We start from the raw sequence: 72,089 nt of genomic DNA on the forward strand, positions 1-72,089 counted from the left end.
AGGAGTGTTCACTCAGGGTATGGATTGTTACCCTGCTGATATGAATCTGCTGGCTGTTGGCCTCATGATCAGCACCAGGTAGCTTATTCCCAAGGAGCAAGGCTCAAGCTACGCTCAAGAGCCCATGGAATTTGCATGTTAGATGGTACTGTAAGATCCCCCCTTCTTGTCTGTTCCAGTCTAAACTCTGTTCCAGTGTTTAGTAAAGCTAAACAGTAAGCAGGTGTTTAAGGAAAGCCCTAGAACTACTGAACGCTTGCTTGAGGAGCTTTTCTCTTTTGAGACTGAGCAAAGGCAGACATAGAAGTGTAAATATTGTTGCTCTGTACTTAGTGTCTATGTTCAAATGTACACTTCTGTTTCAGATATCTGGACTGTTGCTTGACAGCTCTTGAACCCATCAGTATTTATTACCTTGATTAATGGAAATGCAGGTTTCCCCAAAAAACGATCATCCTTCTTTTATCTGATTTCAGTTTTGAAACCGGATCATTCCCCTCTTAACATGGTATAAAGTTCAGGAATGAACTCACGTTTTATACGTTATTTAGCATGTTGATATCAGCACAAAATATAAAACTCTTCCCCTTGACTCGTGAATTACTTTCTTTATTGAAGGTTGTTCCTTTCCACTTGTCCTAGAGAACCGACTCCTGTGAGCTCAAGTGCTCTGAGCAAAATTGTTCGTGTCAAGGATCGCCTCAAGAAAGAGAAAGAGGAAATTCAACTCTGATATTTTTAGCACTGTCTGTGTGTGTTTCTTTTCTTACTACTTCATGTCCTTCTCCTGCCTCTTCAGTGTTCAGACAAAAAAAGGATGCTCAACACCCATTTTCAACATATGATGATATATGTCAAAACCTGATTTTGAGTTCTTTAAAGCATGTGTGCAGGCACTGTTCATTCATTATACATAAATGTAAAAAAATGACTCTGACATTTGGTGATATTTGAGTTTTAGAGGAATACAAGAGAGGAGATCTCCAGGTGACTTTGATAGAGAGCAATGTTTTGTTTGTGTTCTAACCTGTCATAGTGAAACTACTATTTTGTTTGTACCGGTTTTCATAGTGTGAGAGGGGGTAATAAAGAAGCAATCAGCAATGGCTCATCTCTTCTCGTTACTGTTTGCTGGGCCGACTTGGCTTTCACAGCCCATGACCTTAGCCATTAAGAGAATGAACATGACCTCTTCACAACAAGCACTTTGTTGAAGAACAGAAAGTATGGGAATAGTAGTTTTGCTCTCACCACTCAAGAACCTCATGTTACAATGAAATTTCAACTTCACAATGCCCCCAAACTCAGATACAGCTACCCTTTCACTTTCAAAATGAGGCTGTATATATTTATTGATATCATGGCTCTGTGGAGATAAGATAAGAGTTTTTTAAGCAGGTCATCAAACAAAGCATATCATATTTTCAGTGAGTGGCATTCTAAAAATGAACCTAGCGAAGTCTGCAACAATAGAAATATATTTGCACTTCCTGGAATCGTGGTCTTATTAACTACAACTGGCAAAGCAAAATATCTGTTGAGGGGCCTGTTCACACCGACTCAGGCGGTCAGAGACTTGATGACAGATCTGAAATAGTAGGATGGCTGGGATGACAGATTCTAGATTATAGATCGTTGACTGAACTTTTGAAGATTCTTTTAAAATTAAAATGTATGTGGCCTATTAGAGCTTCAGTACTGTCAAAGCCAAAGATAAAATCAATGTTGTGCTGCTCAAACACTACAAGCTTCCTTTCTTTTATAACTGCACTATTAAGAAACGCCCTTGAAACTACTTCCCATAAAGAGGCCTACGAAATTCAGCAGTCCAGTCCTTCTACGGTATTTCCTCTTGGAGCAAGTAGAGTGATACCAATGTCCAGGAGTGTTCACTCAGGGTATGGATTGTTACCCTGCTGATATGAATCTGCTTTTAACTGATTTCCAGTTTGAAACTGGATAATGTTTCTCTTAACATGGTATAAAGGTCAGGAATGAACTCGCATTTTCTATAATAATTAGTATGTTGATTTTAGCCAAAAATATATAACTTTCTTTATTGAATGTTGTTTCTGCACTCTGTCTTGATCTGTTATTTTCCATGTTTTAGTCTCATCTTGCTTTCTGGCGATCCTGCACACTTCTTCTTCTGTTCCTGGTCCAGTTCCTGCTTACCTGGTGGTCTGTGCACTTTTGGTCATTTCCAGTCTTGTTCCTGATTATCCTGTCCAGTCCTGCTGTGCTGCACCGTCACCTGCCTGGACCACTCCCACTGCTCCTGTCCATTATTGCAGATCCTACTCGGAATCTTCCATCATTGCTTGCCTTGGCTTCAGATGTTTCCATGAGACCTCATCCTTTCAGGTACATCAACTCTTTGCTTGTGTTAATGCCTCTTTTCAATAAACTAGTCTTTATCTCATGTATGAATTCTCTCATTACTCAATAGGCTTTAGGATTTCTTCCACTTTGCCAAAGTGTAACACTTCCCAGCTGGAAGAGTCAGTCTGAGAACAGAACTCAGACAGCTCTCTGCAGAGTACATCTTTTACCTGGAATCAGTGAGTCACTTTCCTGGCTACAAATGATGGTTGCAGGCAGAGTGCACCATCTGACATTGTATAGCAGATCATCTGACACTGATACTTTTGAATGGCTAATGGATAATACACAATATATATGTATGAAAAATGTAGCGTATCTGCACACACAATAGAACACATCTTAAAAAAAACATTAGCCTACAGTATGTTTTATTCATATTGTCAAATATCTTAGTGACCTTGTTGATTAGAGAACTGCACTTTCCTCTCCAGAGAGTTTCTATACTGTGATCATACACTGTGTCCATAGAGTGTTCATGGAGACTCATTCACATAGTGTACACTGTAATAATGAGAGTATTTTTAGAGGGTGGTTGAGAGAGTGATATTTGGATTGAACACCATGCAACCATATGAGGAACGTTTATCACTGATCTGGAAATAGGATCAGTTTTAACCACTGATCCAGGTGCCACATGCCTTTTTATGGAGGAAGAAGATTTGTGGAGGAAGAAAATCGGTTCCTTCTATGGGTGACTGGTGGAGTTTCAGAAAAAAAAATGTACTCTGCTGTGTCACAACACATCGTGTCATTGTGTCCACATACTTGAACACAGTACAGAAACGACCTGTTCCCCTGTTGCTGTCAACTAAGACTGGTTTGTGACGCATCTCAAGGGCACAGGGGGTATTGGGAAATTGCAAGGATGAGGCACTCTGTCCTACTAACACATGGAGAATGTGTTGAATTAAGCCGGGACCACTATGTGTTTGTTTTTTTTTTAATTTTGAATCCAGGACTGAAACATTCTGCTCACATTTTCTGGACGCTATGTGGAAGCAGTTAAAAAGGAAAACAAAATGTTTAGTTGTAGTGAAAATTGAATAATTAAAATTATGGGAAGTGGTATTAAAACTGTACAATGCACTAGTGAGGCCTCATTTAAATTATTGTGTACAGAAGTGATCACCATGTTATAGATGTTATAGAAATTATATTGGAATTAGTGTGGAGAAGAGCAAACTGAGCGGAAGGAAATGAACTACACTGCCAGGCTGGAGGAACTGTGTCTCTTTAGATTGAACGGAGTGTCCTACACTTACAGATTGAAGGATCTGCTGGTCATTGGGGTGAAAGACAAGCAATCTTGGTGTCTGCAATATCAAGGAGGAGGTTTAAAGTGGCATTTCAGTGGGTAACAGAAGATGATTTTGCAGTGGAGCAACAGATATTGAGAGTATATTGAATGGTGTGCTGCTCATTCTAGTGTGGAGCCAAGTGTATTGGTGTGAAGCTTATACTGGTTTTGAGCCAACTGTACTGGTGCAGTTCAAGTATGTGGACACTATGACACTACATATTGTGACTTCACCGGTCACCCATAGAAGGACCCCATTTTCAAATTTTCATAAAGTCTAGAGATGATACTGGTTTGGAGCCAGGGTACTGTGTGTCTATGTACAAAATTTACTGTATAAGAGTTTGAGGAAGAGTTTAGTAAAAGGATGGGGAACATAGTAAAGTCTGAACAAAATACATTTCCTCCTTTAGAAATGTCAAAAGTAGCACTATGTGTCATGAGCTGTGGTGTGTCACTGTGTGATGTGTCATGAGACTGTGGGTGAGTGCTGTAATCTAACCTTTGTTCTAACCTTTGTTCTAAGATTTAAAAGTACAAAGCTAGCTTGAAATAGCACCACAAAAGTGGAAGATTGCACTGTTGAGTCTATTCGTTTCCAGCATTATGGTGATTTTTGACATTGGTTATCCCAAATAGATTAAAGTTCCAAAAGGATGACACTATTACTGTTACATGTTCAATTTGGGGTACCACAGGGATCAATGCTGGGACCAATATTTTTCTCTCTCTACATGTTGGTGCTAGGTAGGATAATCCGAAAACATAATATTAACTTTCATTCATATGCTGATGACACTCAAAGGTACATTTCGTTTACACTTAATGACAACTCTATTATCACTTTATTTAATTGCATTAATGAAGTAAAGACTTGAATGTGTGAAACCTTTTTGTTACTTAACTCTGATAAAACTGAGGTTTTGTTGTTTGGAGGAAACAATACTGATAGGACTGCTATAACTTCAGCACTTAACTCGGAGGATTTAAAACTTTGCCTCAGAGACTCAGCACGTAACCTAGGTGTCATATTAGACACAAGGCTCTCATTTAACTCTCATGTTAAAACAGTATCTAAAACATGCTTCCTACAAGAAATATTGCAAAACTAAGGCAGTTTTTCTCCACTCAAGACACAGAGAATACATGCACTGGTATACAGCATGTTAGATAACTGCAATGGCCTACTAACAGGGAGCACCCACCACTCTTTCAACACCTTACTGTGAACTCAGAATGCAGAAGCTAGAATTGTTACTAGGAGTAGACCATATAACCCCCATACTTAGCTCTCTTCAATTGGCTTCCTGTCAGGTACAGGGTGGACTTCAAAATCCTTCTACTTACTTACAAGACTCTCAGAGATCAGGCACCTGTCTATCTAATGGAACTTATTAATGTATACCATCCAAGTCGCCCGCTTAGATCACAGAATGCAGGTCTTCTACATATTCCATTAATAAAAAACAGTTGGCAGTAAAGCCTTTAGTTACAGGGCCCCTAGCTTATGGAATAGTCTCCCACCGCATATTTGGGATGCAGAGTCAATCTCAGTATTCAAATCATTCTAATATAATATTAGTGTGCCCAAAGGGATAGGGCAACTAGTTGGCCTTGGACCACTTGAGGTTTTTTCTCTCCTTACTAAGGAGTTTTTGGTTCCTCTCCTCCATTGTCTTCTGTTCTGTATTGACAAAATGTATCGTCAATTGTATTGTTAAGCGCCTTGGGGCAACCTTGTTGTGAAAGGCACTATATAAAAATAAATTGAATTGAATTGAATTATATCTAACTTGCCTCTTTGTGAAAATCTGAGAGTGTGCTGTTGCAGTTCAGTTTAACAATCACCTCATTGAAATTAACCACTTTATAACAGAGAGAGGAACCACAGAGATTAATTAAATTCCTATGAACTGAATTACCATTTCTATGATACTTAAACCTACAGTATGCCAACGCTAAACCTGACACTAAAGTAGCTGTCTCTGCACTCTTAAACTGCATTTCTGATATAAAAACCTTCATGACTTACAATTTCCTTTACAAAATGCCACAAGACAAGGCCCATGAACTCTGTGGAGCCAATGCAGTAACCCTGCTGATTGTACAGTTCTGGAACCATTAGGGTTATATCCAATCCTTGCTTGATTTTTGGCTCTCAGGTGCAGAATATTGTAAAAACATTGTTCTTCCATCTCAGATATACCACCACACTATGTTTTATTTTGCCTTTGTTGCTTTGTTCTCTCATATTGATTGCAGTAATGCTGGGGTATTTAAATCCACACTGAACGAACTTCAGTATGACCAGAATTTGGCAGCCAGAATCCTGACCAGGCCTAGTGCAAGTGATCACATTACTGTCCCTGCACTGGCTTCCTGTCACGTTTCTTGTCAACTTCTAAATCCTCATTCTTACATACAAGCAGGGCTTGGCACCTCAGTACCTGTCTGAGCTACTATTGACCTGCTCCCCACCTCGCAACCTTCGCCAGCTGTTTGGGGTCACAAGTGAGAAACCGTCCAGCGGTCAGACAGAGTTTGTTCGGTTTCAAAGTCTCCAGTAATGGAGCCAGTTCCCCTGTTTCTGTGCAAAATTATTCATACTTGTATTTATGAAGTATATAAAGGGTTAATTGAAGAAGCTTTCAGAAGCGTGGAGTGATAACAGAAAAACACACTTGTGTGTAACAGTATTGTGAGTTCAGTGAAGTGTAGTTGCAGTGTGGGGGAATGGGTCCTGTTCAGTCCTGTGTGTGATCCGCAATACCAGCTGCAGTTACCCCTGTAATGCAAGAACCTGTGGAAACACCCCTATATTTGAACTAACTTTAGAAAATAATCCTTTAAAAAACATGATCTTGTGTGACTATTCTCGGCGTGCGTCTCTAACTGCAGCCAGCACAGGAAGGGACCTGCGTGACATCATTACGGCCAGGCTGTGTGGGACTCGCAGTGCAGACGCCCCCAAGAAGTCTCCCAGGGGATTTATTGGAATTGTATTTCGTAACTAGTATCTACTGCCAGCTATGGTGAAGTGTTCAGACAGGGTTACACTTAGAGCAAACTACCTGCCTCCATGAACTTATTTAAAACAGGCGTGGTTGAAAACACCAGCCTCAAATTACTCCTGTGATACCGAAGTACAATATGAGGTATTAATAAATCAATATTTATGTAGCCTGGCAAAGAATAACCAGCAAAGGACACAGATATATTTTTGGGGTTCTTTATTTCCAGGTGAGTATGGTGTCTGATCTGTTTTGTTAGTTTGGAAAATAATAAAAAAAACAAAAGAAATTACATATAACGATATTTTTACCCACACGAAATACAGTAGTGACTCTTCCTACCATGAAGGAAAACATAAAAAACACATTTTAGTTTTACGGTTTCAACATTCCATCTGACCGTTACAAAATCGCATCTAAACTGAACAAAATATAAATTACATTACAGTTGAAGTTTAAACAACTCACCACGCAGCGCGTGCAGAAATAGGTCGCTCACAGCTCTACCCTCACTGAGAACTACATTACAACGATAATTAGTATAATACTTACAATTGCATACACTTAACAAACGGTGCTACACCCATTTCACAGCTAAACATAAGTCTCTGTAAAGAATAAAGGAACATAAAATACAAGGAACCTGTGAAACACATTACTTACAAATCAGTAAACAGATATTCCTAACCCGAGTAGATGTCTTGAAACTGGCTACGGCCTCAGTGCACTCAGTTAAAATCTAATATCCATCTTGCTAATCTTGTCTCAATCCTATGAAATACCCCTTTATACTTGTTAATACTTTTGATACTTTTCACCACTAGGTCACAATGTCCCCTGCTGCATAGTCAACTTCCCGGTGACTATCAACCTTTCACCCCCTTGACTGCCTCCCTAAAAAGGACAGCACTTAAGTTTGTTCTCATCTGGGAAAAGACTTCTAGAGTTAAGGAGATCGCATTACAGACAGACTTGGGTTCATGAAAAGGATTAGTGTGCACCCCAGCATTGGCTCTATGACTTCTGCGTGAAACAGGAGTAGATTTTAATATTTAATACACGGTCACTAGAAGAGAAGCTGGTAGTAGGCTCAGCCCTAGAAGGCTCGGTATCAGCCTCAGATACACCACGATCTAACAGGTAGCGCCATCTAGTGGATTTGGCATAACAGGCAGCTATTCACCACTAGGTCACACATATATAAACTATCAACGCACATTTGTATAATGCTCATTTAATTATGATTGTCAAGAATTGTCAAGTTCTCCAACAAATCTGTGTTCTAATTTTAAAATATTTTTGTAAAGGATACAACGGGTGTATAAATGAATTCTCCCAACAGCCAGATGAAAATACAATTCCACACGTGAAAATGGTTTCCTTGGATATTGCCTATTGCGATATTGACTTAGGTACTTTATTGTTAACTTGTTTCACTTCCACACGAGTAAAACACGCATACTTCCTGCAAATTTCAAGAGCGTTAAGGTTTTTTGAAGAAATCCAATTAACTTTTAGCGGAGACTATGTTCACATGGGAACAATCTGAAGCGCATCCCTGAGTGGGCTTGAACCACCAGCCCTTTGTTTAACAGCTGCACAGAGACACACTCCTGTTGCTTTTCACCATTCACACGTTTGTAGTTAAAGAAAATAAAATACTGGCATTTTCCTGCCAGCCAGCAGTATTTCTTCTGCACTGACCAAGAATAACCAAGAACTTTATTTCATCTTTCATAGGTTGTAATTTCCAGAAAAGGAAGTGAATACTTGTATTAAGCTAAATCAAGCCGACGGAGATGCACTGCAGTTGTTTTTCTCCACTTTTCGTTAAAAGGAGAAAAAAAATCACTGGCATTTTCTTGCAGTATTTCTTTTGTCCTGATAAGCAAGATTTGTACTTTATTTTTCAGAAGTTGTATGACTTTCTTGAAATTAAGAAACCGCTTGTTCCAGAAAGGAAATGAAGACTTGTTTCAAAGTAAATCAAGATGTATATCTCTCTCTGCGTGTGCTCTTATCTGTCCATCTCTATCTCCTCTTCTCTCACTCTGGCAGTCTGTGCAGAGTATCTGAAGGGGATGTAACACCACTTGGCAAAGAAGAAAGATGCAGAATAAAAAATCATTATTCTCTTCTCAGTCAGATTCACAGCTCAGACTCACACTCGGACAGAAGCTCATCTCCATACTGTTCTCTATCCTGACAACCCAGAACAAGAGTATATTCAGACAATCAGTGCTGCTACATGAACAATATCAGACAGAACAGCCTGGACTCAAGTCACATCTCCCCCTTTTCTCCTTCCTCACAGCCTCTTAGAGACAGAGCAGAGCTCCTGGTTCTCCTCTCTGTGAACTGGGCTCAGGGGTCACTGATCTGGCAGCTGTGGGCTCTGTTCCAGGTCAGAAGCAAGAAGCTTCTATTAACCCTTTCCAGGACCTCCAGCCATTCAATATTACTGTACTTTCTTTACTGTAATGTAATGTTTCTTTATTAGCCCTGTACAATTTCTTGCATTAGGAATTTGTCTTTTCGCATATGTCAGCCTACAAACATGTTTTATAAATGTTTTATAACACACATGAGTGTGGAATTATCTTAGTATTTATGTAATAAACACCAGTATTGACACTTTGATCAGTATATTGATTATTAGTAGTTGATGATCCGATGGTCATGTCTACAATAGTGACTAGTTGACCAGTCTGTAGCTCTGAGCAGTGGAACTCAGATAACACAGAAGATTCCACACCAGCCCTGGGATTCAGCTGCTCTCACAAGTGTCTAACAGTCTTATAAATTTACAATTAGATGAATTATTGTAACAGTTATACAGTTAATTTAAATCATCAGACTACCTATGAAATTGAGAGCTGGCTGGAAATAAAACCAGGATACCCATTTTAACCTCCAGGATCAGGAGTCTGTTCCTCCTGGTTCCTGTACTCTGATGATTCGTTTAAAACATTTAAAAGCGCTTATTACAGGGACTTGTGCTCGTTCTCTACTGCTCCACACGGGTACGCTTTGTAACACATTAATCTGCGAAGTAAACTATTTTTTTTCCTGTTTAATGAATTTCATTACTTGGTATGTCACTCTCCTCCTCCAACTGTAATAAATCACTTCTCTTCACAGCCCGGTGTGTTCTTTTTTGGGGGGAGATGTTATATCTGTAAAAAAAGCCCCAGAGCTCCGGACAGGAGTCTCCTCCAGCGGAGACGCGCTCTGCTCTGTCAGAAAGAGCGCTGGGACGTCACAGACACCAGCCAGAGCGCCGGGATCACAGAGAGAGAGACCGCGGGAGGAGCGCAGAGCGCACGAAGGAGAGTTATTGATCACTTATCTATCCACAACCAATTAATTAAACTGAAGAACCGTAGAATAATTGATTAACTTCACCCATTGGTGAGTACTGATTCTTTTCTTGACCCTGTTTAAATATCTAGAAAACAGTCAATTAAGACTGTATCGATCAATTACCATTGTGCGTTATATGTTAATAATGGTTAATCCGAAATTAAACAATGATTATTCATATTATTATTTAGGTAACTGTATCCTAGAGCTAGAAAATGATATTTCAAGTTCATAAATGTATGTAAGTAACAGTTTAAATGCATTTTTCCAGTATTTATAAATCATAAGAATGGTAACCACGGCAACAGGCGCCCCGTCACTGCTCGCGTTTAAGTGTCTCGCATTTGTCACAGAGAACGGTGTGACGTCACGAGCAGCCACTAATACTAATACCAGTGTCTTCATGTTAATATTAGTGAGATTACAACTGGTAGTTTTAATGCTAGTGTTCATGTGAGTATTAATGACAGTGGCACTACTCATTGTTTTAGTTTTAATGTTCATATTAATATTAATTATAATTATAGAGTTACTGTTAGAGTATTAACACTAGTAGTAATGTTAGTTTTAGTAATAGCATTACTGTTATTATTAGTAGTTTGTGTCAGTGTTAGTGATAGTCTTACTGTTGTAATATTAGTAGTTTTTCTATTTGTGTTAGTCATCTTGTATCTGTAGATAAGTGTGTTTGTGGTATCTGTGTGTGTGAATGCATGCCTGTGAATGTGTTTGTATGGTGTGTGTCTGTGAATGTGTGGTGTCTGTCAGTATGTAGTTTTATATTTGTAAGTGTATGTGTGGGTATGTCTGTCAGTGTGTGTAGTGTCTATGTGTCTATGTGAGTATTAATGATGATAGCATTACTGATAATTTTAGTATTAATGCTAGTATTCATGTTAATATTAGTTAGAGTATATCTGGTAGTTTTACTAATAATACAACTATACATCTGAGAATTTGTGATGATAGATACTTTTAATTTTAGTTTTAATGCTAGTATTCATGTTAGTATTCGTGATAATTATGCTGTTAGTTTCAGAGTATTAAGACTCATCATCATGTTCGTTTTCATGACATTATTACTGTTATTATAAGTATTATTGGTCTAGTAGTAGTTTTTGTCAGTGTTAGTGTTAGTAACAATGATAGTGTAAGTTTTGGTGTTATTGCATTACTGTGTTAGTGTTGCTGTTGTAATATTAGCACTATTGCATTAGTGTTAGTTATAGTGTATCTGTACCTAAGAGTGTATGCGGTGTCTATGTGTGTATATAGTGTTTATTTGTGTATCTGTGAGTGTATGAGTGTCTGATTGTGTGTATAATGTGTGTTGTGTCTGTAAATGTGTGTGAGTGTGTAGGTGTACAGATGCAACCATTCAAAGTGCGCGGTACAGACACGTACCGCAGGTAATTGGCTACGGCTTCGCGCATCGTGACGCGTGATGACGCAAAATACCGCGGTACGTGATTGGTTGACCGACAGGGGCACTCGTGGTCCGTTGGTCGGTCATGGAAAGATTTACAGTAAATGTCTTTACTGTGCCCGTTTTAGCATTTAATATTCATTTGGAATTTTACCACTAAAGGGAAATCTTAGTACCTGAGCATAAAAAGAATAGGAGCATACTGTAACGCTTGTGAAGGCCATAAACGATATTAATTTTGGAACATAAACAGTATATGGCTGGTCTCGGTACTTTAAAGAAAAAATACACACCAGTATTCCATTTCTCCCTAAACATTTTAAGCATCGAAGTCTTTAACTAACGTGATACCGGAGTCAACAAGCATACTTTTAGAATTTGATTAAAAGGGAATATAATATGGAAACGCGTATCTAAAGAAATTAATAACGATATAATTATATTCATGTACCGCAGCACAAGAATAGTACACGCTGTACATTGTCTGTTGATAGTGTTTCTGTAGGGCTTTTTCAACACTCCTTATACGAGCTTGCCAGTGGTGCTGTGGGTTAGCTTCCTGACTCACACATCACATGTTGGGTGTTTGAATCCAGCTGGATCCATGACTTTTTTTTAAACAAACATTTCTTTGAAAAAATAAAACTTTTCCCTGGGTCAGAGATTAAATAAAACCTCACTCGCACCAAACAAATTTATATTTCTGAATATCACAACATGATCGAATTTAAGTCATTTTAACAATGAATAGTCACCTATGCGTTACAATATAAACATTTATATTGATTTAAATCGCAAACGCGTGTTTAAATATATGCGTTTTTTGATTCAGAATCAGACAAATGCAACATAAATTGATATCTTTGTCTTCTAAGTATCTTAATAAACTTTCAGCATTGCTTTCTCCCCGTTTAGATTTATTTTTCTTGGGATCAAACGTGGAAAGATTAGATTGTAATCGTTTTTATTTTTTAAATACATTTTAGAAAAGTGTAATCTATACTAAAAAGCTGTACACTACCTGCTATAAAGATACATATTGTAATACTTTCGGGTTTGGATAGGTCGGATACAAGAACTCAGACTTGCGGAGTTAAAGCAAGTTAAAGCCTTGATTTTATATATCACCTTTAAAAGTGGCATCTCAAAGCAATACAGTAGATGTAAAAACAGTTAAAAGGACCACAGATTACAAAGTAAATACCCAACACTGATTGTACCCATCTGTCAAGCACCTTGAATTGAATTGAATTGAGAGGGGGAGGGCGAGCGAGAGAGCACAGCCAGGACAGGCAAATAAGATACACTCCACAGACATTCACAACAGCGACATATCATAAAACTTTTGCACATATTGTTAAATTATTACTTGTTTTTCAGGAAGTTAAAAAAACACTTGAATTACTTATCCAGTCTCTCGAAATAAAATTATTTTTCAAGCAATGCAACTAACTTCAGGCAACGTGTTTTTTTTTAATCCAAATTTGACAGCCACATCTTAAATCTTGTCAGTCAGCTCCTTTTTCTCTATTTGAATTGTTGCGATTCAAACAACTTGGGATAACAAGTGGTCTCAAAGTCACAGAGCTCACAGTGCTTCAACAACAGATGACAATTTCCTTAGTCCTTCCTTAGTCTTCCTGAAAGTGTCAGATTATGAGTGAATAAAAGCATTTTATTAAAAACACGTTTGCGTTTGTTTGTTTGAGAGCTATATTATATACATATATACATATATGTATTTTTTTATATGTAAGATATAATGATGTGTTCCTGCTTACACATCGCATGACTTTAAAAGCTAGAAAAACAGGTTTCGATTCACATTATCTGGCAAGCCTTGTTTTGTCAAGGGACAGCACATACTTTGAAAAGACCGCAAATGTATTAGCAAGGTGTGATTTGTTTTTTTTTGACAGAGGACAAAACTCTCTCACTCGCCCACCTCCTCTCTCAATTCAATTCTATTCAAGGTGCTTTATTAGCATGACCAATGGGTACAATCAGTGTTGCCAAAGCAAATGAAAGTAATTATATTTACATTAAACAAAACAAAAAATAAAAGTAAAATAAAATCTACAGACATATTACAGACATTTACAACAAAGACATATTATAAAATATTGACATATTCTGTAGTCTTACTCTCTCTCTCTTTTCTCTCTCTCTTGGGCATGCGGGCGGTGTGTTGGCTTGCGTTGTTGGCGGGCGGGGGCGCGGGAGAGCCGGGCTAGCAGGTGGTGACGGAGAAGAAAAATAAAGGCTTTCACTTCCTTTAACTCCGCAAGTCTGAGATCTTGTGTCCGTCCTATCCAAACCTGAAAGTATTACAATATGTATCTTTATAGCAGGTGGTGTACAGCTTTTTAGTATAGATTACACTTTTCTAAAACGTATTTAAAAAATAAAAAAAACGATTACAATCTAATCTTTCCATGTTTGATCCCAAAATCCCAAGAAAAATAAATCTGAACGGGGAGAAAGCTATGCTGAAAGTTTATTAAGATACTTAGAAGACAAAGATACTGTATCAATTTATGTTGCATTTGTCTGATTTGTCTGATTACAAAAAACAAATATAATTAAACACGCGTTTGCGATTTAAATCAAAACTCGATTTAAATCAATATAAATGTTTATATTGTAATGCATACTGTACAGCCTCCACTGCACTGGTTAGATGCGACACCGAAGATATGATTAATAACCTTTTAAATCTGAAGGGAGATCTAAAAGGATCCCCCTCCACACACACACAATAGAAGCAGGAAGCAATCTTGCTTTCATAAAATATACCAACTTTTTAATGACTGATGATTAACATGCTGTAATACACAGTTTAAATTTAAAAGCTCAAATGCTGTACATGAGAGGTTAAGCTTTATTGGCTCCTCCTGGCAGTTTTACAAGGTGATTCCGGATACTTTCCGGCATGACGTCAAATGACGCGATATACCGCGTGATACTGCGTTTTCATGCGACTCGCCCACCGTGGTGTACCGCGAAATACCACACGCGTTTTGAATGGCTGCATCTGTATGTCCAAAATTCAGCAGCCAGAATCCTGACCAGGTCTAGTGCAAGTGTTCATATTACTCCTATCCTGGAGTCCTTGCACTGGCTTCTGGTCAAATTCCACGTAGACTTTAAAATCCTCATGCTCACCTATAAGGCTCTACATGGCTTGGCACCTCAATACCTGTCTGAACTATTATCGCCCTACTCTCCACCTCACAACCTTCGCTCTGCTAATTCTGCCCTCCTTACTGTCCCCCAAGCCCCTCTACACTCTTTGGGTAACAGGGCCTTCTTCTGTTCTGCCCCCAAGCTCTGGAACTCTCTGCCCAAGGATATCAGAGAGTCACCTTCTCTAAACTCCTTCAGATCCAGACTCCAAACCCTCTTCTTCAGAAAAGCCTTTACTTAACTGGTTCCATTCTTCACCCTTCTGCTCTTAGTACCACCTTCCATGGTCTCCTCTATTGTTATTGTTGTAATTGTAAATCTCTTTTGTTGTTGTATTCTTCTTATTTATTGTTATTGTCATCCTGTAAAGCACTTTGAGAAGCCACCTTTAAAGGCGTTATATAAAATAAAGTTTATTATTATTATACTCTGTAGTAAAGAAATCGCATAAGCAGCAGACTGCAGGCATTTTTCGTTTATGTTGGATTGCTTGTGTGCAGAGAACTTCAGCGTGTCCTAGGTCAGTTCCACAGACACACTGCTGTGTACAAGTAATTTTCTTATTACTTTGGGTTTTGAAAAACCACGTACACCAGGAGCTACTGAAACTGGTAATGCTCATATAATGTGCAATGCATTAACAACGTTTAGGGGGGAGAAATATGGCTTGCTATGAATCCTAACACTTTACAGGAGGTATTTTATTCATTATCGGCTCAGATATAGCTGTCAATAAATATATCATGCATTTCAACTCCATCAATATCAGCAGTGTTATCGCTAAATGTAGTTCTTACATCCCCATTACAGTATTAAACAAAATGTTGTAAGTATCAACTGCATAGTGCTGATAAAATATATCTTCGATGGAAGTTATAGTGTAGAGATGCAAGGAGTCACAGAGCAGTGAGTTGTACTATAGTTCAGACTTGAAATAGTGTATTCTACATGCAAGTTTACAATGCAACTGTATTGTTTTTACTCAGTTCAACTTTAAGCAAAATGATACTGCACGTGAATTCTCTCTAGGTTTCTTGAGAAATAGTATTACAGTATAATTATCCTGTAAAATAGTAAATATTTAGTCTAAATTTATTCTTACGTTGTGTTAGACCATGACAAAAGTCTTATTTCATGGTTTTGGTTCTTCTTTGTGTAGACTTTACCTAGTTTGATAAAGGGTTTAAGTTGCTGTATGCCTTCCTATGAATCCTGGGAGCTTCACTTTCATGTTGTTCTTTATAACTCACCTGTCTCTTATCTTTACGATATAAAGTTTGTTCCAGCTATAGTAAATATACCTCTAATTTTTAGTTGTTGTATAATTTAAATTCCAAAGGTCAGAAAAGTTTTATTTTTTTACTATCCCATGCATTGTATGCATATTATTGTGTTTTTGCAGTTCTTTCAACATAATAAGTAGTTTTTAACTTTACATGATCATGTACTCAGAAATATTATATATATTGTATTCTAATAGTTCATTAACCAATGATTTTCTCATTTTTTCTTTTAAGTGATACTTTTACTTTTCCTTAATTTTGTATTCTAGATATATGCAATTACATTCCCCCAACTACCAATATAATAGTATTTTCTTAGGGTTATCATAAAGCTGCTCTTATTATCATTTAATAGCGTTTCAACTATTTACACTAATTCCTTCCTCTCAGTGAGTATATTATGATAAAAGTGGTTGGCTTTTATTATTTTTATATATACAGATACATGCATTTAAAATGTACAGTACAACCCCGTACTGCGTGAAAGTATCTACAGATCACAGCGTTGTACCGCAGTAAGTGATTGGCTAGCCAAAATGACCAACAGGCAGCACTCGTGATGCATTGGTTGTTAGTGAAATGATTGTGTGAAACCAGTATTCCACTTTCTTCACAAAAATTTTAAGCATCAAAATATTTCATTCCGTTACATACTGTGGTTATTTTGGAGAAGTTTTTACGTATTTCTGACTGTATTAAGTTTATATACTTCATAAGTTTTTTAACCTTTTCTATGAATAATTGCTCTCGTTATCACAGTTAAAAACCACATACTTTTTATAATTTGATTAATAGGGAATATAATCTGGAATCATGTATCTAAATAAATTAATAATGATATAATTATATTCATATAGCTCAAATTATTACAGTAGTAGACTTTCTTTGTAAAGATCTTCATCAATTTGACTCATTCATCCCCTTGGAAACCCCTCATTCAGTTATAGCTTAAACTATCAAGCGGTGTGGTGGTATAATGGCTTAGGCATCTAACATGCACGCTGGAAGTTGGGGGATTGAACCCAGCTCTTGCCATGAGTTTTCTTTTAACAAATAAAAATTTCTTTGAAAAACTACAAAAGTAAATATATTATTGACACTATATTGAATTTGTTGGTATTTCTAAATATCAAAACACATTCAAAGTTAACTGAGTTAAGTGATTAACCTTTTCTACGAAAACTTACACTCGTTATCGCAAAAAAAAATAAAAGATGGAATCGCTTATCTAAAGAAATTTATAATGATATTAATTTACTGTAATCAACATTCTTTGTAAACATGGTTTATTTTTAATTTGACTCAATCGCGCATGATTACTTTCAAAACATTTTAAAACTGTTCGTCTCAGCTGTGTTTTCGAGCAGCCCTTGACAATCCAAGTTCAATACCTGCTTACGGGACAAGTTTTTCTTCTAACAAATACTTAAAAAATAAAATAGTAAGTATTATGTACACTATATTAACATATATATATATTCATCATAACATATTCAATGTTAATTTATATTAATAATGAAATAAAAACGTGAATTATCAAACGGGAATACTGTCAACTGTTCAACCGATTTGATTCAAAATACTTTATTAAGTTGGGCCGTTTAACAGACGCCTCAAGCCTTAAAACAAAGTTGTATGTATTGTAATTAGAATCGAGAATAACAAATTAAAAATACCACTGAAACTAAAATAATGTGTCTGGTCATTATTAACAGTATTAATTTAATAATAATAATAATTTCAAGCTTCTTGTATCTTTTTCAGAGTCATTTTTTTCTTCGGTTTTCATAAGCTTCGCTTACTAAAATACCTGTTTAGGAGACACAATGTTTCAGATGTCGATGATTTTGTGAACAAATGACAGAGCCTGCAACCTACAGTTTTAAAGATCGTGATTTGAAAAACATTTCACAGCTTTAATTTAAACAATATCTAGTACCTGGTTGCAGTTTTAGAAATCCTAGTTTGAATAAAGCGGATCCCAGGTGCAAGTGATAACGCGAGAAGACATTATGGTAAATTTTTTATGAAGCATGAAGCATGCTGAAGTCTCTCAAAACCGTAAAAATGTAACATTGTAATATTGTGTGGCACGATGGGCAACCGATTCTTTTAATTTTAAAGAAAATCAAAAATAGGAAACAATAAAGTGTGTGTCTCAAATAGGCATTGCATGGTTTTAAAACCCATAAAAACGGGTTTAGTTAAAAATACGAAAAAAAAACAATTTCCTTTTGTGTGATCAGCTTAGAATCTTTGTGCAAGCTGTACATTTTTTAAACTTTTTAATTAAACATTTTAAAGACTTTAATATTGTAAACGCAACACAAATTTCTCACAGATACAGAACAATCACAATCTCCTGTTTTCCCGTGGTGTGAAATGAATTAGCAGGAGATTGAGAAAACGGTGCACCCACTGAGCTCAGTCAGAGAAAAGGAGGGCGCCGTAAGGACACCATTCTGCAGCGCAGTGTTTATGGCTCTGAGTGCGCCTGCCTTTAAAACTTAATAATAGAGTGTAAATAATTTATTTTAACTTGAAATATTTTATTATTAAATATAGCTTTCTCACCAGTTTGTTTTATTTTTGAAATGATCGTTAAACAAAACAGGGGCTTGTTGTATTTTCTAATGACATTGCACATGGAAAGATTATACATTTTAATCATTTTTAATTAAAAAATACATTTTTGAAACATTTCATCTACACAAATATCACATACTATTTTATTTCTGATTGTTATGACAACAGATTACAATCTAATCTTTCCACGTGTGATGCCATTAGGAAGTACAATAGGCTCTTGCTTTGTTTAACGATGGTATGAAAAATAAATCTAAATGGTGAGAAAGCTATGCTTAAAGTTAATTCAGGAACTTAGAAGACAAAAATAATGATTTACATTGTTTAATTTTAAAAACTAAATAATAAATGCAGACGCGATTGGTGCCATTTGCACTGCGAAAGCTCAGGCTGTGCTGCTTCTCCCCCGTCTTTGATGGGGCGCAGTATTTTCACAGCCTCTGACTGGGAAAAAAAGACCAGCTGATGTGTCCTACATAACAGGAAGAGAAAAGAATGTGATTTTTTTTCTGTATGAAACGTGTGTTACGTTTATGAAATTCGAGTATTTTAAACATTTAATTAAAAAGTAAAAATCTTACATCTAACACAAAGGTTCAAAGCTGATCACGAAGATGAAAAATCACCCATTTTTTGCGCAAAAAAAGTGGTTTTTAACTAAACCAGTTTTTTACAGATTTTAAAGTCATGCGATGTTAGGCAGGGACACGTCATTGTATCTTATTTTTAATTTAATTTTTAAAAAATTAAATCGTTTGGCCATCTGGTTGATAGGCTGTTCTCCAATTACTGGCAATTGTAAAACAAAATAACCATTCCACCCTCCCTTGATTAACTTAAAGATTTCCATTAAGAAATGCTTAAAAACAAAACCATTACATATAATAATTAATCCAAATTCACACGCAGGAGCCAATTTTGCCAGACATAACATCCCAGAGCAAATCATGCACTTGGGCTGAGATCTCCTTTAGCCCAGCCAGCTGGTTTCCTGTTGAATGACGTGACAGACTGGGTTCAATCCCAGGTGGTTTACTATATAGTACAGTTAATTTTTGGTTTTAATTCCACGTTAAATTGTTGGCTGATAACTGGCTGATGACATTTGGATGAAGACAAAATATAGATTTTCTCAATTCGGGTGTAAACCTGAAAAAGACACATCATGTTCACAATAAGCTATAGTGGACTATAGTAGTAGTAGTAGACTATAATAATAGTGGACTATCTTTATGCATTCGCCTCTGATCGCACCTAGGTGCACCTAGGTACATTACTGTCATGATCGCAAACCCCTCCTCTTAAGGGCGCTCCAGCCCTTCCTTGTTTGCCTTATTCCCCACACCTGTCCCTTGTTCCAGCCCCTTTTCTGTTCCCTCTTATAAGCCAGACGCAGACGCCAATCTGGGCTCTGCATTGGTTCCTGTATCATGCGAGCCCGGGTCCTGGATGTGTCTGGCTCCGTCATGGTTTTAAGTTTCTGTTCCTGTTCCCCTTGCCGGTCCCGACCCGGTTCTGGTTTTTAATCTCCTGTCTTGGATGGATCTCCTGGCCATGGACTTTTGCCTTGTTTTTGGACTTCTCTTTGGACTCGTCCCCGGATTGATTGCCTCGCTACACCTTCCCCGACCACCAGCACTCCATGGACACGCCCCCCTGTTTTTATTCCCGTATCCTGCATGACTTTTTCCCTGTGTTTCCTCACTCAACCCCGGATTGTGTCGTCCGCATAGGGTCCGGAAAGAAAGCTTTCGTGACAATTACAGTGCTCATTACCACTACAGCGACAATAGAAGTTTTTTTTTAAAAGAAACGAATGTCAAAATGTTTCCAAAACGTCCGCTTGTGATGCTTTAGCTGCTTAGTTAAATGATCCCATATTAATATAACTATCAAGTGATGTTAAATCACTACAACATTTATTTTTTTACAATAACAGCCAGTGGTGTTTTTACTACGTATTCTTAGAAAAGGATAAAACATTATAACTTTTTACGAATTACAGAATATAAGCTTAATAATGTTAGAACAAGCATGTTAAAACCAGAACCCATGTTAGTTACCAAGTTAAAGACTTTGATGCATAAAATATTTATGCATAATTAAAATATTTATGATGAAGGTGGAAGGTTGTGTACTTTTGTCCACAAGAGCAATCTTTCTTTTATAAAATATACCTACTTTTTAATGTTTAATGATTAACATTCTGTAATACACAGTTTCAAATTATTAAAAATCTATGTATGCAACTTAAATTCTTAATTGTAAAAAGACTGTCCTCAGCAGTGACTGGGATTCGAAACCAGGCGTTTTCTGGTGACAGCTCAAATGCTGTACATGAGATGTTAAGCTTTATTAGCTCCACCTGGTGATTTTACAAGGTGCTTCAAGATACTATTATCATATTTCAATTCAAATGTGGTCTGATTCGCCATGCCCACCGTGTTTTACCGCCACGTACTCCACACATTTTGAATGGCTGGATCTGTAGGTGCCATTGCTCCAGGTGAGGCGTGAACACACAACATCGCCATGACTCTGCTGTGCATGCTGACTGATTGTGCCACTGGGGCTTCGCAAGTCACAAGTCAGTCCAAAGACTTTGAACAAACAAATGGTGAAACAGGGTTTCGTCTGTGGATCCATCTCCACATGGGGGAAGGGGACAGTGAAACAGTAAGGAAAATACAAGAGAAGAAACTGAAAGAATTGTAATCACTGCAAAATAGGAAGAGATGGTTGGACATGTTAAACAGTTTGGCGGTTAATTTGTGACATTTTTGGTGACAATCAGCACATGGATTTCTCTTCATGCTCCTTAAGATGTGCAGTATATATTTTCATTGTAGATTGGTTACTTCAAATGTCCAGTAAAGTGACAGTGGAGAGCTATCCGATACACATCTTAAAGAAGACTCCCTGTAAGTCGATTAAACGTTTCATTTTCAAGTCAAATCCTTTACATGAAATAGATACCAACAATAGAAGGGGATGAGAAATGTCTTTTATCAAAATAAACCTGCTATTCACAGACCTCGGCCACAACATCTCCCAGGTACTTCTGCAGGATAAGGTCAAGCTCGGCTGCAGCCTGGCGGAAGCACTTGTCCACCTCAGATAAGTCACACCTGACCATTGTATTTTCGAAGTAGGATTTCAGCGCCTCTTTCACCTCCTCATAGCTGTCCTGCTTCATGATTCCTGTGCCCTGGGAGAACAAGAATGGTGCATATTCATCATCATCCCTCAACGATTCTCCAAATTGCCTGACTGCAGACACCACCATGAGGAGGAGCTGGAGTGACATAACATCATCAGTAGGCAGTGAGTCAAGAGAGGGGGAGTCATCCCACTGTTATCCTTATCCATGATCAAGAGTCTCACCCCCTGCTTTACGCTGTCCCTAGTGGTGATCTGTAGACAGTGTGTCTTCCACCTCACCCACCTCCTGAGGCAATAATCTTGAATAAACAGAGGGCTGGAGGCCCAGCCCGGCTCCTGTCTCTCTCCCCTTGGGGACGGGAGATTTTCTCAGAACCATGTTGATGTGAAATGGGAGTGGGATGACGCAGGTGTCTTGGAGAGGTGAGTCGCCCCAGCCCCTGCATACCTCAGTGTGATTCAAGCAAGGGGGAGGGGTTTAAGGGACTTACCAATCCTGCGTATGCACCCTCTGATTCAAAGTCAGGCAGGACTTCATTGTACAGCGCCAGGCAGTCCAGCTGGATAGATGATATCATGTTCTGAGCCCAGGTCCGCACCCGGCTATCCTCCTCCTGGAGCAGCCCCTCCAGCTCGACCTGCAGGCCCTCCCTGAGCCGCCACAGGGCCACTGGGGTCAGGCCCGGGTGAGCGGGTGTACCAGGGGGTGGGTGAGGGGGTGTGTGAGGGGACGACCAATGGGGTATGTGGGCTGCCAAGGAGGAGGTCCATGCCCTGTCCTTCTGTAGATCCCTCTCCGGGCCCTTAGGATAGTTCCACAGCTGGGTCTCGGTCTCCTGCCTGGTGATTGGCTGGCTGGCCTGAGGGGACAGGGGCACAGAGAGGGCATGAGGAAGACAGAGAGAAAACTGAGAGGGTCTTCTCCAGGAGGACCAAGCCCTGCCCCTGGTCTCCCAGCAATCACAGTCACCATCATTGCAGCTGAAACCAAACTTTCGACAGACGTCACAGACATATCAGGCTCACGGACTTGCAGCTCTCGGCTGCCCGGGGTGAGACGCAGGGGTAGTCTGCTCCCTCTTCCTCTGACAGTCCTATCAGATGACAGCGGCAGACCTGATCCATCCCCACCTTCCCTTTCACACACAGCCACACACAGGCATGACTGTGTCACCATCATCACCACCTCCACCATTATAATCTCCACTATCTTCGTCACCATCATCTTCATCACATTTCTAATAAATGATCTCCACCATCTTCATCACCATATCCTTCTTCATCATGACAATCATCATATCCACCATCATCATCATCAACACCTTTCCATCAACATCATCATCATAACCACCTTCATTATCTACACTACCATCTGCATCACCATCATCATCCTGAGCAGAACACATTGGTTGTCTTACACTGGACGAATCTTTGCTCAGAGCCTCAGTATTGGTTGCCGCTCTCCGGCCTTTCAGGGTCACGTCCACCTCTGTCAAGACCTGTCAGCAAGTTGACTGCTTTAGTCTCACCAGCAGAAGCCAACCAAGTTTGTGTCTCAGTACAGGTTTATTCTTAGTCTAACAGTATTAATACAGTATTCTTTACATAGAGGAGGGTGGGGGTGTGGAACAAGCTCTCTAGCCATGTTGTTGAAGCCGATACCCTGGCTTATCTTAAGAGAGAGCTGGATGAGACCCTACAGTCAGGACAGGAGGCACTACTGTATGTAGAGGGTGGTGGGTGTGTGGAACAAGCTATCCAACCATGTTGTTGAAGCCAATACTCACGTTCCTGTGGGATCTGCCCCAGGTCTCGGTGTGACACCCTTCTCTCTGCTCGGCCATTCCTCTCTCGACTTGAGCGAGTTTCTCCCGGCGGTGCTGGGGAGGAGAAAACAGAGTTACCAGCCAGTCACACAAACACACATCATCATCATGGGCCAAGATGACCCTACATGACAGTGGCCTGTTGTCCTCGATCCAGAAGCAGTGTCCAGCCCTCAGCTATCCAGCTTCATGATCCCCAACACCCCTGTCGAGACCTGTTGAGGGGCCAGTTCTGTTAGACCAGGGGTCTCAAGCCCAATCACAATGAAAGATGCACCTGGCTCTCCAGGTTTTCTTTCCAAACGGGGCTAGCCAATTAAAAATTTAATCTAATTATTTTCATAAGAAGATGTGGAAATAATGTGTTTAATCATATATTTTGATGTCTCTCACTGTTGAAGACTCAAAATATTCAAGGCACAGTTGGATATTTAAGGTCTGGATAAAGGTACAGTATTAGAATATTTTTTGTTTAATTAAAAAATGAGATCAACTTTGTAACCAAGACCTCTGGGCAGGAAACCAGATGATGCACCAGACCCTCTAGGAATGGAGTTTGAGACATGCTCACCCTCTCTCACACACAACCTCACACACACTCACCCTCTCACTACTACTACTACTAATAATAATAATGCAGACTTGCTTTTCTTGGGGTCTTGGGTCTGGCTCCTGTGTTGGCTGAGTCTCCTGTTACCTCCTTCCTGATCTGGGGATGTCAGACACAGTTCTGTTACAGACACGGGCTGGACTAGACTCACAAGCACACACACCCACAGACACACACTCCCACACACTAACACACACGCAGATGCACACACTGTCAGGTAGAGTCTTTCTCCTCCTCAAGAGAAGACAACAGAGCCCTGCTACTGCGATGAGCTTTAATTTCAGGAGGAGGAAGAAGAGGAAGAATCACAATATGAAGAAGACCAGCAGTGGACTCACAGCTCTCTGGGTCTGGGGCCTGACTCTCAAACTTGTCTCCAGTCTCTGGTGGGTTTGGACATCTTCTCTGTTGTTCACCTCTGTTGACATCTGTGGACAGGACAGTTCAGTTAGACAAACAAGTTCGACCATACTTCACTCTCATAGTCAATCAATCAATCAATCAATCAATTTTTTTCTTATATTTTGCCTTTTAATCCAGAACATCAAAGCACTTTACAAAACATACCTGGAAAATAGAGTATAAATGTGCAATACTGTAGTTCCTGGAGTAACTGCTTGGATAATCCAACTACCACTGTTGTTACTCCTGCTGCTAATACTATGACCATGACTACAAATTCTAATACTAATTCTGATATTAATACTACTACTGCTGTCATTACTAGTAATAGTGATAAAAACAGAGCACTCACAGCTCTCTGGACGTTGGTCTGGAATCTAGAAAGTGGTTCCATTCTCAGGCGACTCTGGACCTCAACACCTGTTGATGGGTCACTTCTGTCAGACACACGAGTGGAGCCCAAGCCCACCTACACACACACTCACACACACTGACAGATATACACCCACACAATCACACACATTATCACACACTGCATGACACTCACCCACACATATTCACACACAGACATTACACACACTCACAGACACACATTCACACACTGACAGACACACACACATACACTACACACACTCACAGACACACATTCACAGACACACACACACTCACAGACACAACATACATTTATACACACAATCAGACACTCACACACATACTCGCACACATTCACAGACACACACATAGACTACAAATACTTATAGACACACACCAACACACACACACACAGACAAAAACACACACACTCATAACTACAAATACAGTATAACTAACACTAACACAAATGCCACTAACATTAAAACAGTAACACTATCACTAAGAATTACACTATCATTATCACTGACACAAACTACTACTACACTACTAATACTAATAATAACAGTAATGCTATCACTAAAACTAACATGACTACTAGTGTAAATACTCTAACAGTAACTCTATAATTATAACTAATATTAACATGAATACTGGCATCAAAACTATCAGAAGCACAATCACCATTAATACTGACATGAACACTAGCATTAATATTAAAGCTACCGATTGTACTCTCACTAATATTAAATATGAATACACTCGCATTAGTATTAGTCCGTGACGTCAAACCACTCTTTGTGACGAAGGCGAGACACCTAGCTGGGCACAGTGACGTGGCACGTGTCGCCGTGGTTACCATACTTATAATTTGTAAACAGTGGAAAAATGCATTTAAACTGTTACCTACACAAATTTATCAACTTGGAATATAATTTTCAAGCTCTAGAATACAATTTCTAAACAATAATTTGAATAATCATTCTTTAATTTGGGATTGAACATTATGAACACTAAACACACTATGGTATTTGATCGATACAGGCTGTATTGACTGTTTTCTAGATATTTAAAGAATTTAAAGAAAGAAAAGAATCAGTACTCACCAATCGGTGAAGTTAATCGATGATTCTAAGGTTTTTTAGTTGAATTAATTGGTTGTCGATAGATAAGTGATCAATATCTCTCCTCAGTGCGCTCCGCGCGCTTCCCGCGGTCTCGCTCTCTGATCCCGGCGCTCTGGCTGGTGTCTGTGACGTCACAGCGCTCTTTCTGACAGAGCAGAGCGCGTCTCCGCTGGAGGAGACTCCTGTCCGGAGTTTTCTTACAGATATAACATTTCCAAAAATAAAGGCGATTCATAACAGCTGGAAATGGAGAGCGACAAACCGAGGACTAAAATTAATTAAACCACAAAAATAGTTTACTTCACAGACTAATATAATTGTATTGCATACTCCCGTAGAGCAGAAGAGAAAGGCACAAGTCCTTGTAATGAGCGCTTTTAAGCGTTTTACACGAATCTCTACAGAATAGAAGCCAGGAGGATCAGACTCCTGGTCCTGGAGGTTGAAGAGCATCTCCTGGTTTTATTTCCACTCGAGCTCTCAGTTCATCAGCCAGTTTGGTGATTTAATTAACTGTATAACCGTTATCAGACTCTGTTTAACTGTATATTTATAAGACTCCGTGAGAGACGTGTGGGAGACGCTGTATCCCAGGGCTGGTGTGGAATAATACACAGACAGGTCTTCTGTGTGATCTGAGTCCCACTGCTCAGAGCTACAGACTGGTCAACTGGTCACTATTGTAGACAAGACCATCAGTCTGCTGCTGCTGCTGCTAATCATATTACATTTATAAGAGAAGCAATACTGCTGTTCATTAAATCAGTAAAAATAACAATAAGAGATAAACACATATTGCTCAATTTTCAGTAAAACACTTCTGACAGAGGGTTGGAGGAGTGACTTACAGTAAAGAGAATGAATCAGGGAAGTAATACTGTGGGGCTGGAGGTCCTGGAAAGGGTTAACAGAAACTTCTTGCTTCTGACCTGGAACAGAGCCCACAGCTGCCAGATCAGTGATCCCTGAGCCCAGTTCACAGAGAGGAGAACCAGGAGCTCTGCTCTGTCTCTAAGAGGCTGTGAGGAAGGAGAAAAGGGGGAGATGTGACCTGAGTCCAGGCTGTTCTGTCTGATATTGTTCATGTAGCAGCACTGATTGTCTGAATGTCCTCTGGTTCTGAATTGTCAGGATAAAGAGAAGGATGGAGATGAGCTTCTGTCTGTTCAGGAGGTAGGAATTTGGGTAAAGTACTGAGGGACCCAGAGCTCTGTGTGTGAGTCTGAGCTGTGGATCTGACTGAGAGGAGAAAAATATTTTTGTTTTATTCTGCCTCTGAGAAGTCTTTTCCTTTGCCAAGCAATGTTACATCCCCTTCAGATACTCTGCACAGACTGTCAGAGTGAGAGAAGAGGAGAGAGAGATGGACAGATAAGAGCACACACAGCGAGAGAGACAGGAAGGTGGAGAGAGGGAGAAGGAGCAGAAAGACAGTGCAGGTGTTCAACCACACTGTGACCACAGGAGACAGGAGGCTTTTCTCAGCTGCTGAGGAGCTCAGTGCTCATGGCCACTCAGGCTCAGAGGCTCTGGCAGCAGTCAAGTCTGAGAGCTTCTCCTCATACTGACACTGGAGAGTCAGCCTCCATTCTGACAGGAACAGCCCCTCCTGTTCAGCCCTGAGAGACACACTGAGAGAGCTGTGTAGGGAGGAGAGAACACTGAGGGTCTCCCTGTGCAGCACTAGAGCTCTGAACACTGGGCTCTCCTGTGTCTCCCTGTGCAGCACTGGAGCTCTGAATATTGGGCTCCCTGTGTGTCTCCCTGTACAGCTCAGCTCTCAGCTGCCTCATCACACTGACACACACAGCCTCACAGTACAGCCTGGTTTCCTGTGCTGGAAGAGCTCGGAGGAGCAAAAACCACAGACTCACTGCAGAGCCTGACCTGTAGCTCCAGTGAAGCTCTGCCTTAAATCACCGCTGTATTAACAAGGACTGAACTTTTTTTTTCATAATTGTGTTGCTTTTTCAAATTTGAAACTGACTCCTGCTCTGCGGCTCCTGCTGCTGCAGCTATTATGGTGAAGCTGTAACACAAGAACTCTGCTATATTGAACAGGAGAGTTTAAATACAGCATAACTGCTAATACTACTACTGCTACTGCCACTGATACTACTGCTACTACTAATATTTTACTGCTGCTCCTACTGCTGCTCCTACTACCTATAATAATAAGGAAGAGGATGTGAGCTGTGCCCTCACACTGTTCATACTGGTGGTGTATCAGTGTATCAGTATCAGTTCAGCTCCACTGTGCTGTTAGAAAGTCTCAGTCATGCAGTTGGCTCCACACAGAGAGACACTGGGGCCACAGCTGGAGGGGCTGGAACATCTGTTTGGATTGTAGCTGCACAGAGACAGACTCAGGGTCTGAGGGAGTCAACTGGAAGAGCTGCTGTCCAACAGGCTCAGTACATAGGGGACAAACACTGCTGAGCTTTTCTTTCTTTTTCATTTAAATTATTGATCACAGTCACAGGACAGCCAGTTCTTATTCAGTCCACCTTGACTCCGGATTTCTGTGCTGACCTGAATGACCTCACTGCCACCTTGAGCACAGGCTCTCCTCACACTGCCCTTGACCATGACCAGAAGACATTACTGTCTGGAGACACAACAACTCTGTGAGTCACTGCAGGACACCAGTCATTGGACACTGCCTGACCAACATCGACAGCAAGACACACAGGACCATATTCAGGACACCAGTCACTGGACACTGCCTGACACAGACAGCAAGAATTACAGGACCATATATACATAATTGATTATCTTGATACTGATTTAAAAATATAATACTTGTCTACAATTTTTTTTAGTTCAATATCTGATCTCTTCCTGTCCCTGCAGCACCTGCAGCCCTGCTGTCTGTATCTGTATCTGTGTTTCCTCCAGTGAGACACAGAGCTGCTCCTGTCTCTCCTCTCCTCCGCACTGCTGGGAGTGTCTTCAGGGAGAGGAAACAGTGATGTGGCTCTGATATATATGGAGAAGACTGAAAGGGCCCTGTGTGATTGGCCGTCCCGCCTGTGTGAGAGGTTCCTGCTGTCAGTCTGAAAAGGCAGTGCTGTGTGTGATTGGCGGGGTGGGGGGCTGTGTTGTTACTGGGGGTCCGGGGTGCGGAGCAGCAGCTCAGTTGCCCTGTGGGCTCAGGGGTGAAGACAGGGGTCTCAGCTGCGCTCTGTCCTGATGACAATGGAGAGCTGCCTGTCCATCTTCTCTCTCGCTGTCCTGGTGCTGCACAGCTCAGCCAGTAAGTGTCCAGTCTTCTCCTGTCCAGACAGACAGACAACAACAGGAATTAAATTAAGTAAAGTTTTGATGGAAATGGAGCAATAAGTGGGTTGAACAATTTTTAAATGTTTATTTTACATTTAGCTTTGTGGGTATTCATCAAAAATATTATAACTGTATTTTATCTTGGTCTGTAAGTAAGGGAATATAATTAGTTGTGTCTAAATATAATTAGTTGCTTTTAATTTTTATTGGATTTTTTAAAAATATTCTTAAGATTTCTAAACATTATATAATAATAATGTTATAGATGGATAGAGCAGAAGCTGGCCATTATCATCCTCTATTGATAATTTGTGAAAACATGGAGTGTATAAAATCTTTAAAAAGTTATTTAACTTACTCGTTACTGTAATAATACACTTTATATATAAGTGATAATTTGAGTGATATGCTGTGACATGTGAAAAAGTCTTCATTTACTCGAAAACAAAAAAAGTGTGAGCAATAAAAAATGTTTCTAGAATAATATCATATTATACAGGATGATTCAGAAATACCCTGGGTTGTTTATTGTTTTATTGTGTTCAATTCTGACTCCTCAGTATTGTATTATTACAGACTGGTGCATTAATAGAGATACACGTGTTTTTAAATAGTGAATTATTATTGAGACTGATATTAAATGATTACAGACTGATGTATTAATAGATATACAGTAAATATGTTATTACCACCTAAAGTGTTTATGCTAGAGAATTAAGACTGGAGTTTTAATGCTGCCATTATATCTTTAGTGTATTCAGACAGTCCAGGTTTCTATCGTTAAGCTGTGTGATGTTCAGTTGCTGCGAAAACAAGTAGTTCCTCGAGGTGTTATAAGAATATGTGTTCCAATATGATAGGAAGTTATGAGTGTGAATTCTTCATTTTAAAGACTTACAATTACATTTTGAAAATGTAAAACATTTTCAGTCATAGGACAATTAGCTCTTGTATTTTTATAGTATTAAAACTGATATATGTACAGTATTACCTGGTTCATAAAGACCAGGTTTGCTTGTTTTCACATTGAAAAGGACAGGCTGATAAAAGTTACATTAATTATTGGTTTATAAGCTATAAAATGAAAAATATTAAGAAAATTGTGGAAATTCTTAGTATTGTAGGTGTATTATTATTAACTGGGGTCTCATCAGAAACTGAGGTGTAACATTAATAATTTAACAGCTACAAGACATTGTGGCATTACAGGAGGAATTAAAAAATGGTAGTTGTGTTTTGTGTTTATACAGGATTTGTCTATTATTTAACAGCTAAATAATTTAATTTGTGTTTTTAGGTTAGTTATCTAATGACAGGGTTTTTTTTGTAAATTGTGAAGTTTTAATAAGAATGCTTTATTGTTTTTGACTACATTAGAAATCTGAAATTATTATCAAATGCAATTATATAAGTATGAGTAATACAAATTAAATATTTAATTACCTTATCATACAAATACAATATTTAAAAATTAATTCGTAATCACAGGACTCAAGTTTAGATTTTTGAGCAGTTGCTCAGGACCACATCACAATAAATGTATCCGTGCCTATATGTTAAACCTGTCTGGTATTTTTGAAAAATGTTGTTCTTTAATATAATTTAATCTGATGATCATGTGTTAAGTTTAGGTAAAGGCTAGAAAATCATTGTCAACAATTCACATACAGACAATGGGAATATACACCTCACACACATTTCAGTACAACATGTGAAGTACCTGTCAGCCTCTGACCACTGTTGTGACCACAGGTCCCAGTAACACAGAAACACTGGTCCCAGGACTTGGAAGCCACAGAGTTAGTACAGCCAATGTCCAGTATAGTGACCACAGTCTCCTGGAACCCAGGACCAGCCATCTGAGGTTCTACAGTCATTACAGCCACTGCCCGCCGTAGTGACCACAGCATGCAGAAGTGCTTTTCTGTTTAATTTAAAACTCAGCTTTATGGATATTCCTTAAAATTATAATTGATTTTATTCTGGTGCTATAAATAAGGAAAAATAATAAACAATTTGCAGTATTAACAAGAATTTCATCTCGACAATTAATCATAATATTAATTCAGCTTATATGTTTTTTAAACTATTTTCTATTAATGCTGTATTAATAGTTTTATATGCAGTTATACACTATTACACACAACACAAACTAAGAATAATGTTTTTTAAGTACTAACATATAATTATTATAACTATTAATATTGTAGATATTTAGCAACCTTATCAAAAATGTTGTACAACTTGACAATCCCTTATCTATTACCATAATAATTAAATTACCAAATTTTGGCTGTAATTTGGGTCATGTGCTAGGACTTGTGGACATTTTCCCATTTGCAAACAAAAAGGAATACAAATGTTTTAACAATAATACAACGTCTTCAAAATATTTACCAGGGGTTGTTTATTTCATTGTGCTCATTTCTGCCCTCTCTAACAGGTATAATAACAGACTAGTGTATTAACAGAGATCAGTGTGTTTTTAAACACTGTTGTATTGATCGGACTGATATTTTATTTTACACACTGATGAATTAATATGTTTTATTAAAGTAATTAACTGATGTGTTATTAAACACTGGAGTATTTTTAGACTAATATTTTAACTGAGTTTTAATAAGTGTGTTATTAGATACTAGAGTATTATTGAGACTCCAGTATTATTACTATTGACACATTTTGTATTTACTGTATTATTAAAGTAACATTAATAATAATAACATAATAACATTATGGAAATGTTATTAAAAAATAGAGTATTTTGAGAGAAGGTGACAATTTTAGTGCAAAGAACTATTACAGACAGGTGATCAGAGATAAAAGTATATTTAAGGCACGTTTCCGATTAACAAATAATATTAGTAACTATTGCAGGTGAATGTGCTAATACAAATAAGAGTACTGAAGGTAAATGTATTAAAATATTTTTGATCCATGGTTATTTTTGAGAATGATTACAGTAGTTTTAGATACTATGGTAATTATATTACAGAAGGATCTAACATTGTAGCATGATTGAGGACAAGACATATAGTTGTGTTTATTTGTTATAACAGTCACATTCAGGTGGTAGGTATTTGTATTGCAGTGTGTTGTAGTTTTCTGACCTGAATCCATACTGGGCGCTTTTAGACAACAATGTCCAGTTTCAGTAACAGCACAGGAGTCCTGAGGCAAATCTTGTAGTTTTTTCAACTTTAAACAAAACTTTGGGATCTGTTCAGACTGGAGTTTTATTTGAGAAATGTGTCTATTATGTTGGAAGAAATGTGTATTTGACCCGGAAGTCCTTCATTTTGAAGAGAGGTTTAATTCTTGTTCCATGTTTATTCTGCATTTGACTGATACTTCACAGCTAAATGAATTGTTGTTTGTAAGTCTTAGATAACTAATGATAGGGATCATTTTTCTAACATTATGGAATTAAAAAAAAAAGATTAATAAAAACAACCTGTGCACTGTGATTCTAGAATATATTATTAAGTGCAACTATAATTCAATCTGTGAATTATGTACTAAGATCTTGAGAGGTAAAAGCTAAAGCACATTGTTCACATATTTATCATGTAAGCATAGCAAAAAAATTGAATAAAACGTAGCATATAGTGTGTAATGGAAAAAAAATATTTCACACTCCAAACTGAAGGTGATTAAAAATTTAATCAAAAAGAACAAATCTAGTTACTGTAAATGTGCTCTGGACAGTAAGTATACACACTTCACGTACAGTCTGGGCTGGGACTGACTCGCGTCAACAGCAACATTCCCTCGAGCGCTCACCCTGTCATTCAGATTGGGTCAGGACGTCTTTCAATTAAACCTTCAGTCTTTTATTAAGGCTCCCAGTCACACTAATCACCTCTTTATTTGAAACTGTTCAGAACACCGAATCTCCATCATTAGAGCTAAACCTTGTGAACCTAGCGATCGCATTCCTCTCATAGTCAAGTTTATCACTCGGTTATTTTAATTTCTCACTACTCCTGCTCTTCGATCCTGAAATAGTTTCTCTGTTTTAATTCTTTCCTTTTCCTCGCTGACTCTCCAGCCTCTCTTTTCTTTATTTCAGCTGGGAGACAGGTGTCCCTCTTTATTTTTTCTTTCTGCTCACCCTTTTCATTCAGCCCATCAGCCTGCATTCGATCTGTTACTCCCTGATCATTCAAACTCTGAAAGAGCTCAAAGTCCTGCACCTGGGTTTCAATTATATCTCCTGCTGCAGATTTTCCATCTTTCTGCAGCATTACACTTCACATATTTCAGCACAAGTTGTGAAGCATCCATCTATTAAGAAAATATTTTTATTGATTCTGTTTTGGATTTTATAACTTATTTTCAAAGTAGACTGTTGAAAAGACTTATTAGTGTTTAAATCTCTTACTTGATACAGACATGCGGTCAGTGTGCACTGCTAAGTACATGTGGGGCCTGAGACCCAGATACACCAGATACACCAAACCTTGTTTCAGTCATTAAGCCTTCTGACACCACAGCCACTGTCCATTGTACTGACCACAGCTCCCAGAAACACAGGAGCACAGTCATTACAGCCACTGTCCACTATACTGACCACAGCTCCTAGAAACACAGGAACACAGTCATTACAGCCACTGACCACTTTACTGACCACAGCTTCCAGAAACCCAGAACACCGTCATTAAAGCCACTGTCCATTGTACTGACCACAGCTTCCAGAAACCCAGGAACACAGTCATTACAACCACTGTTCACTGTACTGACCACAGCTCCCAGAAACCCAGAACGCCGTCATTACAGCCACTGTCCACTATACTGACCACAGCTTCCAGGGACCCAGGAACACAGTCATTAGAGCCACTGTCCACTACACTGACCACAGCTCCCAGAAACACAGGAACACAGTCATTACAACCACTGTCCACTCTACTGACCACAGCTTCTAGAAACTGAGGAACATAGTCTTTACAGCCACTGACCACTGTACTGACCACACCATCTAGAAACACAGGAGCACAGTCATTATAGCCACTGTCCACTATACTGACCACAGCTCCCAGAAACACAGGAACACAGTCATTACAGCCACTGACCACAGCTTCCAGAAACCCAGAACGCCGTCATTACAGCCACTGTCCACTATACTGACCACAGCTTCCAGGAACCCAGGAACACAGTCATTAGAGCCACTGTCCACTATACTGACCACAGCTTCCAGAAACACAAGAACACCGTCATTACAGCCACTGTCCACTGTACTTACCACAGCTTCCAGAAACACAGGAAGACCATCATTACAGCCACTGACCACTATACAGACCACATTTTCTAGAAACACAGGAACACAGTCATTACAACTACTGTCCACTCTACTGACCACAGCTTCTAGAAATTGAGGAACATAGTCTTTACAGCCACTGACCACTGTACTGATCACACCTTCTAGAAACACAGGAGCACAGTCATTATAGCCACTGTCCACTATACTGACCACAGCTTCCAGAAACACAGGAGCACCGTCATTACAGCCACTGTCCACTGTACTAACCACAGCTTTTAGAAACACATGAGCACAGTCTTTACAGCTACTTTCCACTGTAGTAACCATAGCAAAACAGCCCTCTGCAGTCACACAGTGATATGGACAGAGAGATATATAACAGGATCTGGACACAGGTGTGTGGAGGGAGAGGTAAGATGGCTGCTGGTGGATTTCCTGTCACTCCACTGTCTCTTGTTCCCCATGGGAGAGACTAGCAATCCAATCAAACAGGTAAAACAAAATAAAAATTCCAGGTGTATTTCTAAAATGTCTTAATATAAAAATATCCAGTAGACATGGTGATAGGTATTGTTTCTCTCTCTCTGCAGGCAGTGCTGATGTGAGGCTGGTGAATGGAGCCAGTCCCTGTGAGGGGACAGTGGAGGTGTATCATGGTGGAGAGTGGGGGACAGTTGACGACTCAAACTGGGATCTGAATGACACTATGGTGGTGTGCAGACAGCTGGGCTGTGGATCTGCTGTTTCAGCACCAGGAGGAGCTCACTTCGGACCAGGGTCTGGATCAGTCCTGCTGAGTGAGGTTTCCTGCAGGGGGTCAGAGTCTACGCTGAGGGACTGTGGAAAAGATGAAGTGAAACAGGAAGGCTATTCTCACATCTGGGACGCTGGGGTGAGGTGTTCAGGTAGGAGACACAGACTCTCTCCAGTCTCCAGCACTGAGGAGAATTAAAACTCCTCGATTTATCTAGAGTCCATCATCACGATCCGTCTGTCCATCCTCCCATTCTTACTGCTCCTGTCCAGCTGAGAGCTGTGACATCACTCCTCCCTGTCACTGTGTGTCTTTTCTCCTTCTGGATTGTATTTCCTGCAGTGTGTAGAAAAGATACTGAAAACTGTCTGAAACCCCCAACCCCACCTGTATGATTCCTGTTAGGTTTTACAATTGACCAATAAAGAGGCCAAAGGACAGTGTTTGATCATAAGGCTGTAAATCTACAAATAAATTTACAGTATGTGACCGATAGATCAGTATAAACAAATTTATTCTTGGTCTTGATTTGAAAACTCCAGTTTGTCCTCCTTGTAATTCATCAGGATCATTTTCACTTACAGTTCTGCTGTGTCTCTCTTACTTCTCCCTTTTCTCTATTTAATTCAGATTCAAAGAGCTGTATTGATCAAAGAATTACAGCATTGACATTGAACATCAGTTGCTTTTCTCTGACATATTTACAAACATTACAACAACGACCGCATTCTGTGAGATTGAGTGAAACAAATTAGTTACAACAATATCTAAAAACTATAGAAATAAAAACTATAGAAGAAAAACAATATGACTGATATGTATTCTCAAAATTTAATCTAATACAAAGTAGAGGAGATCTCTCAGCTTCCTGGTCCATTTGGTAGTCAGTATTGATCCAAGGATCTCATCCACTGTTTCTTCAAGAAAGCTGGGATATCTGGTAACCTGTTCCATATTCCTACAATCCTTTAGCAAAGGTGCCCTCAGTTCTCAGTGTACATACAGTATGGAATGTTTTAAATACATCATGAATACATTCACATTCTTAAAAAATAACTAAAAAATCTGATATAACATCTCTGTTTCTCTAGGGAAAAATGTCCCTCTCCCTCTGTTTTATGTTTTCCAGGGTTGAGGTTTCAGAAAATAAAAACACTTTGTAAGTTAGTGTCAAACCCAGAAGCCAGCTGCTGTATACAGGCAGCTATTTGGATGAACACAAATAAAGCCTTCATTTCCAAAGTAGTGTTTCATTATTTACAGAACAATAAAAAACAACCCAAAAACAAAAAACTAAAGCTAAACATTTGAATGAGCATCTTCACATGAAGGAATACAACAGGCAGTTAAGCTGCTTACCAGCTCTTTAATATCTTTCTCAAAAGCGATCAGTCCCTTCCTTCTGCTCCCATCTCATCAGGGTGAACTGCTTCCTGCTTTTAAATGTCAGCTTACAGGCGACTGAGGATGGCAGATCAATCTTCATGGGTTTGACAGAAATCACAATCTTGTCTTGTCTCCACATGCTCATCCCTTTACAAATTTAGAAAATAATATGTAGGCACTGTACCTGAAATAAGGTCACATATGCACACGTCTGTAGCCAATATATACTGTAAATACATGAAGAATAATACTGTTTCTATTAATCTTAATAGAAGTGAGCTTTGGTAATTGAGCCTATACTTCCTCAGGGTCTGTTTCTCTTTACTGTGTCTTACCCTCAGCTAGTGTGTGTTGTCATAATGTCCAGAGTGTGTGTCAATGCCCAGGTCAGACAGTCCTGCTCCAGCAGTGCCAGGCTGTGACAGTCCTGGACTTGTCCAGAGTGTGTGTCAGTGCCCAGGTTAGACAGTCCTGCTCCAGCAGTGCCAGGCTGTGACAGGCCTGGTCTTGTCCAGAGTGTGTGTCATTGCCCAGGTCTGACTGTCCTGCTCCAGCAGTGTCAGGCTGTGACAGTCCTGGACTTGTCCAGAGTGTGTGTCAGTGCCCAGGTTAGACAGTCCTGCTCCAGCAGTGCCAGGCTGTGACAGGCCTGGTCTTGTCCAGAGTGTGTGTCATTGCCCAGGTCTGACTGTCCTGCTCCAGCAGTGTCAGGCTGTGACAGTCCTGGTCTTGTCCAGAGTGTGTGTCAGTGCCCAAGTCAGACTGTCCTGTTCCAGCAGTGTCAGGCTGTGACAGTCCTGGTCTTGTCCTGAGTGTTTGTCAGTGCCCAGGTCAGACAGGCCTGCTCCAGCAGTGCCAGGCTGTGACAGTCCTGGTCTTGTCCAGAGTGTGTGTCAGTGCCCAAGTCAGACAGTCCTGCTCCAGCAGTGTCAGGCTGTGACAGTCCTGGTCTTGTCCAGAGTGTGTGTCAGTGCCCAGGTCAGACAGTCCTGCTCCAGCAGTGCCAGGCTGTGACAGTCCTGGTCTTGTCCAGAGTGTGTACCAGTGCCCAGGTCAGACAGTCCTGCTCCAGCAGTGCCAGGTTGTGACAGTCCTGGTCTTGTCCAGAGTGTGTACCAGTGCCCAAGTCAGACAGTCCTGCCCCAGTAGTGCCAGGTTGTGACAGTCCTGTTCACAGTTTTTGTCAGGGGGCAGGTCAGGCAGTCCAGCTGCAACAGTAGCTGGACTGGGTATGTTAGGCTTGGTTTTCTATAACCTCTGCACCACTTTGGATGTGATGTCTAAAACAACTTTATTAAAAATAATTTAAATTTTTTGAATCCAATTCCCTTTATTTTTTATATGTAAGTGTTCATTTCTGCTTTATATTGAAGGGCATTGTTTAGTTCCCAGGTTTACTCCAGGTTTATCAGGAAGCTTTGGGGTAGAATGTGTTCTTCATCTTGGTTCAGGGTCTCAGATATCTGCAGGTCAATTACTTGTGTTTCACAAACAAATTCCCACTTTGAAGCCCAGAGTTCTAGGATGTCAGCTCCTGTGACACAGTGGGGTGTCCAGAGGTTCTGGTCATTTTAATTATTTTTCATTGATCTCTCAGTGTTTCTGTGACAGTGACTTGATCTGCAGTGAATGTGTGCTTGATAATTTACAGATTAATTTTTGGCTGAGCATTTTCCCAAAATTCCAAAACAGTGTATAGTTTTAGTATTATTTAGAATTCCTCACAATTTTGTTCAAATAATGAATACTCACTCTCTATTACTGCTCTCTCTTCCTATCTTTTCTTATATTCAAGCATATCGAGTGGTCAGGGACAGTGATCTCTGTTATTGTTCTGATATTCCAGCTCATTGAGTGGTCAGAAAGGTCAGGGACAGGGATCTCTGTTATTGTTCTGATATTCCAGCTCATCAAAGGGTCAGACTGGTCAGGGGCAGTGATCTCTGTTATTATTCTGATATTCCAGCTCATTGAGTGGTCAGAAAGGTCAGGGACAGGGATCTCTGTTATTGTTCTGATATTCCAGCTCATCAAGGGGTCAGACCGGTCAGGGACAGTGATCTCTGTTATTGTTCTGAAATTCCAGCTCATCGAGGGGTCAGAGTGGTTGGAGGCAGTGATCTCTGCTCTGGGAGACTGGAAGTGCAGCACGGAGAGACCTGGGGCTCAGTGTGTGACTCTGACTTTGACTGGCAGGATGCAGAAGTTGTCTGTCGAGAGCTGGACTGTGGGGTTCCCTCACAGGTGCTGAAGGGGGCTCATTTCGGGAAGGGGGAGGGACAGGTCTGGACAGAGGAGCTCCAGTGCCAGGGAAGTGAATCGCACCTGTCCTTCTGTCCAAAGTCCTCCACAAAGACACAGAGCTGCACCCATGAGAATGATGTGGGACTGGAGTGTTTTGGTAAGAGGGGGATAATTCATTTCATTTTGTTTTTAATGGAGCTCAAAACTGAAGCTTAGAAGAGAAACAGATAAGTGTGTCTATAGCTCTGATTCAATACTGGGGATTGGTGTTTAACCATGAAAACTCAATACGATGATCTTCTGATCACCAGTAGCTTAATTAAACCATAAATTACCAGCCTTGCTGATGAATAAAGTACTTTAGATTGAATTGGGTTGAACAGTAACATGTTAGTGAGATACTTATATGACAGTAATTTAAAGCTCAGTATTGTAAGTATACTTGAAGATGCCATTGAATGAAATAGCTGGTTGTTATGTTGTGAATCTGGGTCTCTGCTCTCTCCCCTGTCCTATCTGCAGGATACACAGGGTTCAGGCTGGCGAACGGCTCTGACTCCTGCTCTGGCCGAGTGGAGTTACAGTGGTTCTTCGGGGACTGGGGGACAGTGTGTGATCTCTACTGGGACCTGAGAGATGCTAGGGCTCTCTGCCAGCAGCTAGGCTGTGGGGAGGCTGTAGCAGTGCCAGGACTGGCCTGGTTTGGACAGGGCAGTGGACCAGTAAGAGCTGATGTGTTTGAGTGCAGGGGGAACGAGAGCCGTCTCTCACACTGCACTGTCTCTTCATGGGGGAGAGCAGGGTGCTCTCATGGACAGGATGCAGGAGTCATCTGCACTGGTGAGAATCGTGTGTTTAAAACACAGTGACACTCCCTCTGCTTACACACAGCAGCACACTGTTTTCATTATTAACTGAATATCTGCTCTGTTGCACACTGCCAGTTATGTAAGAGATGCAAAGATGAAAACACATATTCCTAAAAACGTGAGTGTGTTTTAAAAATATCATATCTAACTCAAATATTCCCTCAAGGGGTTATTAGGTTGTCATTTGCTTTCTGATGGATAGATACACAAATACACTGATGACTAAAAATCAGTTTTATATTTATATTGATTTCACTGATGGTTCTAAAAGATTAAAGAAAGTTCTGTACCTCAGTATCCTGTAATTAACATCTGACCTGCTTAATTAGTTTAATTAATAGAGCCTAACCAAACAGGAGCCTGAAAAGAAAGTGAATCTCAGAAAGTCAAGGTTTACAGATGTTATGTACACCTGAGCCCCACACACAGCTGACACTCCACTGGTGAAACATCACTCCTGTGGACAGAAATGAGCTGCTTCCTTCTCTTTTACAGACTCAAATATGACCAGAGATTCACCTGGAGCAGGTAATAATAATAATAATAATAATAATAATTGCTTACACTTATATAGCGCTTTTCTGGACACTCCACTCAAAGCGCTTTACAGGTAATGACAGGGACTCCCACCCACCACCACCAATGTGCAGCATCCACCTGGATGATGTAAAGAGTAAAGAGAGAATGAGGACTGTCTTAATCACATCAGTGCTGTTTTAATTGTAGTTTCATTTCTCGTGTTAAATTGCTCCTCTCACACACGGTTCACAGTCTGATTTCTCTCTCTCTGTTTGTTTTCCTTCTTCAGCTGTTCCCTCTTCCAAAACACCAGGTATGAATTAGCCCCTGTTTTGTTTCTCCAGGGCTCTCAGTGTGTGCTGATGTCTCTGTTGCTGAGTGGAATCCCAGATCAGTCTGTGAGGCAACAGCTGTGTGTGATCAGTTTGTTCTGTGTGTCACAAACACACTCAGATCTTTGGGATCTACGGCAAACACATCTATCTGTGTACTGCAATACTGCTTATATATATATACTGCTTATTGAACTTGAACTTGAACTTTATTGCCACATGTAACCGGTACTGGTACAATGGAATTCTTACTTACAGAAAGTCTCTCGATTGTAAAACAAGTGTAAAAAACAAAACAAAGTGCAAACAGTGCATCAAGGCAATATACAAACAAACAGTAGACAATGTTCAAGTAAACATGTAGACAGTTTGAATGTAAACAATACAGACGTGTAAACAATGACTGGAGATGTGCAATAGATAAGAAATCATAATGAGGTAGATGGTGATGGTGTAGGTGTGGTCCGAGGGGGATGGCTAAATGTGTTCGCCAATCTCATTGCTTGTGGATAGAAGCTATTGAAGAATCTAGTGGTAAGTGCCCGTATGCTCTTATATCTCTTGCCTGAGGGCAGTGGGGTGAAGAGCTCATGCCCGGGGTGGTGACTGTCCTCTGTGATGGCAAGAATTCTACCACGGCAGCGGTCCTCATAGAGCTGTTTAATCTCGGTGAGACCGCAGCCGATGATCTTCTGGGCCATATTGACCATTCTCTGCAGTGCCTTTCTTTCTCACGAAGAGGTGTTGCCATACCACACGGTGATCCCGTTGGTGAGGATGCTCTCGATGGTGCAGCGGTAGAAGTTCACCAACACATGTATTGGCATCCCCCATCGCTTGAAGCACCTCAAGAAATAAAGGCGCTTATGAACAATCTGTTACAATAAGTGTATATATTAAAATTAATCAAAAGTCAAGAAACACTGTACTTGAACTGTATCTGCTGTGCCTTGTGAGCTGAGCTACTCTTCAACTTGTAACAGCAGGTCATGGTGATCTCTTAAAACTGCACTGACCTCTGACCCCTGACCTCTGATTCTCTGCTCCTAGATCAGCACTCCCTCAGCCTGGTTGGGGCAGGAGGTGATTGTGCTGGGAGGCTGGAGGTTTCTCACAATGGCTCCTGGGGGACAGTCTGCGATGACTCCTGGGACCTGGCAGACTCTCAGGTGGTGTGCAGGCAGCTCCAGTGTGGGATGGCCCTCAGTGCCCCAGTGCCAGCCTCCTTCAGCCAGGGAACTGGACCCATCTGGCTGGACGAGGTGGGCTGTCTGGGGAACGAGTCGTCCCTGGGGGAGTGTCCCTCAGCAGGGTGGGGACGACATGACTGTGGACACAAGGAGGATGTGAGAATCCTGTGTTCAGGTAGGGGAGATAATTAAAATTACAATGATTCAGATTCTTTAATCCCACATTGTGGATATGGCTTGCATCTAGAGTGCCTAGATATGTTTGACTTGTGAGGATGTGAGAATCTTGTGTTCAGTAAGTTAACTAAATAAAATAATCCACATACTGGAATTCCACATTGTGGATATGGTTTGCATTTGGAGTGCTTAAATACATCTTACTGAGGAAAAGACTGAGCTGGATGTAGAATTAATTTTAAAATAAATATTTATATTTATGATACAGTTGTGAATGCACATATTCACCTCCCAGCAAAAATAAATAAAGAGAGAAAGAAACTCTGGCATTCAAGATAAATTCCCCTCCACTAGTGTTTGGGGATATATTAATCTGAGTCCTCCAGTAAACTCTAGGGTCCAAACTTTAAACTTCTCACATCAATAAGACCTATTGTCTGTTTGGGTGTATTTGTCTTGGCCATGATCTTTCATGATTTTCTGCCTCAAATGTTTCATTTTGATTTGTTCCAAGAATGGCTTCTGGTCAGATCCTGATGAACCACTTGGTGTTAAATGTCACCCTGAGCCTCGTTTTCTCCACTCACAGCGCTGCACTGCTCACCCTGAGCCACGCATTCTACTTTCATGCCTCAGTCTCTTAGTTGTGCTGCTGCTGAATAGCCAAGCTGATCAGAATGACGTTTTGGGTCAGAACCTGATCATGTAATGGGATTTTAAAGCTCTGTGTGATGCACTGTCCAGATTCTGAATGAACACACCTGTCACCTTCATGTCAACTGTGTTATTGTACAGCTGTACTTATTTCATTATGTGAGTCAGTTATAACTGGATTAGTACAGGAAATGAGACTGGTTACCATTCACATTGTTTGCTGGTTGTTTCTTACCAGTTCAGAATGAAACGTTGGGCTGTCTTGTCAGGGTTTGTTTCCTTTAACTTTCCCTGCTGTCTCGACAGATCACACTCTCCTGAGGCTGTCTGCAGGATGTTCAGGACAGGCAGAGGTTTACTACAATGGCACCTGGGGCAGCATCTGTGCCAACGGCATGACAGACACCACAGCTGCAGTGATCTGTAAACAGCTGGGTTGTGGAGACAAGGGCACCATCAGAGAGACAAACTCCAGGCTGAGGCCTGATCCCAAATGGCTGGACTTTATCTCCTGTCGCAAACACGACTCCACCCTGTGGCAGTGTCCCTCCTCCCCCTGGGGTCAGAATGACTGCACAGACCGGGAAGTGGCTAACATCACCTGCTCAGGTACAGGGTGAAGAGTAATGCTCTGTGAATTAGTGTTTTGCCATATTTAGAACAGACAAAAGCTTTAAACTGAATTCTTATTAATTTATATCCAAGCATGTATAAAAATGAAAGCAATGTCATTGTTATTCATTTTATAATAATAATAATGTTTTTATATGATTATTAATCTTTGAAGGTCCTAGAAAAAAAGCTGACAGAAGCACTCCAGCCCCTCAGGAAGAGCAGCCTCAGCTGTACTGCCCAGGTGAGTTCAGTGTGTAAAACAGTCAGAGACACTGCAGCCCTGAGCTGAGGAACAGTAACCATACAGCTCTCTTCCAGAGTCATTCAATACCTCACTAATCTCTACTTCAGTCACTGAGCTGAAGACACTCAGTAACCTCTCTGCTCTCGTCTACAGTCACAGATCTAATGACACTCGGTAACCTTTCTGTTGACTTTCAGTCCCACTGGCTCTGCGCCTGGCTGGAGGCACTAACTGCTCTGGGCGGGTGGAACTGCGGTATGAGGGCTCCTGGGGGACAGTCTGTGATGACTCCTGGGACCTGCAGGATGCCCAGGTGGTCTGCAGACAGCTGGACTGTGGGGACGCAGTGAGCGCAGCAATAGAGGCCTCATTCGGACCAGGAAATGGCGCCATCTGGCTGGACGAGGTGAACTGCACAGGCAGTGAACTTCACCTGTGGGACTGCTGTCACTCTGGACTGAATCAGAGCGACTGTCGACACAAGGAAGATGCAGGGGTTACCTGTACAGGTGAGGAGAGTCTTAGAACTGTAGATGAACAAGGTAGCAGATCAATGGAGAAGTTAGACTGATGTCACCCATACTCTATCACTGCTTAATATCTAACTGAATCAACTAAGATCATCAGTGACAAGATTGGGATGTTTTGTAGCCATGTGTGTGTGAACAGCACTAGGCTTTAATTCCGAACAAGACACCATTCATCCTGCAATCCTAGATTTGACCTCAAGGAACAAATGTAAAGATTTTTTTTTTATTAAGACCACTCTGGATTCAACTTGCTATAAAACCAAAGGCAAAATAATAACAGTTCTCCTATCTCTTTTACAGGTTTGTCAAAGACAACAGCCAGTCCAGCAACAGCTACAGGTGAACAGAAATCCTCCTTGTCATTGATAACTCCTGTCTTTCTGTCTCTTCAGATTCCCAGTGTTGTTGTAGTGTCTCCTCTCCTCCCTCAGGGTGAAGATCAGTCTTTTCAGATTCCCAGTGTTTGCAATAGTGTCTCCTCTCCTTTCTTAGGGTGAAGATCAGTGCCTCTTCAGATTCCCAGTGTTGCTATAGTGTCTCCTCTCCTCTCTTAGGGTGAAGATCAGTGTTTTTAGATTCCCAGTGTAGATCTTGTGCTAGTGTCCTCTCTTTCCTCACTGATTTACTGACAGTCCTGATGGGTTAGATTGGGAATCCTTAACTTTTCTTCATTGATCTTAGGTTCACCCTGAAGCATGATACCCACATATGGGAACAGGAGGAGAACAGGACATGTGTCGAAGTGTATATGAGCCCAAGAGCACCTCTCCTGATCCCTGTTCATCCATTGTCTCCCCCTCTCTCAGGCAGAACCAGGACAACACCCCAGACACAGCCGCTGGGAGACCTGTCCGCCTCGCCCCTGGTCCTCCTGCTGCTGGGAGCTCTGCTCTTCGTGGTGCTGGCTCTGTTAGTGGGGCAGCTGATCCAGAACAGGAAGCTGAGGAAAGGTAGGGAGAGAACTCACCATCCACATAGTGACCTCTAGTGGTCATTTCTGTCACTCACATGGAACTGATATTTATATAATTCCCTTGAGGAATAAACCTGGTAGAGAAAACCATTTGAAGTTTAAGAAAGATTATCAACAATTAAAGATGGAGATATCAAGAAATTTGCAAATCCAGAAGCATAACATTTAGGTGCTCTAATGTCCAAAGAAGGTTTAGTAGTCAATGTTTGATCTTGTACTCTGCTCCCTGCATGTTAACCCTGAGTGTCTGTTTCCTCACACAGCCCTATCTAAGGGAGCACTCACCCCTTATCATGATGCCGTCTACGAGGAAATAGAGTACAAACTGGCCAGAGAGGGAACCTACAGCGCCCCCAGGAGAGGTGAGTGGAGAGAGTCTTCAGGTGTGATTAGTCTCCACCCTCGGAGGAAGATCTGAGGATTACACTTGTAGAAAATCTCACTCAACTGGTTTCTGACAAAAAGAGTATTTTTTAGTTTTAAACCTGTAGGGTTTTTTCTCAACTGGTGTCAAACTAAGTGACGAAAATCAACACAGCACGAATCTGGATCTGCCTTATAAACACAAACTCACACCCTGGCTTCTCTTCCAGTAGAGGACACTGAGGCTGCTGTTCGACTGCAGGTATTGATCTGTCCTCCTGTTCACAGGGAGATTCCTCTCTGATGAGATGCCCTCTGGATATGACGATGTGGAGGACAGTGAGCGAGACCCAGTACCAGGTGAGGGAAGATGGAGTCAGGGGGCTCAGTGTGGGAGTGGGGGTGTCTTCAGTCCAGTACTCTCTCTCATCCCAAACCAGGCTGACATTTAGAGAACTTAAGTACAGATGCAGCCATTCAAAATGCACGGGCGATACCGCATTATTTTCCGGTATGCTGTACGCAGTCTACCGCAAGTTACCGGTAAATACCGCAAGTTACCGGTAAATACCGCTAGCAAAATAATAGTATCCGGAATTTCCGCAAGGTGGAGCTAATAAAGCTCAACCTCTCATGTTTGAGCTGTAGCCATCAAAGTCTTTAACGAAGATATTAATAATAGTATTAATAATAAATGACCTTGGACAAGCTGTAAACTCAAAGTATTGCCCTGGTCCACATTCTTTTTTTCATTGACCGTCTTTGTAAAAGTAACACCGCAGCATTTCGCAATCACGCATTTTTTTCCAATCATGCAAAGTACAGTAATTTTTGAGAATCGATTCACCATGCCTTACACATGCTCATAAAAGAGATTGATTTAGGAACATAAACATATTACCGTATGAAAACTGTACTGTATACAGTATGTATATGTATATTTAATGTCTTAACTGTGCCCGTTTAAGTATTGAATATTCATATCTAATTTTACCACTGAAGGGAAATCTTAGTAGCTGAGCATAAAAAGAATAGGAGCATACTGCAACGCGTGTGAAGGCCATAAACGATATTAATTTTGGAACATAAACATACAGTATATGGCTGGTCTCGGTACTTTAAAGAAAACATACACGAAACATGGTTTCATTATGACCAGAATCTGTCTTGAGATATTTTTAACTTGATTTACAGTATTTGAGAGGTATGTCTTAACACCGATACTACAGTGCTTAAGTACTACTCACGTATATGTTTCTAGGTTTATATTATGCATTTCATACGGTCAAATTACTTTTGAGCAACTAATAAGAAGCGCGAAACGGTATGCGTTTTAGTTTCGTTTCGTGCTGGGACCCGTGGATTGATTAGAGATATCAAGTACATACAAGTCATTTTTTAAATGTTGTAGTTCGTCTTGAAAAAATGTTACGAGTACATCATCTATCAACAATTACACAGGTTCTGTTTCCATATTGCGGATTTTGGTTACGTAATATTATTTTCTAGATTTCACGTTGTGAATATATGATTTGGGCAAACAGAGCCGCAAAGAAGTACATTATGGGTTGTTGTTTTTTTTGCAGTTTTATCTAGAACAAGCGATGCTTAAACCTTTGTCTGATTCTTGTGAAACTATCCACACGACAGTTACAGTACCTAGGAGTTGACTTCAGTGATGTCACTGATGGGATGTTTCTAAAAATCCATCCTCTGTAAAACGTCTTCTCTAGTTGTCCTGCATATGTATTCGCTAATGAAGCTGTGTGTTCTGAGCCTGGATCTCTACATTTCTGTATGAACCAGCTTAGAGGGCTAAAGACAGCTTGTGTTTAAATTGAGTGTAAGGCAATTTATGCTTCTAAAGTCATGGTCAGCATTTATTTTTGTACTGTGCTGTAAACTTCTTCTGTGCCTAATTACATTATTTTATAGCGTTTTTATAGCGTTATCAAATCCAGTGCCGCTGTTAGTTTCCTGACTCCCATGTCACATGGTCTGTGATTGAAACCTGTAATACCGGTTTAATTCATCACAGCCAGCACTCCGGTTGTAAAGTAGAAGCAGGCGAGATTTCCAGCGAAAAACACCTCCCCCTTCTTCAGGTGTGAGGGTCTTCTGCTCAGAATGAAACGCTAAAATGTAATGTAGGCTCTGAATGGGTTCAATTGTGATTTGGGCTTGATTAAGGTCGCTGCCTTTCATCTTGAAATAACTCATTTCTAAATACCTTTTTCACTGTTAACATCTTGCAGCAACTCTGCGACAAAATATACACTCTGACAGTTCATCCTGCTACCAACATTAAATAAAACAAATCTTAAGATTTCTATATTTATGTCTTTATTTAGTGGTTTCATTAGTGACAAAGGCTAAACGTTCTTGGAAAAATGTCTTTTATGTGTTGCGGAAAAAAACTGACTTGCTTTAACAAAATATGTTTACAAATCCTTTCACCTGGCATTTTCGTAGTTAGAAATTATGGAACGCTCTGTTAAAAGCAAGGGAGTTTTTATGTCCGTTGCAGTTCTTTTGCAACATGAATATAATTATATCGTTATTAATTTCTTGAGATACGCGATTCCATATCATATTCCCTTTTAATCAAATTCTAAAAGTATGCTTGTTGACTCCGGTATCGCGTTAGTTAAAGACTTCGATGCTTAAAATGTTTAGGGAGAAATGGAATACTGGTGTGTATGTTTTCTTTAAAGTACCGAGACCAGCCATATACTGTATGTTTAAGTTCTAAAATTAATATCGTTTATGGACTTCACACGCGTTGCAGTATGCTCCTATTCTTTTTATGCTCAGGCACTAAGTAAAAGGAGATGCTTCATATTGCTTGACTAATTTTAAAAACTAAGTTAGAAATGCAGACGCTCCCTCGGTGCGTTGCTCTGGTGCGCCGGCTCTTACACAGTGCCTGTCTGCCGTAAGCGTTACAATATACATACCCAACACTGCTTGTACCCATCTGTCATGCAAATAAAACACCTTGAATTGAATTGAATTGAGGGGAGAGGGGGGGAATACTAAAGCCAATACTGGCTCAATACCCTCGATGGGCTTTGACGTGCTAATGCGTTGGTTTAACAGTCCGGGTGTGGCAGGCTTCCAATGTCAACTCGACTCGATTGGAAGACAATGAACGTATTTTGTGATATTTAGAAATATAAATTTGTTTGGTGCGAGTGAGGTTTTATTTAATCTCTGACCAAGGGAAACGTTTCATTTTTTCAAAGAAATGTTTGTTAAAAAATAAAGTCATAGTTCTATGGGATTCAATCACAGACCATGTGACATGGGAGTCAGGAAACTACTGTAACACACAGCGCCACCGGATTTAATAACGCAATAAAAACGCTATAAAATAATGTGACTAGGCACAGAAAAAGTTTACAGCACAGTACAATAATAAATGCTGACCATGACTTTAGAAGCATAAATTACCTTACACTCAATTTAAACACAAGCTGTTTTTCTGTATGAACCTCTAAGCTGGTTCATACAGAAAATGTAGAAATGCATTAGCCTGATTATGATTAAAAAACACATAATTAAACACGCGTTTGCGATTTAAATCAGAACACGATTTAAATCAATATAAATGTTTATATTGTAACGCATACTGTCCAGCTTCCATTTCTCTATAAAAATTTACTCTGTTGCACACACACGCACAATAGAAGGAGGAACCGCTGTCAGAAGGGAAGATATGTTCAAAATATCGCAAATATCGATCATGTTGCGATATTTTGAAATATAAGTCAATTGATTGTCCATAATATCGCTATTCTATTTTTTCGAAGAAATGTTTGTTAAAAGAAAAGTCCGGCACCAGCTGGATTTGAACACACAACGTGCCCGTTGGCAGTCACGCACCTAGACCAGTCGGCTACAAGACAGCTCTAATGAATAGGCAGGCGAAACAGCCCTACACAGCCCTGCCGCAGCACACGAATACCGTTATTAAATTCTTTAGATACGCGATTCCATATTATATTCTCTTTTAATCAAGTTCTAAAAGTATGCTTGTTGACTCCGGTATCACGTTAGTGAAAGACTTCGAAGCTTACAATGTTTAGGGAGAAACGGAATTCTGGTGTGTATTTTTTTCTTTAAAGTACCAAGACCAGCTATATACTGTATGTTTATGTTCCAAAATTAATATCGTTTATGGCCTTCACACGCGTTACAGTATGCTCCTATTCTTTTTATGCTCAGCTACTAAGATTTCCCTTCAGTGGTAAAATTCAATACCTACAACGGGCACAGCAAAGACGTTTACTGTAAGTCTTTCTACGACAGACCAACGGACCACGAGTGCCCCTGTTGGTCAACCAATCACGTACTGCGGTGCCACGCGTCATCTTGCGTCATACTGAGCGACGTCACCTGCGGTACGTGTCTGTGACGCGCACTTTGAATGGCTGCATCTGTAGAAAATCCTGAATTATACAAATAGAACCACATGTGTTTGATACCTTATAAAGCCAACTCTTCAATGTTGCCTCACACTAGCCTTATCTCAGCAAATCATAGATGCTGAGCAAAACTAGACCTGGTCAATACTGGGGTAGTAAACAGGGTGCTGCTCTAATTGGTTTTGATAGAAAAGGAGACTGGGGAACAGCATGCTGTAAAAACTGCCTTTCAGATCAGATAAATCAGCGACCCTAGAGTTCTGGCTTAACTATACACCATAAAACATTTAAAATCACACTTTACAATAACTTTGCAGCTCTATGGTCAAACTAAGTCTGAGTCCGGAAGTGTAAATTCTCTGTCTCTCTCTGTGGTTCAGGAGACTCGATAACCTCTCTGAAAGAAGAGTTCCCAGAGTACTATGATGATGCTGTAACTGTAGCTCAGAGCCCAGATGCCTTGTCAGGTCAGTTACTTCAGTCTAGTCACATGGGGAAACTCTGCACCAATCTCAGTGAGTCTGACTCTCTCTACTATGTCTTTGATCTCAGCTTCTGAATACGGAGTCTGTGTTATTCTGCACCAGTCACATGAATCTGACTCTCTGACTCTCTCTCTCTCTCTCTCTCTCTCTGTGATCTCTGCCCTGCACACTCAGTCTGGGTCACTGTGCTGCCAGTGTCCAGCTCCTCTTCAGTTGCACATAGTGTTCAAATCACTCTCTGTCCAAATACAACCAACCTTTCTCTGCCCTGTTGTCCTTCAACATCTTATTTTAAATTTTAAGAATTGTTTTAAATTTCTTACTGAAGTGAATAGGACTAGAAATCAGGTTCCCTGATCTCCTGTACTTGTCTGGAGTTTTAGTTCCAATGTGATGTTCAGTTAATCAGTGTGTTCTAAGGAGCTCCAGCAGTCATGTGCTCTAGATAAATCAGTGCTCTGATATGCGTCACTGAATCTGTACTCTTTGTGGTTCAGGACAGCTGATGTCCCCTGTGACGGAAGAGGCCCCAGAGTACTATGATGATGCTGTAACTGTACCTCAGAGCCCAGATGCCTTGTCAGGTGAGTTATTTCAGTCCAGTCCCATAGAGAAACACTGCACCAATCCCAGAGAGTCTGATTCTGTGCACTGCACGGCACATTTGGATTATAGGGCTCACATCACTGCTCTCTGTCCAAATACATCCGTACGTCACTGCCCTGTTGTCCCTCAACATCTTAATTCAAAACCTAGGATTAGTTTTAAATGTATGACAGACATGAATAGGAGAGGAAATCAGGGTCCCTGATCTCCTGTACTTAAGACTCTGGTGTTTTAGTCGTAACTTGATGTTTAGTTAATCAGTGTGTTCTGACGAGGTCCAGCAGTCCTGCTCTTTAGATGAGTCAGTGTTCTGATGAGTGACAGTGACACATTGCTCTGTGTGCTTCAGGAGAGCTGATGTCCTCTGTGAAAGAAGAGGGTCCAGAGTACTATGATGATGCCATCACTGTGCCCCAGAGTCCAGACACTGTGTCAGGTGAGTTATTATAAATAAGATTCATCAGTACCCCCTGTACCAGCCCACAGTAGCCTTTGTCATTAGAAATTAGTCTCAACCTAATTTCATATCTGCAAATAAACACTAACTGGAAATGAAGAGGCCAGTTTGTGTCAGAATGACAGAGACATTACTGACCTGCTCTTCTGTTTACAGGAAGACTCCTCCCTGATAAGACACCCTCTGGATACAGTGATGTGGGGGACAGTGAGGGTTACCCCATTTCAGGTAAAGGGGGCTACAGCCAGGGGGCTCAGTGTGGGTGAGGTAGTTCAGGGATGGGAAGATAACCTCCAGTAATCCATCTCTGTTGCACTCTCATCCAAGACAGGGGGGAATCAGGCATTTTGCAGTAGCAGTGGCTTCACTCTGTCATGTCCTACAAGGATCAATAACAGCCAATAAAGGCGGAGAGACCTGAATTGTACAAAGTTAGATCACAAAGATCAGAGTGTCATTGAAACCCACCTACTGACACACCCAGCCAATCAGATGATTTAAATTGATCAGCAGCTGATCAATGATGAGGGAGTAAGGTCTAGACAGAGCAAAGCTTTAGATTCCCCAAGACCAGGAATTCTGTTCTCTGACTGCAGAGAGAATTACTAGGCTCAGAAATTACTAGGTCTTCCTCACTGTGGTTTAAGAGCATTGATACTTCATAAGTATAAGTGAATTCTACACTGAATCATCAAGCCTTCCAAAAAGATACAATTTAATTTTAAAAAATCCTATTAAACACTTTTGACTACAATATTGTAACATCTATTCTGTATACTATAACTGTTAGTCCACTAATAGCCATTGATATCAAAGCAGATTACTTCTCAGATATGTTCTATTATGCTTATTTTGTGTTATGCAAATTATAATTATATCAATAAATTGTATATTGTTTGGTTAGAATACATGTGTGAAACTATAGATTATTATGTTTGATTAGTTCCTAGAAGTCTACAAGTACTCTCAAAATATACTGCTATAATTTCTGATTGTTACAGAAAATTAAAATCCCCATTCACTGCACTGCACTCACAACTGGCAACCCACTGAAGCTGAGCAGGTGTGAGCTTGGTCAGTACCTGGATGGGAGACTTCCTGGGAAAAACTAAGGTTGCTGCTGGAAGAGGTGTTAGTGGGGCTAGCAGGAGGCGCTAACCCTGTGGTCCATGTGGGTCCTAATGCCCCAGTGTAGTGACGGGGACACTATACTGTAAACAGGCGCCGTCCTTCGGATGAGATGTAAAAACCGAGGTCCTGACTCGCTGTGGTCATTAAAAATCCCAGGGTGTTTCTTGAAAAGAGTAGGGGTGTACCCTGGCGTCCTGGTAAAATTTCCCATTGGCCTTTATCAATCATGGCCTCCTAACAATCCCCCTCTATAAATTGGCTTAATTACTCTGCTCTCCTCCCCACTGATTGCTGATGTGTGGTGAGTATTCTGGCGCACTATGGCTGCCGTTGCATCATCCAGCTGCACATTGGTGGTGGTGGAGGGGAGTCCCCATTGCCTGTGGAGTGTCCAGAAAAGCGCTATATAAATGTAAGCAATTATTATTATTGTGACTATGTAAGTGTTTTAAAAAATCTAGGTACACCTGGGTAATGTCATCAATTCCAATTCCAATTCCAATTCCAGTACATGACTAGGGGCTGCAAAGCAAGGCGATGTTTGCTGAGATGTTGAGGTGTGAGATTCAGTGATCAAAGCAACCATAAAGTTTAGTTAAGTTCTGGGTAAATGATTGTCAATCAACCGTCCAGGAATGACAGAGCTATTTCTTGCTTCTACTACTTGTCCAGATCAATTGGAAAGACCAGATTGGAGTTTAGTCTTTGACCCTCATAAAGAGAGCTTGCCCTTCTGTTGTTTTTAGAAACTTTAATTTCTTGTTTAGAGAATCCCTTGGTTAAAAAGTACCTCTCCTGGCTAGTGGGAGCATCTTTAGAACAGGGAGATAGGCTCCCATTCATTTTGTAACAGTTGGGTTCACAAAGAGAGAGATTTAACTGTAGGTTGTAATGTCTTTGGTTTAGAAGGTTTGATTTATCTCTTTCTTTTATGTAGGTGTTCTGTAAAAGCTGAATACTTGGTAGCAGTTTGAGGATTTTCTGGATGGTTAGGATGTAGGTGTCTAAAACACCTTGTTAGCAAATTTGTAATTGTGTGCTGTATGTTTATGTTGTGTGTAATTATGTGTGTGTTGTGTTGTTAATAACAAATATTTCACTATTGGGAATATATTTGGCAAAATCTTTACAAGTTGGGGGCTTATGATTATGACTTTATGATTTAATTATTAATTTATCTACTCAGTCATTTCTGATATTCACCATTTTCATAATACTTATTTGTATCGGTATTATGTTAATAACTGAGTCATTTGTAAAAATATGAGTCTGTGTCTCTCTGTCAGGTGTCCCCCACGCTGGCCCTGGAGTGGACAGGGTCCTGCCCACACTGCCCTCTGAAGAAGGAGCCCCTGCCCCTGACAGGACTGACTACGATGATGTTGGGGACGAGTCTCAGGGAGAGGATGGGTGCTGTGAGACTGACAGGGCTGTCTGGGAGAAGCTCCTCCTGTAGGTCTAGACACAGAAGAGCTTCACCAACAGAGTCACACAGTCTTACAACAGTTCTGAGCACTGAGACTGTCTGTGACTGTCTGAGTCCACTTCACTCCACTGTTTCCACACTCACACTGTGACCTGAGTCCACTTCACTCCACTGTTTCCACACTGTCCTCCAGCTTGTGTTTTGCAAAATTGAGACTTGAACATTCCATTTCTGCTCAGCCTTTCTTTTAATACCTTTTGATGTTCCAGATATAGGAAATAAAATTGTTGATTGATGTACAGTTCTGAATGTACCACTTTTGATGGGAATATTTTTTGATACGTTTTATTAAAGTTTTGCTTTGCAATAATCTTTGGTTTTGTTATGCTCATTTCTAATGTATGACGTTAAAGGTATCATTAAAAATTAAGGAGCCCTTGGTCACTCGCAATGATAAAATCATAAGAAAGAAGAAAGTTACTTGTTTGTTTCAAATCATAAGTATCAGGAGATCGACACAAATGTAAAAAAACACTGTACACAAAGATAGACACAACATGATACAACCTAAATGTTATTTAAATTTCCCTACAAATCAAGAGAAATCAAGGGTCCTGCAAGAAGACACTGTATAGCATCACTAATCCTAAACCTACAGAAAATGTATAGCTAAAGAGAGTTACAAAAGCATCTGGATTTAAATAACTGGAACACAGGAAAGTTAAAACTATAAACAGAAATGACTGACATTGTAAAACTCATGATCATAAAGGGTCAGGCCTTTTTAAACTAACTTGCTAAAATAATATCAGAATGTTTTTGGACTGTGGTAATAAAAATATAATTAATAATTGCTTGTACTTATATAGCACTTTTCTGGACACTCCATTTAAAGCACTTTACAGGTAATGGGGACTCCCCTCCACCACCACCAATGTGGAACCCCACCTGGAAGATGGGACCACAGCCATAGTGCACAAGAATGCTCACCACACACCAGCTCTCAGTGAGTAATGAGTAATGTGTAGTGAGTAGTGAAGCCAAATCATAGATGGGGATTATTAGGAGGCCATGATTGGTAAAGGCCAATGGGAAATTTAACACATCTATGTAGAACAGAGGGACAGTTAGTCCTCAGTAATATCCTCTACTTTGGCTTCTACTCTTTTTGAAAGACATCCCGGCATTTTTAATGGCCAAAAGGAGTCAGGACCTCAGTTTTACATCTTACCTGAAGGGCAGAGCCAGTTTACTGTATAGTGTCCCCATCACTATACTGGGGTATTAGCACCACCTGCTGGCCCCACTAACACCTCTTCTAGCAGCAACCAGTTTTTCCCAGGAGGTCTCCCATCCAGGTACTGGTCAGGCTCACACTTATTTAGTTTCAGTGGGTTGTTAGTTGTGAGTTGCAAAGTGATATGGCTGCTGGCAAGAAACTAGACCACCTGAAGGAAACTAATGCAAACATAGGGAGAAACCACTCTGCTCTACTCAAGGACAATTTTTATCTTCCACTTATGATTTCAACATTTTCCTTGGAAGATGTCAAGCCACAGAGCCTGTGATGCGCTTCATTGCCGGCTGTAGTGGACATCCTGTTGAACATAAAAAGCATATTGAGTTCCTCGGACATGAAATTACCAGATAAAAGCCATTCTCGTCACTTGCTGAGCAAGCAGGCTCGGCGCAAACAGAACGCAGGTGTCTCAGAGTGGTGTGTCCAAGTGGCTGTAAAAGGACAGGCCTCCACCAGGGCCACAGCTTAGCTGGTTAAAGTACCTGTCTAGTAAACTGGTGAACCTGAATTCAAATCCTGCCAGTGCCTTTCTTTCTCATCGTGTAGAGTTTATCATTATGGACAGCAGCAGGCGTCTGCCTTACGTTTAATGTAAGTGTTCATTTCTGGAACAACTTGTTTTTCAAAAACTGCACACTAGTTGCGATAGATAAAATACTAATCTTCCCTGTCAGTGCAGAATTACTACCAGCTGGCAAGAAAATAAAAACGATTTTTTTGTCTTTAGCCTTAAACCTATGAATGTAGAAGAAAAGATGATACAGAAGATAACCCTTAGACGTTCATCAAAAGCTCAGTAAACGATAAAGCAGAGGCTCGTGTTCTGAATTCTCCTCGCATCTGATTGTCTTCGACCATTAAAAATTACACTGTGTAGACATGTCACTCTTCCTAACACAATTAAAGAGCCACAGGCAAAAGTGCCTCTCAGGAGTTTCATTCGACAGTTCAAATGTGATCACCTGTTCCACTACTGAGCTACTAAAAACCTGTGAATAGGTGGTTTAAGTTAGTCTCCTACATCAGTAACATCTAATGGGCAGCAGATGTTATTTTAGGTTTGTTGCAATTGAGAACAGGTTTAGTACAGAGCTGCTGACAAATTTCAGCAGCCACGTTCGTTGCAATGACCTGTTGTAGGGTCATTGCCAATCAGCCGCAAGAAAAAAAAAACATAATTTGTGCCTTTATCAAAAAAAAAGAAAAACAGATGAGTAGTTTATGTGGTAATTTCAGGTACAATGTAAGAACTTAAGTTAACTAGTCCCACAGTAATGCGTGGGGTCCTTTCAACAGAAAAAAAATACTTGTAACCCGAAAACACAACAACCACAAAGCCAGAAGTCTTCCGGGAACCTAGGTAAATCACTGTAGTAGTCTAACTACTACAGAAAATAAAATTTTAAAAAATTACTTAACGGAACAACTTCAAAACAAAAAGAACATTAAAAACAAATCTGGGGAACAACAAAAACACAGAATCTAATGCGAGAGCTTTTTCAAGTCTTCGGTACCCCATCGTGCTCCCTTAGTCCCAGTAGATCTCTCGTCTAAGAAGACATCTCTCATCTATCTGTGTACAGATCAGCTGGGGGTCCACAGCTGATGGGAATTTAAGTAGTGACGTGCGTCAGCTGCAAAGGAAAAAGTATAGGTTTATTCCATGCTAAAAAGAGAAGGAAATACGACGTGGACCCTTCTTCGGGTGTGATGTGGAATAAACCTGTACCTGTTCCTTTGATGTTAATTTAGACCGGAACTCCAGCAAATACCTAACAGACTACAATCCCACTAGATAAGGTGTTTAGAATGACCTATACGTAGCAGCATCTAAACTGGACAGTTGCTTTCAGTAGCTAAAGACCTGCGCAGACTGACGTTGCACAAACACAGGGTGAAACACGGTTTCGGCATGTTTTCGGTCTCCGCCTGGGGGGGAAGGGACAGTAAAAGAGCAAGGAAACTACAAGGAAAGAACATGAAAAAATAGTGCTCAGGTGGTCAGACACGTAAAAAAACACAGAATCTAACTGCGAGAGCTTTTTCAAGTTTTTGATACTCCATCGTGCTCCTCTCGTCTAAGAAGATCAGTTGGAGGTCCACAGCTGATAGTAATGTAAGTAAGTAGCTGTGTCAGCATGCATGCAAAGGAACGAGTAAAGGTTTATTCCATGCTGACAACGTTTCGGCAGTGGAGCCTTCTTGTTTTTTTCATGTTAATTTAGACCTGCAAATACCGAAGAGCACCTTAACTCATCACTTGATTTCAGTAGCTAAAGACACTGCTCCAGGTGAGGCTCGAACTCCCAACCTCGGCATAACTGCCGTGCACTGCTGTATAAGTACCGCACACTGACCGATTGCGCTACATAATTTACTTTCCCTTCACACACGGGCGTTGCACAAACACAGGGTGAAACGGTTTCGGAATGATTTCTGTCTCCGCGTGGGAGAAAGGGACAGTAAAAGAGCAAGGAAACTACAAGGGAAGAACATGAAAAAATAGTGCTCAGGTGGTCAGACACGTAAATCAGCCCAGCGGATTTACACTACAAATTTGTAATTTGTAACGATATTTATGAGTCAATCAGCACACGGATTTCTCTTCATGTGTCCGAAACTTTGCAGTTTGTATTTACGTTTAAAAAATCCACTAAACTGACAATAATCGAGAGCTAGCTGACGCACGCCTTTGTGAACACTTTCTTTAAGTCGATTACATGTTTCATTTTCAATTCGCCTCCTTTACACGCATAGCAGCCCGGACACTAAGCGAAAGGTTGAGAAATTATCTAGCACGTCTCATGTTCAACGAATTCAATGTGAAGCGCAATACAGGCTCGATGGCTTCACATCTCCCATGGAAAATGTTGATCAATCAAAAAAAATTGCAGTAAAGCGCTCGAAATAGATAGTATTGATATCGAAAACTGTATTGATATGGACGGGAAATTGAGTTGTTATAGCAGTCCAACCCAAGACAAGCAAAAACAGAATAGACGAAAAATGAAAATACGTAGAGTAATACAAAATAAATATATAGTTAGGTGTGTGCAAAATAGGCAATATTACTAGCGTTGATTCAACATAGTATAGTAGGCTAGCACCTTCCCTCTGAAGGAACGGTGTCCAAGTGGCAAAGCGTCGGGCTTGTAAACCAAAGATCGTGGGTCTGAACCCCATCCCTTTTTCATTCACCTTTATCAAGGTCTACAAGTAACATGGAAACGTCTCTTCTTGTTACTCTTTCTGTGAAAGTGCACAGTTGTCTGTTAAAGCCTAAACGGATTGCGAAAATATAATATATGGAATTTGTTAAGAACCTTATCGTCTTTTCACAAATAAATAAAGAATAATAGAAAGAAGACGTTTTATAGTCGTATGCTGAGACCAGTAACAGTATCTACGCACACATTCAGAAGACATTACAATGCCGATAGAAAAAAAGCATTTGTTCCGGTAAATTAGATCACGAATCATTTTAAATCATTTCTTTTTAACACAACATTTGCTGGTGCTAGTTTCAGCGATTAGCTAAAATACTTTTTTTTTCTCTTACAGGATTTCTTGTTTACTTATCAACGAGTATAGAAAGAATGGGGAATAAAGCAGTTTCATAAATAACCCAAAGGTCTATCACCCTTTGGGAGATGTCAAGCACATTGAGCTCCTTGGACATAAAAAGTGCCAGATAAAAGCCAAAGCATGACTGTGGAACTGACTTAGGGAAGAAACTCTCTTCACACAAGCAACCCACCACAATCGAAGAACGCCCGCAGTTCTTGCGATTTCTTTACTACAGAGTTAATTCATGGGAATGAAGAAATAAGGATTGTGCTTCTGCAACATTTCGTGCACAGTACACCATTTCTATCTAACAATAAAACAACAGCCACAGCAGTCTGGGGTGTTTTCCCCTTTTATATTTTTGCCACTTTATATCGAACCTGTTATACTCCCAGAAGTGCACAGTAGCTTGTACTTAATAAAAATGTACAATTCACCGCTGGTATAAACAGATGTGTGCCGTGTTTGCCTTTGTAAGCATTTGTTTCAAACATAAGTTCACAATACGATAAAAACACAGAAAGCACAAACTTAAAAATATAACGATATAACGAACTCAGTACCAAATCATAAAGCCAATTAAGTACCTATCCTTTGAAAACAGAGATTTGTTTATATCTACAACAAACTTGACATTTGTATCTACTTATGAATTACAAAGCAGAGAGAGTAGTCCCTGAAGTCCAAAGATCAGATCTTGGCCAAAACAAGACAATAAGAGGTGGGCTGAATTTGGAACAAGAGCCTCTGCTTCGTCGTTTATTGAGCTTTTGATCAACGTCTGAGTGAAAAGGATTCACTGCTTTAACCCTTTGATTAAAGTACACAAAAAGCACCTTCCTTCAAACCAGAGACCTAAGGATGCCCTGCTGTTCCCACTACAATCCACCGCTCTACCAACTGAGCTATCAAAGGGATGCTACAGATGCAGCCATTCAAAATGAGCGGTAAAAAACCCGCGGTACAGTAACCAACCCGCAGGGCACCGGAGGGCACCGCAGTAAGTGATTGGCTGGCCAAAATGACCGACAGGGGCACTCGTGGTACATTGGTTGGTAGTGAAAAGATTTAATCATTTAATGCCTTTACTGTGCACATTTCAATCCGCTTAGTTTTGAATATTTATATGGAATTTTACCACTAAAGGGAAATTTTAGTAGCTGAGCATAAAAAGAAGAGGAGCATAATGCATCTGAAGGTCATAAACGATATTAATTTAGGAACATAAACATTACTGTATGTATATAAACTGTACTGTGTATGGCTGGTCTTGATAGTTTAAAGAAAAAATACACACCAGTCTTCCATTTCTCCCTAAACATTTTAAGCATGAAAGTTTTATGAAACGGTACCCAAATATGTGATTGCTGTATAGAATGAATTTTAATTTTTAAAAATTATTTAACACGAAAATTAAGCTGTTTACATCTTCCGCCTGAGAACAGTCACCCGTTGCTACCCAACGCAGAAACACAGCCACTAACTAGCAAAGAGAGGACATTAGCTAGCCAATATGATAAAGAAATAAATGATTATTTTGTTTATTTCTTTTGCACATTTATTTGAACATTTCCATCGATTGTACAAGCACTTGGAAACTGTCCAATCCCTAGTTCATCAGGCATTTACCGGTCTGGCGCCAGTCTGTGTCTTCTAGGATATAATACCAGCGAACTCTTGTTTTTATGTCCACTATAACTACGCTGGGCAAACGTTCCGAGGTCAAATTCTTCCAGCACGGGGGTACCTTTAAAGCGGAGACGACAGCACCGAAATTTTTTGGCGCACCTTCTCTTTAAAGCCCTGGCCAAATATGAAGACAGTACGTACAGTTATAATTCAAACGGAATTAAAAACTACACATCCCAGTTACCATGGTGGTGCTTGTGATCATTGTGTTTAACCAACGAAACAGGGCGAAAAATCAGTCACATGACTTTGGGGCAGAGTTTCGAAAGCTTAACCTATCAGCAACAAAGCGAAATTTACACGATAGGCTACCTCAAACTGTCAGTTACACGACTGTGTATTTCGCTTAAGCCACTCCTATTTGGCATTTTAGTTATGGAGGCGAGAAGACGCCCCCCCCCCCCTCTCTGGGTGTCTGATTTGCCGCCATCTTGAACTGTTCGGTGTCCGAATCGGAGTAGCTACGCGTACGAAATAAAGTTAATCCCAACTACAAAACATATATTTTTGTGGTAAGAGGGTGCAAAACATCAGTATTTACTGCTATTAATTACTGTACGATTTATAGTTGAAATCTGAGCCTAGATATAAAGTTAGATATAAAGTTAAAATCACGACAAAGCAATGTAGGAAATACAGAGAAAATAAATCCTTTCTGACATCTAAAATCAGTTTCGATCAAGGTCTCTAAAACGAACAAGAAAAAGAGGATTTTCGGAGGGCAATTACGCTGTGTTTATATAGAATAACTGATTTATGAGCAATTTAATTTCTTGTTCGTTTAAAACAGTGAAATGTCAGCTGCAAAAGATCGCACCAGAAACAGCACTCTCTCTGCCTGTCATAGACGTTCTGGAAAGGCTAAATGAAGTCATGTCAAGTACAATAATTCGGTGATCAATAATAACAGTTGTAGGACAGTATATAAGGAGGATAAGGATTTTGAAGTTGACTCGAAATCTGATAGGTAACCAGTGCAAGGACTTGAAAACAGGTGTAATGCATCCCTGATAGGATTCTTGCTGTCATATTCTGAACATATTGAAGATTGCTCAGTGTGGATTTAATTTCCCCAGTGAACAGGATGTGCATTTATTAATTCTAGAAAAAAAGCCTTTCTTGATTTCTCTAGTTCTTAGTTTCTCTAGTTCCCTTTAAAATAAACTATTATTCCACAATGCAGAGTATTACATGGCCAGTATTTACACATGATATTTGTGATTTAAAGAAATTAACACAAGCAGCTTTTGGAGATTTAAGTGTTGGCTGAGTTATTGCAGGATAAAAGACTAGAGATGTTGGTAAGAAGAAGATAATTTGGGGAAAGCTGAGGAATACACTTATAACAAGAACACTTCCTAATGGGGTTAGGCATACTTTTGATGAAGATGATGAAGTTAACAGACTATATGTTTACATAGATACTGAAATAAGGATTGTATTTTAGATTATGTGTAGTTGCTGGCATTGAACTGTGTGTTGGATGCACATGAATTGAAGGAATGGGCAAACATAGCTGATGCAGATCCACAGAGCCAGCATATTAAGATGTTTATATTTAGAGGCAATTTGTTTAAATAACTAGGTATGGATACTGATGTGCAAGAGAGGTGGAAAGGCTGTTTCCTTAAGCCAGCACTATAAAATGTTTTATTCTCAGTGAGATGCTGCCATTTCATAGTGGGTTTCTAACACTGTGTATAGTTCCATCCACACAGTGCCTTTACTTCCATCCATTTCTAATCTCTTTATCCAGTACAGAGGATTTGGAGCCTATCCCAGTAAGCAACGGACACAAGGCAGAATACACCCTGGACATAGCGCCAGTCCATCACAGGACAGACAGACACAAACACACACACACCAGGGCCAGTTTTCCCATAAACCAATTAACTTACCAGTATGTTTTGGAGTGCGAGAGGGAGTCATATCACACATATGGAGAAAAACCATGTAACCCAGAGAGAACATGTAAACCCCACACACACAGGATGGCAGGAATTGAACCTAGGACCCCAGTGCTGCAAGATAGCAATGCTAACCACTTCGCCACCATTATAAATGGATAGATACAGTGCCTTGCGAAAGTATTCGGCCCCCTTGAACTTTTCAACCTTTTGCCACATTTCAGGCTTCAAACATAAAGATATAAATTTTTTATTTTATGTGAAGAATCACCAACAAGTGGGACACAATTGTGAAGTGGAACGAAATCTATTGGATTTTTGAAACTTTTTTAACTAATAAAAAAATGAAAAGTGGGGCGTGCAAAATTATTCGGCCCCTTTACTTTCAGTGCAGCAAACTCACTCCAGAAGTTCAGCGAGGATCTCTGAATGATCCAATGTTGTCCTAAATGACTGATGGTGATAAATAGAATCCACCTGTGTGTAATCACGTCTCTGTATAAATGCACCTGCTCTGTGATAGTCTCAAGGTTCTGTTGAAAGCGCAGAGAGCATCATGAAGACCAAGGAACACACCAGGCAGGTCCGTAATACTGTTGCGGAGAAGTTTAAAGCCGGATTTGGATACAAAAAGATTTCCCAAGCTTCAAACATCCCAAGGAGCACTGTGCAAGCGATCATCTTGAAATGGAAGGAGTATCAGACCACTGCAAATCTACCAAGACCTGGCCGTCCCTCTAAACTTTCAGCTCAGACAAGGAGAAGACTGATCAGAGATGCAGCCAAGAGGCCCATGATCACTCTGGATGAACTGCAGAGAACTACAGCTGAGGTGGGAGAGTCTGTCCATAGGACAACAATCAGTCTTACACTGCACAAATCTGGCCTTTATGGAAGAGTGGCAAGAAGAAAGCCATTTCTCAAAGATATCCATAAAAAGTCTCGTCTAAAGTTTGCCACAAGCCACCTGGGAGACACCCCAAACATGTGGAAGAAGGTGCTCTGGTCAGATGAAACCAAAATCGAACTTTTTGGCCACAATGCAAAACGATATGTTTGGCGTAAAAGCAACACAGCTCATCACCCTCAACACACCATCCCCACTGTCAAACATGGTGGTGGCAGCATCATGGTTTGGGCCTGCTTTTCTTCAGCAGGGACAGGGAAGATGGTTAAAATTGAGGGGAAGATGGATGCAGCCAAATACAGGACCATTCTGGATGAAAACCTGTTGGAGTCTGCAAAAGACCTGAGACTGGGACGGAGATTTATCTTCCAACAAGACAATGATCCCAAACATACAGCAAAATCTACAAAGGAATGGTTCACAAATAAACGTATCCAGGTGTTTGAATGGCCAAGTCAAAGTCCAGACCTGAATCCAATAGAGAATCTGTGGAAAGAGCTGAAAACTGCTGTTCACAAACGCTCTCCATCCAACCTCACTGAGCTCGAGCTGTTTTGCAAGGAAGAATGGGCAAGAATTTCAGTCTCTCGATGTGCAAAACTGATAGAGACATACCCCAAGCGACTTGCAGCTGTAATCGCAGCAAAAGGTGGCTCTACAAAGTATTAACGCAAGGGGGCCGAATAATTTTGCACGCCCCACTTTTCATTTTTTTATTAGTTAAAAAAGTTTCAAAAATCCAATAGATTTCGTTCCACTTCACAATTGTGTCCCACTTGTTGGTGATTCTTCACATAAAATAAAAAATTTATATCTTTATGTTTGAAGCCTGAAATGTGGCAAAAGGTTGAAAAGTTCAAGGGGGCCGAATACTTTCGCAAGGCACTGTATCTTAGTTATCTTTCTAGTTCACAGGTTTGCATGCATAATTTAATTTTGAAAGCCACTGAGACATCAGGTACTACTGTTGTATTTATGAAAAAGAAACAAAACAAAAAACATACTAACAACTGTGCCATCCTACTCCTTAGTTAATACATTTTATTATTCATAAACAGTTAACATTGTTAGCAAAATATTTTGAATTATATTTAACTCTATTTTTTCTTTAGTTTTGTATTTAACTTATTATATGATAGTCAGACTTAATGTATATTTGAACAATGAAAATATATTTTTACAAGATGCGGGGGAAAGTGCAACAACTTATTACAGTGCTAAATTTAATATTATTGATTGCTAATAGTTTATGCTAACACCTAACTTTCTTAATTAGATGTATTTAAAACAGTGAACTAAGTGTAACATACTATTCAGAAATACAATCGAAAATAGTTTTGTGGTGTTTGTATGGATGAAACGTTTCTAAAATGTATAACGTAACAAAATTAAAGACGATTAAAATCTGTAATCTTTCCACTTGTAATGTCATTAGACAGAACAACACGTTTCTGGTTTGACTAAGGATGGTATCAAAAAGTAGTCTAAGTGGTGAGAAAGATGTGCTTAATGATAATTAAGGGACTTAAAAGTAAAAAGAGATGCTTCATATTGCTTGATTAATTTCAAAAACTAAGTTATAAATGCAGACGCGATTGCTGCCATAAGCGCTCCAGGCAGCAGAATGTTCGTTCTGTACTGCTGAGCTCCGCGCCTCCTCCCTCTCTGTAAAATCCTGGGTTCGGTAAATTGTTTCAGGCATTGATGTGAAGGACAACAGAGCTTTCACTGGCCGATTATCATTATTATCATTATAATCATTATTATTAATAATGATATTAATTTAAGGGTCTAAATATCTAAACATATGTATCTGTATAGCAGGTAGTATCACTGTATTGCACTTTCTTTGTAAACACGGAAAAACAGATTCACAACGCAAAGCTGTATCGCTGTGTAAAAAAACCCGGTTTGTAATGAGCTGCTGAGCTAAGAATAGGAATGTTCCTGCTGGCAGAGGGGGTGGAAAGTGCCTGCGGTCATTTAATTAGTATTGCAATTCGCACTGATTCCCTTGCGAAGATATGGACTTAAGAATATTTGTGCCTGGTCAAAAAATGGCATTAAGCACTTAAAATTAATATGGTTAATAATAGTAAACTGTAACATGCTGTAACAAGATCGGTTAAACTGCGAAGAAAATGCTTTCAGAGAAAATGTTTCAGGTGTGAAGAACATAGATCTCCAATGCAATTTCAACCAAACCTGTTCCCACACACCCTGCCCCCACTACCATTAGAATATACACAAAGCACTGAAATCTTTCGAGCTAATGATCAGGTGACCCGAGAGAGAGCGAGAGAAACACCAAGGGGTGCGGAACCAGGGAACTATTTACATGGAAAACGGGCGATCTCCCCAGACTGTCCGCCCGTTTCACTGTTACCTGGATACCTCTTTATTTAGAACTCACTAAAACTGATTTTTAGTTTAGAAGGATTCAAGTAGAGTTTTAGATGAAAGGCAGCGACCTTAATCAAGCCCAAATCATAATTGAACCCATTCAGAGCCTACATTACATTTTAGCGTTTCATTCTGAGCAGAAGACCCTCACACCTGAAGAAGGGGGAGGTGTCTTTCGCTGGAAATCTCGCCTGCTTCTACTTTACAACCGGAGTGCTGGCTGTGACGAATTAAACCGGTTTCACAGGTTTCAATCACAGACCATGTGACATGGGAGTCAGGAAACTAACACACAGCGCCACCGGATTTGATAACGCTATAAAAACGCTATAAAATAATGTGACTTGGCACAGAACAAGTTTACAGCACAGTACAATAATAAATGCTGACCATGACTTTAGAAGCATAAATTGCCTTACACTCAATTTAAACACAAGCTGTCTTTAGCCCTCTAAGCTGGTTCATACATAAATGTAGAGATCCAGGCTCAGAACACACAGCTTCATTAGCGAGTACATATGCAGGACAACTAGAGAAGACGTTTTACAGAGGATGGATTTTTAGAAACATCCCATCAGTGACATCACTGAAGTCAACTCCTAGGTACTGTAACTGTCGTGTGGATAGTTTCACAAGAATCAGACAAAGGTTTAAGCATCGCTTGTTCTAGATAAAACTGCAAAAAAAACAACAACCCATAATGTACTTCTTTGTGGCTCTGTTTGCCCAAATCATATATTCACAACGTGAAATCTAGAAAATAATATTACGTAACCAAAATCCGCAATATGGAAACAGAACCTGTGTAATTGTTGATAGATGATGTACTCGTAACATTTTTTCAAGACGAACTACAACATTTAAAAAATGACTTGTATGTACTTGATATCTCTAATCAATCCACGGGTCCCAGCACAAAACGAAACTAAAACGCATACCGTTTCGCACTTCTTAATAGTTGCTCAAAAGTAATTTGACCGTATGAAATGCATAATATAAACCTAGAAACATATACGTGAGCAGTACTTAAGCACTGTAGTAAGACATACCTCTCAAATACTGTAAATCAAGTTAAAAATATCTCAAGACCGATTCTGGTCATAATGAAACCATGTTTCGTGTATGTTTTCTTTAAAGTACCGAGACCAGCCATATACTGTATGTTTATGTTCCAAAATTAATATCGTTTATGGCCTTCACACGCGTTGCAGTATGCTCCTATTCTTTTTATGCTCAGCTACTAAGAATTCCCTTCAGTGGTAAAATTAGATATGAATATTCAATACTTAAACGGGCACAGTTAAGACATTAAATATACATATACATACTGTATACAGTACAGTTTTCATACGGTAATATGTTTATGTTCCTAAATCAATCTCTTTTATGAGCATGTGAAAGGCATGGTGAATCGATTCTCAAAAATTACTGTACTTTGCATGATTGGAAACAAATGCATGATTGCGAAATGCTGTGGTGTTACTTTTACAAAGACGGTCAATGAAAAAAAGAATGTTGACCAGGGCAATACTTTGAGTTTACACTTACAGCTTATCCAAGGTCATTCATTATTAATACTATTAGTAATATCTTCGTTAAAGACTGATGGCCACAGCTCAAACATGAGAGGTTGAGCGTTATTAGCTCCACCTTGCGGAAATTCCGGATACTATTATTTTGCTAGCGGTATTTACCGGTAACTCGCGGTATTTACCGGTAACTCGCGGTAGACTGCGTACAGCGTACCGGAAAATATTGCCGTATCGCCCGCGCATTTTGAATGGCTGCATCTGTACTTGGTAGCAGTTTGAGAATTTTCTGGATGGTTAGGATGTAGGTGTCTAAAACACCTTGTTAGCAAATTTGTAATTGTGTGCTGTATGTTTATGTTGTGAAATTTTCTCCATTCATTGGAAGTTTCATTTCACACCTCTTTGCACCCATTCTGACTTCACACCTCTTGATTGGCCTCTCTTTGTGTCCCCTACTCCCGCCTCTCACTCCTCCTCCCTCCCAACCTTTGTTCTCCCGCTACTTTACCTTTGCCTACTGCCCTGTCTCTCTCACACCTGAAGAAGGCTCCACGGCCGAAACGTTGTGTTCTCTTTCTTCTTTTTTTCAGCATGGAATAAACCTATTACTTGTTTATGTTGTGTGTAATTTCGTGTGTGTTGTGCCGTTAATAACAAATATTTAACTATTGGGAATATATTTGGCAAAATCTTTACAAGTTGGGGGCTTATGATTATGACTTTATGATTTAATTATTAATTTATCTACTCAGTCATTTCTGATATTCACCATTTTCATAATACTTATTTGTATCAGTATTATGTTAATAACTGAGTCATTTGTAAAAATATGAGTCTGTGTCTCTCTGTCAGGTGTCCCCCACGCTGGCCCTGGAGTGGACAGGGTCCTGCCCACACTGCCCTCTGAAGAAGGAGCCCCTGCCCCTGACAGGACTGACTACGATGATGTTGGGGACGAGTCTCAGGGAGAGGATGGGTGCTGTGAGACTGACAGGGCTGTCTGGGAGAAGCTCCTCCTGTAGGTCTAGACACAGAAGAGCTTCACCAACAGAGTCACACAGTCTTAGAACAACTCTGAGCACTGAGACTGTCTGTGACCTGAGTCCACTTCACTCCACTGTTTCCACACTGTCCTGCAGGTTGTGTTTTGCAAAATTGAGACTTGAACATTCCATTTCTGCTCAGCCTTTCTTTTAATACCTTTTGATGTTCCAGATATAGGAAATAAAATTGTTGATTGATGTACAGTTCTGAATGTACCACTTTTGATGGGAATATTTTTTAATATTAAATTATATTTAATAACGTTAAACGTTTTATTAAAGTTTTGCTTTGCAATAATCTTTGGTTTTGTTATGCTCATTTCTAATGTATGACATTAAAGGTATCATTAAAAATTAAGGAGCCCTTGGTCACTCGCAATGATAAAATCATAAGAAAGAAGAAAGTTACTTGTTTGTTTCAAATCATAAGTATCAGTAGATCCACACAAATGACAAAAAAACAATGTACACAAAGATAGACACAACATGATACAACCTAAATGTTATTTAAATTTCCCTACAAATCAAGAGAAATCATGGGTCCTGCAAGAAGACACTGTACAGCATCACTAATCCAAAACCTACAGAAATTGTATAGCTACAGAGAGTTACAAAAGCATCTGGATTTAAATAACTGGAACACAGGAAAGCTAAAACTATAAACAGGAATGACTGACACTGTAAAACTCATGATCATAAAGGGTCATGCCTTTTTAAACTAACTTGCTAAAATAATATCAGAATGTTTTTGGACTGTGGTAAAAAAATATAATTAATAATTGCTTGTACTTATATAGCACTTTTCTGGACACTCCACTCAAAGCACTTTACAGGTAATGGGGACTCCCCTCCACCACCACCAATGTGGAACCACAGCCATAGTGCACAAGAACGATCACCACACATCAGCTCTCAGTGAGAAGGAGAGCAGAGTAATGAAGCTAAATCATAGATGGGGATTATTAGGAGGCCATGATTGGTTAAGGCCAATGGGAAATTTGACACATCTTTGTAGAACAGAGGGACAGTTAGTCCTCAGTAATATACTCTACTTTGGCCTCTACTCTTTTTGAAAGAAGTCCCGGCATTTTTAATGGCCACAAAGAGTCAGGACCTCAGTTTTACATCTTACCTAAAGGACAGAGCCAGTTTACAGTATAGTGTCCCCATCAATATACTGGGGTATTAGCACCCCCTGCTGGCCCCACTAACACCTCATCTAGCAGCAACCAGTTTTTTTTTCCCCCAGGAGGTCTCCCATCCAGGTACTGGCCAGGCACACACTTTTTTAGCTTCAGTAGGTTGTTAGTTATGAGTTGCAAAGTGATATGGCTGCTGGCAAGAAACTAGACCACCTGAAGGAAACTAATGCACACATGGGGAGAAACCACTCAGCTCTACTCAAGGACAATTTTTATCTTCCACCTACGATTTCAACATTTTCCTTGGAAGATGTCAAACCACAGAGCCTGTGCTGCGCTTCAGTGCCAGCTGTAGTGGACATCCTGTTGAACATAAAAAGCATATTGAGTTCCTTGGACATGAAATTACCAGATAAAAGCCATTTCTCGTCACTTGCTCAGCGAGCAGGCTCAGCGCAAACAGAACGCAGGTGTCTCAGAGTGGTGTGTCCAAGTGGCTGTAAAAGGACAGGCCTCCACCAGGGCCACAGCTTAGCTGGTTAAAGTACCTGTCTAGTAAACTGGCGATCCTGAATTCAAATCCAGCCGTGCCTTTCTTTCTCTCTCGTCGTGTAGAATTTATCATTATGGACAGCAGCAGGCGTCTGCCTTAAGTTTAACGTAAGTGTTCATTTCTGGAACAACTTGTTTTCTCCACACAAATTGCAATAGATAAAATACTAATCTCCCCTGTCAGTGCAGAATTACTACCAGCTGGCAAGAAAATAAAAACGATTTTTTTTTGTCTTTATCCTTAAACCTATGAATGTAGAAGAAAAGATGATATAGAAGATAACCCTTAGACGTTCATCGAAAGCTCAGTAAACGATAAAGCAGAGGCTCATGTTCTGAATTCTCCTCGCATCTGATTTAAATTGTACACTGTGTAGACATGTCACTCTTCCTAACACAATTAAAGAGCCGCAGGCAAAAGTGCCTCTCAGGAGTTCAGTTCAGTGGCAGAGCACTTGCATCACGTGTATAAGGCTTTGTTTTCTATCGCCACTCTGGATTTCTTTTTAAACGTGATATCTTATCTGTGATTATCTTTCGTGTGACTTCCCCCGTGTGTGAATTTCAGAGTGACACATAAAACCGTTTGTCTGTTTTAAAGAGATGCTATTTTTAAAACAGACCAAATGAAAGACCTAGTAGCTAAATACAAGTAGGAAACACGAGAATCTAATTGAGAAAATTTGGACCGGAGCAATGTACAGTATTACTAATAGCGGCACTATTACAGTGGTGTCCTAAGAAGTATGCTTTCAGGGCCAGTGGCACAATGGATAATGTGTCTGACTTCAGCTTGGAAGATTGTAGGTTGTATTCCTACCTGGCTCGTAAGGTTTTTAAACCACGCATCTCAACACTGTCACTATAGCGTGTGCGGTCCTACACAACCTTTCTCGAATTCTTTCCGCACTTTCTTCTTGTTTCACCACCGTTACTGTTAGACCACAGCCACAGAATCGAGAACAGATACGGTTCAGAGAAACTGTCTTTAATAATCACATTGAAAAAGGTGACAAAGTTTTTTTTTACTTTAACATAACCTTACATTTGCCTGTTCAGTTCAAGATATTTTCTGTACCCGCAAATTCCACCATTTTTCTGCTGTCTCCTGAGAAATACAAGTTTGTGTCAAATCACAATAACTAATACAAAGAATCTATTCAGTTAACACCCAGATGTGACAGAACACATTTAAGACTTACACCCCCTTTAAATATGTATTTCCTTCATTTAGGTTTTCTTCCCTCCCCAGGATACCTGCAAATTCACTATTGCATATTAAAGGCTGTACATGCATTACCTGTAATACACTAAAGGACTGAAGGACACCCTGACTGATTGTGCACTATTTACAATATGGACTATTGTGCAACATTTACCGACCTGTAAATATTGCAGGAGAATGTAAAAGAACGAAAAAGCTGTAACCAAAAGAATAACAACAACAAACAGATCGCGTTGTTATGTAATGTCCTTTCGAGACGAGCAATGTCAACGCGCAAAGGCAAATGCTTGACTTCGTTAGAACCTGGACAAATATTTTTTATTGGGACTGTGAAAAAATTTAACAAGCTATTCCGACGCCGGTGAGAGGGAATAAAAGAACAGACTCTTTATGAGACAAAAACAACACATTGTTATAACCAATGTTAATTAAAACAACTGCACAGTGGTTTACTGAACATTTGAATGATTAAATGCATTTTTAGTGGGCGTTTTTCTCTACATATTTTCTCTACATCTCTACATCCCATCTTTAACAGAGAAAAGGGATTACAAAACACTTAAACAGCAATTGTGTTAGTCGTTTAGTGAGTAATTTCAATTACATGAAGCTTTATGATTTAAATACGTAAATACGTTAACTCAGTCAATTAAATAAAAACTGAATGAGCATTACGCAAAATAACAAGCTTGCGTCGTAAGCGGTTTGGTACAATAATGGTGAACATAGCTGCCTTCCAAGCAGTGAATCCGGGTGTGGTTCCCACCTCACGCATCGATAAACCTTTTCCAATGAATATTTGACCGATATAAAAAACTCCTGAGGCATGTAGCCTAGAGAAGAAGCACTGTTTGAGTGGACT

At 40.0% G+C, this 72,089-nt stretch overlaps 3 protein-coding genes across 3 annotated transcripts; 2 read left to right on the forward strand and 1 right to left on the reverse strand.

Moving 5' to 3' along the window:
- Positions 1-21,559: 21,559 nt before the first annotated feature.
- LOC148826800 (uncharacterized) lies at positions 21,560-24,931 on the reverse strand. The gene is made up of 7 exons (XM_088926283.1): positions 24,890-24,931; positions 24,474-24,563; positions 24,172-24,234; positions 23,487-23,579; positions 23,118-23,198; positions 22,191-22,559; positions 21,560-21,745 (listed from the first exon to the last, which is right to left on the reverse strand). The coding sequence occupies exons 1-7, from the start codon at positions 24,929-24,931 to the stop codon at positions 21,560-21,562; spliced, it is 924 nt and encodes a 307-aa protein (XP_088782409.1).
- A 10,006-nt stretch (positions 24,932-34,937) lies between these two features.
- On the forward strand, positions 34,938-40,674 carry LOC148826801 (scavenger receptor cysteine-rich type 1 protein M130-like). Its single transcript, XM_088926374.1, has 5 exons — positions 34,938-34,989; positions 35,169-35,483; positions 38,805-39,119; positions 39,485-39,802; positions 40,640-40,674. Exons 1-5 carry the CDS (start codon positions 34,938-34,940, stop codon positions 40,672-40,674), a joined length of 1,035 nt encoding a protein of 344 aa, XP_088782500.1.
- A 1,204-nt stretch (positions 40,675-41,878) lies between these two features.
- On the forward strand, positions 41,879-53,990 carry LOC148826802 (antigen WC1.1-like). Its single transcript, XM_088926375.1, has 11 exons — positions 41,879-42,047; positions 43,010-43,312; positions 43,760-44,071; positions 44,899-45,042; positions 45,329-45,427; positions 45,717-45,788; positions 50,236-50,322; positions 50,838-50,942; positions 51,296-51,382; positions 51,560-51,631; positions 53,821-53,990. Exons 1-11 carry the CDS (start codon positions 41,879-41,881, stop codon positions 53,988-53,990), a joined length of 1,620 nt encoding a protein of 539 aa, XP_088782501.1.
- The last annotated feature ends 18,099 nt before the right edge of the window (positions 53,991-72,089 follow it).

The sequence above is a fragment of the Atractosteus spatula genome, chromosome 10 (assembly GCF_055471065.1).
Source record: "Atractosteus spatula isolate fAtrSpa1 chromosome 10, fAtrSpa1.hap1, whole genome shotgun sequence".
Classification (NCBI taxonomy): domain Eukaryota; kingdom Metazoa; phylum Chordata; class Actinopteri; order Semionotiformes; family Lepisosteidae; genus Atractosteus; species Atractosteus spatula.

Excerpts from the sequence above, each read along its gene's own strand:
- LOC148826802 (XM_088926375.1), top strand. The coding sequence starts at position 41,879 with ATGGCCCTCAGTGCCCCAGTGCCAGCCTCCTTCAGCCAGGGAACTGGA. Across the intron at positions 43,313-43,759 it reads GGCTAACATCACCTGCTCAG|TCCCACTGGCTCTGCGCCTG; the intron begins GTACAGGGTGAA and ends GTTGACTTTCAG. Across the intron at positions 51,383-51,559 it reads GAGTCCAGACACTGTGTCAG|GAAGACTCCTCCCTGATAAG; the intron begins GTGAGTTATTAT and ends TTCTGTTTACAG.
- LOC148826801 (XM_088926374.1), top strand. The coding sequence starts at position 34,938 with ATGGACAGAGAGATATATAACAGGATCTGGACACAGGTGTGTGGAGGG. Across the intron at positions 34,990-35,168 it reads ACAGGTGTGTGGAGGGAGAG|GCAGTGCTGATGTGAGGCTG; the intron begins GTAAGATGGCTG and ends CTCTCTCTGCAG. Across the intron at positions 39,803-40,639 it reads TGCAGGAGTCATCTGCACTG|CTGTTCCCTCTTCCAAAACA; the intron begins GTGAGAATCGTG and ends TTCCTTCTTCAG.
- LOC148826800 (XM_088926283.1), bottom strand. The coding sequence starts at position 24,931 with ATGGAACCACTTTCTAGATTCCAGACCAACGTCCAGAGAGCT. Across the intron at positions 24,235-24,473 it reads GGCCCCAGACCCAGAGAGCT|ATCAGGAAGGAGGTAACAGG; the intron begins GTGAGTCCACTG and ends TGACATCCCCAG. Across the intron at positions 22,560-23,117 it reads TGAGCAAAGATTCGTCCAGT|GCCAGCCAGCCAATCACCAG; the intron begins GTAAGACAACCA and ends CTGTCCCCTCAG.